Source organism: Lactuca serriola, chromosome 7, assembly GCF_051521515.1.
Source record: "Lactuca serriola cultivar US96UC23 chromosome 7, Lser_US96UC23_V15, whole genome shotgun sequence".
NCBI classification, from domain to species: domain Eukaryota; kingdom Viridiplantae; phylum Streptophyta; class Magnoliopsida; order Asterales; family Asteraceae; genus Lactuca; species Lactuca serriola.
This window is the reverse complement of record NC_136414.1, coordinates 72583875-72655963: the sequence shown is the minus strand read 5'-3', so window position 1 is coordinate 72655963 and position 72089 is coordinate 72583875. Positions and strand designations below refer to the sequence as shown.

At 38.4% G+C, this 72089-nt stretch overlaps 2 protein-coding genes and 1 non-coding gene across 3 annotated transcripts; all 3 read right to left on the bottom strand.

Moving 5' to 3' along the window:
* Positions 1-21675: 21675 nt before the first annotated feature.
* SKIP1 (SKP1 interacting partner 1) lies at positions 21676-23024 on the bottom strand. Its single transcript, XM_079010682.1, has 2 exons — positions 22546-23024; positions 21676-22338 (listed from the first exon to the last, which is right to left on the bottom strand). Exons 1-2 carry the CDS (start codon positions 22926-22928, stop codon positions 21765-21767), a joined length of 957 nt encoding a protein of 318 aa, XP_078866808.1. The 5' UTR covers positions 22929-23024; the 3' UTR covers positions 21676-21764.
* Positions 23025-32909: 9885 nt separating this feature from the next.
* LOC145063036 (PMP3 family protein At2g24040-like) lies at positions 32910-33457 on the bottom strand. Its single transcript, XM_079010636.1, has 2 exons — positions 33296-33457; positions 32910-33225 (listed from the first exon to the last, which is right to left on the bottom strand). Exons 1-2 carry the CDS (start codon positions 33383-33385, stop codon positions 33094-33096), a joined length of 222 nt encoding a protein of 73 aa, XP_078866762.1. The 5' UTR covers positions 33386-33457; the 3' UTR covers positions 32910-33093.
* Positions 33458-38898: 5441 nt separating this feature from the next.
* On the bottom strand, positions 38899-39005 carry LOC145065142 (small nucleolar RNA R71). Its single transcript, XR_013688291.1, has one exon. It is a non-coding gene; the product is annotated as a small nucleolar RNA R71 (small nucleolar RNA).
* Positions 39006-72089: the final 33084 nt, after the last annotated feature.

Here is a 72089-nt window from a genome sequence, read left to right as displayed (position 1 = left end):
TTAGATAAAGACTGGTAGCTATGGATTTAGTACCCGATGAATAGACTATAGCAGCTATGGAATTAGTGCTTTATGAACGAACATTGGCAGCTATGGATTTAGTGCCAGTCCTATAACCCTGGAAGTAAGGGACTTCGGAATAAACGAATGCAGGATAGACGACTCTTAGGTTAAATCCTTAAGAGTAAAGAAGATAACGGGGATGGGTAATGGGGTTAATTGTTTGATGATTAAACATAACAATTATATTATTGTGGGTTGAAAACCCTATGTACTCACCAGGTTTCCCAACCTGACCCACTCAGTTTATGTATATCACAGGTGACGAAGTGAAGTGACATTACACTGAGAGATTTAAAGAGATGTAGATCACTAGTGTAAATCATTGTAAGTTCTGTTTATGCTTATGTTTCGGTATTAACGATGACATCCCAAACGTTTTAAAATGAAATAAATACGTTTCCTCGAAAATGTTTTAATAACGTATTTACCATGTTTTTCTGGGAACACATTCCGCAACCTTTTTATAAAACGAAGTACTCTGATTTTCATAAAGCATAAACAAAATCGGTCTTTTCTGGCCGTGATTTTGGGGATGTCACAGTCTAACTCCTAAAAATCAAGATTTTTAACTGTGTATATTCACCAAATTAATGAGCCTTTGCATTGAAGTTTATCATGTACTTCAACCCTCATAAACTTTTGTTAGGGAGATATATTTAAGTAGTATTGGTAAAAAATACTTCATCTCTTTTCTTGAATAACCAGGGAGAGGTGTAATGATGTTTACTATTGTTGTGGACGTTTATTACTGAGAAATGATAGACGAGTTGAGAAATTTGAGAAATGATAATAATTATGTTAGGTTTTTTGACACTGCTTATGCCAATGAGGGAAGAATTGGTGTATATGCTGATCAACATAATAAAATATTACATGCATGGATTGAAGATGAAAATGTAGAAGATGAAGGTACTTCTGATGAACGCTCTGATTATGTTGTTGTGGTGTCAATCATGTTTGATGACTTGTCATTTTATGAGGAAGTGGATGATAAGGTTATTCCCTTGAAGAATTTAGTTGATCATTTTTGTCATATATAACTGTTACTAGGTTATAAGTCGTGAAAACCAAGGTCGATATGCTTAAAATTATTATATTAGATAAAAAATAATAAATGTTAAAAAAAAAATTCAGGTATTATCAATTGCAAGTAATTCTAAATTAAATTAATTTGTTAAGTAAAATAAACATAATACTTTATCATATATTTCGAAATATTATTAAGATATGATTTTGTATTTTTAAAAATTGAATTGAAGTTGATTCGTTAACAACAAAAAAATGGTAGAAATCATAGAAAATACGACATGTTAAAGAGGCATGCTACAAAAAGAACATGTGACATTTTTATGTTTGCATATTAGAATAGGTAGAGATAGACATTGCAACTTATAAAGAACATATTAAGCATAAGTTAAATAAATAAATAGAAACATGTTACAATTCTTTTGCTATATTTATATGCCCCCTTCATTTGAAATACAAATCATATAAAAAGTTTGATTTTTTGAAGTATAATGCTCTAATAGTAAAAATAAAGAAACTGAAAGTATAAAGTTGTATACAAATAAATCAATGCAAGGCATTATAGCAAATAAATAAATTAAGATACATTGATATTTATAACTGCACTTCATGGTCGCCAACATTATCCATGATAATAGTATTTTCAACATACACTGTCATACTCAAATATAATTTTGGATTTCGGGATAAAATGAACTTCATGGGCATAAACCTGATCGACAACATCATCTTTGTGGTAGTTGTTGTTTTAGAACCGATGTGGTTGGATCTTTGTTAGCTTTTAAGGAATCATGACCGACCTGGACATATTTCTACTCATCTAAATTTGGTGGGGACTCAAATACGGCCATACGGGCATATATGTAGAAACAACAAAAGAACATCATGCTTATAATTAATCTTTACTAACAAATCATTAGCACAAGGTCTAGTATAAAGTAACAATTTACCTAGACTCGATTCATCAAAAGAGGACAAATCGTCCTAAATGAGGAACAGTGTAACATCCATAAAATTTTGAAAATTTTAAAACTTTTACATAAATCCAAAAATCATTATTTATTACATATTGTTTTCAAAATAGGTTTCACATCAGAGTTTTTCCCAGAAATCATAACATGAAATATGAGGAGGTGCACGATCAAGCCTTTGCCTTTTCACGATCATCTTAAGTACCTGAAACATAACCAAAAACTGTAAGTCCATAGCTTAGTGAGTCTTCCCCAAAATACCACCACATAAACATAACCAACAACAACATGCACATATAAGCCTTTAGCCTGACTAGGCCGCCTCGTGGGGCTTTCAACCTATCTAGACCGCTCCCGAGCCTTCAGCATGACTGGACTGTCTCGCAGGGCCTACAACCTATCCAGACCGCTTACCGGGCCTTCGGCCTGATTGGACCGCCTCGCAGGCCTGCAATCTATCAGGGCCGCCCTAGGTTTGTTGGTCCTCAGCACAAAGCAGGACCGCCTCAACCCAACCACACACACACATGCCGACATATACATAACTCATAAACACATAATCAATCAACATCCAAGCACACATCATACAGATCAATAAGCATAGCATCATCCTATCTACCAAGATGCAAATCTAATAGATCGTAACAACATAATAACATCCTAAGATAACCAGGATAACAATCTAAAAGGGTCGGCATTGGTGCCTTTAACCCAATAGTATAGTGAGGAAACTCACCTCACAAGCAGCACTGAATGATAAGATCCAACTCTCAATTGCAGTTCCTGACTCGAATGCCTACAACCAACATGTGACCAATTCTATCAAAACCCCGAAATACCCAAAATGCCCTCAAAGCTAAACTTAGTCAACCATGGTCAAAGTCAAATTCAACGGTCAAGGTCAACAGTCCATATTGACCCAACTCGTCGACTGCACTTAGCCACTCGTCGAGTTCCTCCAGTACTTGGAAAGTCGGGAAAAACCTAGCCAACTCGTCGAGTTGCCTGGACACTCCACGAGTTTTCCCCCCTGTTTAACACATTTGAATGATTCTTCGATTCCAGGGACTCGAACACCCCGCTCCCAAGTTATAGCAAAGAAAAGAAAGAGAAGAGAAAATAAATAAGGAGAGAAAAGAAGAGAAAAGAAAGGAAAAGAGATTTCTCTTTTGTGCTCCCGAGTTGGAGAGAAATGAAAGGAAAATTAAACATTTTGTTCTTTCTTTCCGAATCCTCTCAAATCGGAAGGAAAGTTAGGAAGGAAAATGATCCTTCCACTTCCTTCCTTTAATGAAACTTGGGAGCACCAATCTCTCTTGTTTTCCTCACATTTCCTCCAATTTCCTTTCTTTTCTCTCCTTAAGTTCAACTCGGGAGTGGGGTGTAAGGCTCAGATCTGAACTCCAAATGTGTCTTAAAGGATAAAGTTTCCAAATTTATCCTTTGGGACTACCCCAAATGCTCAAAAGCTCTTATCCAAGGCTTAAAAAACTCAAAATCTCTTATCCAAATGTGTCTTCAAGGATAAAGTTTCCAACTTTGGAATCACTAGTACGGGTGGCCTTGGCCTTCATCCATTTGGACACATAGTCCACCGCCAACAGAATATATGAACAACCAAAGGAGGGCGGAAATGGTCCCATAAAGTCTATACCCCACACATCGAATATTTCACAAACTAATATGGGGGTAAGGGGCATTTGATTCCTAGAGCTTAAGGATTCAGATCTTTGGCACTTATCACAATGTGCACATAACACATAAGAATCATGGAAAATGGTAGGCAAATAGAATCCACTATCTAAGACTTTTCTAGCTGTCCTTTGGGGTCCGAAATGACCTCCACAAGCATAGGAATGAAAAAAACTAAGGATGGATTATACCTCTTTTTGCTCAACACACCTTCAGATCATTTGGTCCGCGCAATACTTCAAAAGATAAGGCTCATCCCATACGTATCTCCTCGCTTCCTTCTTGATTTTGTCTTTTTGCCAACATGTGGACTCCGGAGGAAATTGATTCGTGACCAAGTAATTGACAATATCCACATACCATGGGGCTTCATTAGTAGCGAATAAATGCTCGTCTTGAAATGTGTCGCGGATTGGTGTGGCATCTTCGGATGACACAATTCGACTTAGATGATCTGCAACCATATTCTCTTTCCAACTTTTATCTTTGATTTCTATATCGAACTCTTGCAGAAGCAACATCCACCGTATTAACCTCGGCTTCCAATGCAAAGACTATCGCCAACAACTCCTTTTCTGTTGTGGTGTAGTTGGTTTGAGAATTATCCAAGGTCTTGGATGCATAGTAAATGACATGATGAGCTCGATCCACTTTTTGTCCCAACACTGATCCAACCGCGGTGTTGCTCGCATCGCAAATGATTTCAAACGGGAGATCCCCAACTAGGTGGTTGGATGATTGGAGCGGAAGTGAGTAAATCCTTTAGTCGATCAAAAGCGTCCTTGCATGGTTGAGTAACTCGAATTCAACATATTTTTGGAGTGGTTGACACATCGGAACCGTAATCTTTGAGAAATCTTTGATTAACCGCCGATAGAAACCTGCATGACCAAGAAATGAACGAACTTCCCGAACATTTTTCGGGTAAGAAATACTTGTAATAACATTTATCTTGGCTTTGTCAACTTTCAAGCCTTTTTGGGACACTATGTGACCTAAAATCAATCATTTGTCCACCATGAAATGACATTTTTCATAATTAAGCACAAGATCTGTGTGAATGCACATTTGCAGAATTTTTGTGAGATTGTTCAAACATTCATCAAAGGAGTTTCCATAAACCATGAAATCGTCCATGAAAACTTCAATGATGTTTTCAACATATTCAGAAAAGATGCTCACCATACATCTCTGAAACGTTGTGGGTGGATTGCATAGACCAAAAGGCATACGCCTATAAGAAAATGTGCCAAAGGGACTAGTGAAGGTGGTTTTCTCTTGATCTTTTGGGCTACCGTAATTTGATAAAAGCCAGAGAAACCATCTAAAGAACAATAGTGAGATTTACCCGCCAATCTCTCTAACATTTGGTCAATAAAGGGTAAGGGAAAATGGTCATTTCTTGTTGAAGCATCCAACTTCCTATAGTCAATGCAAACTCTCCACCCGTTTTGCACACGGTTTGGCACCAATTCTCCCTTAATAATTTTGACAACTGTGACCCCAGCCTTTTTCAGGACTACCTGAACGGGACTCACCCATTTGCTATCAAAGATGGGGTAGATCATACCTACATCCAAAAGCTTGATGATTTCTTTCTTTACCACCTCCATCATGGGTGGATTTAATCTTCTTTGTGCCTCTCAGTTTGGTTTGAAGTCTTCCTCCATGAGAATCTTATGCATGCACAAGGAAGGACTCAACCCTTTTATGTCAGCAATGTTCCACCCAACAGCTTTCTTATAGATTTTGTTAGGTCATAATTATGTGGTTTGGGCTAGGCAATTATCTATGTATAGGTTTTGGTTATAGATTGGTGTTTATAGGCTTACAATCTTGTGTTCACAGTTGAACAGGTGTTCATGGCCGTGAACCCTTTTGTGGTTGGTTGGTCCCTATAAATAGTGTTAGAATGTAGAGTTGTTGTTGGTCAGTCCGTTCACGGCCAAGTGTGTGTATCCAATGTGTACTAGACGTTTTTTAGATATAAACGTGTGCATGCTTGGTTTAATCCTTCTTCCACTCCATTCTTACTTTGTTTGAATGATATTTGTTTGATCACTGGTTTGGTTTAATCCTCGCGGAAAAGGCATATCTATCGGGGAAGGTAGCTCAGGGGGAGTGGACCTATATGTCCCAGAACTAAGAGAGGAGGTCACTACTCTTAAACAGAAGATCATCGAGAAATACGTTCTGATCTAAAACCTCGATATTCGAGGTTCCGAGCTTGAAGAAGAAACTTGCAGAAGTCTAAACAGATCTCCGATCTCCAGCTTAATCTTGGTGCCCTATTAGCAGGCTACTTTGACTTGAAGAACAAGCTTATTGCAAAATTTTCTGACAAGTTCAAGACCACGATCGAAGAGCCTTACGCCACTGCAGTGATCAAGTTTCGAGATAGCGATTGCGCTATTCGTCTTGTCGATGCTAAGGATCTTTTGCAGTTCAGGAAGCAAGACATACACACATTGGTGATGCTGATCAAGAACACATGAGTACATACTAGTCCCAAACCAAGGGGGGATTGTTAGGTCATAATTATGTGGTTTAGGCTAGGCAATTATCTATGTATAGGTTTTGGTTATAAGTTGGTGTTTGTAGGCTTGCGATCTTGGCTGTGAACCCTTTTGTGGTTGGTTGGTCCCTATAAATAGTGTCAGAATGTAAGGTAGACAGGAGATAGTTCGTTTACGGCCTAGTGTGTGTATCCAAGGTGTACTAGACGTTTTTGAGATATTAACGTGTGCATGCTTGGTTTGATTCTTCTTCTACTTCATTGTCACTTTGTTTAATTTCTATTTGTTTGATCACTAGTTTGGATCCTCAGATTTAGGACCTTATAATTGGTATCAAAGCAAATTCGGTGTCAAAACATATTCAAGGATTGTATCAATCAATTTCCCAGACCTGGAGCTTATTTGATCTTATTTTTGAAGGATTTCTGCGTTTTTAGATAGATCTTAGCAAAATAGGGGGGTTATTCTTTGCATTTTTCCTAAAAACGAGTTTTGGATCAAGTTTTGGAGCAAAAAGGGTGAAAACGTCGCTTTTTTATTCGTATCTAAAGCAGTGTTCATGGCCTCTAAAGGGTTCTCGGCCGAAGAAGGGTTCACGGCCTGAAGTTCGTTTATGAACCACGAGGGTTTGCGGTCCTCAGTGGGTTTGCGGTGTGAGAGTTTATGGTCAACAACCTCGTGTGTCCGGCTTCGGTGTTTACGGCTCAACAGCGTTTACGGCTTCGTTCTCGGTCGTCGCCTTTGCGGTCAGCAGCGTGTTCGAGTCCGAAGTTCAACGAGTCCGAATTTCACGGCCTATACTTAAAAAAAAGGAGGAGAGATTTTTTAGGTTGCGAAGATTTGAACTCGGGCCCCCAAATTCATCAATTAGGCGCCTTACCATCTCATCTAGCAAGCTTTTCTTTCTAAACCTTCGCGAATTAATTCAAAAGGCGTCTCTATCTCGACCTAATTTTGCAACTTTAACATTTTTTGCCAAAAATTCAACTTACTTTATTTTTAAATTCAATTTTCTACCAAAAATTTTAGTTTTTAAGCAGTGAATATCGCCTATTCTGGTGTTTACCAGTGGTGGTATACAATCGATTTATGAACTAATGAGTTTTGACTTTGATTATTGACTTTTGACCTTAAATTTTGACTTCGTTTCAAGTTTGACCTTTGACTTTCTCGTTTAACCTTCAAATTTTCAAATTTAGCTTTTCAGTTTGACTTTTCAAGTTTGACTTTTTAAGCTTGACTTTTGAGTTTTTAGTCAAAGGGCAATTTAAAAAAAAAACAATGAGTTCCTCAAGCATTGCGGTCAGTGAAAATTCTTGCTCTCCATCTTGTATTAAAATTATAAATTTTTTTACGTGAACAGGTCGATTTAATGCGTAGAGGCCAAGTCAAATGACTATAAGAAGTTACAAGCAGACTATAGTGACAAGTGTGTTCACTATAGATATCTTAAAAAGGATTTTGATGATGTAACCGCGGAACTTGACACATTGAAGACTCATTTTGCAAATGTTGAATTTAACTTCAAAAAATTCGATGTGTCAAGTGAAAGAGTTGCAACGATGATTAAACACCAAATGAAATGGAGGGACCAGAAGCAAGTAGGAGTAGGTTATGAGAGTATTTCCCCCCCCCCCCCCCCCCCCCTTCAATCACAATTACACTGTTCAACCTATGACTCAGGAAGAGATTGACCGAAAACCATTTATGGTATACGATAAACCAGCTATTGAACAGGCAGTTGAAAGTAGTGCTAGGGTTTTAGATACTAACATTTCTACCTCCCATGCAGATTCCTCAGTAAGCCAGGGAAAGTAGGAGTCTGGAGAGAATTGTGCTAATAATGATTCGGTTTTGAAAAATGATGTTTCTGTTTCAGACAATATTGTTTCTAAAACTGATGATTTGATTAGTGATGATTCTGTGTCTAATTCTGATGCTTCAAAGGTTGCTTGTGGTGATGTGTCTAATAATTCTGATGTTTCTGTTACTCGCACACCCACTGCATCTACACCAGAGACACTATCTGAATCATGCACTTATACATGTGGGAAGAGCAAGAGAGTCAATTAAACCACTAAACCAGAAAAGAGCAGTACTAGTTTTTATTCAAAGAGGCAAACATGCTTTAACTGTGGAACTGCAGGTCATATTGCTCGCAATTGTCCAAATCAGGCATTTGTTCCTTTTCATGCACATAGAAGAAAGAGCGAGTCGCGAGGAAGATCTCTCGTAAGAAATTTCTCGAGACCTCGTTCTCGTGATGGTGATTGGAATGTTCATAAGGACAAAAAAAAGGGCTGAATTTAAAAGAAATAAACAGGTTTTTTATGCAAATACAATAGGTACTTTCACGAAACTGAACATGGCTAAGCCAAGATCAGATTTGTCAAAGTCTTCATTTGGATCTTTGACTAATCCTAGCCGAAAATCTAAACGGTCAAAGCCAAAGAAAAATATTTCTAAATCACCTGTAAATTCTTCAAAACCTTCAAAACCTAACTACCAGTGGGTGCCTAAATCTCAAATTGTCCAGTCATCTTCATCTTCTGTGAGTGCATCTGATAGTAAATAAAAATCAAAAAGTCAAAAGCAAAATTTTATGAATGTCAAGGGTAAACCCAGTGTTGTAATGACATGGGTTCCAAAATCTCATTAAACTCGTGCATTTTGCAGGAACAGCTGCGGAGAAATGTCGTCAGACCTTGGTACATTGACAACGGTTGTTTTAGGCACATGACAGGAGACATCTCCTAACTGCACGTCATTCAGACTCTTAATGGGGGCTATGTTTCCTTCGCATGAGGAGATGGAGGGAAGATCACACAGAAAGGAACAGTTACAAATGGAGTGCTGAGTTTTGAGAACGTCATCTACGCTCCTGAGATAAAGAGTAGCTTGTTGGGTATCTCACAGATCAGCTTATGGACTACGGTTGAATTTTCTTGACCCCCTATTTTCTGAAAATGATTCGTTTTGAGGACTAATTTTTGTTTTAGGTAGTTTAAATTTGCGCATTTATTTTTCTTTTCTCTCCTATGCACAAATTTAGGGGGAGAAATAAAACAAAACAAAAATTAGAAAATTTTCAAAAATCCCAAAAACATTAGAAAATTAGAAAACACAAAAAATATGTTGCTACTGATATGTGCTTGCAGGTGATGTGTTGGGAAGTGATATAAACTTGGTGACAACAGGAAATTTGAATTTGTGTAAAGTACCAAAATTGAATTGTCTAGGCTTTGCGTTCGATGTGCTGGTAGGCACGAAAGATTTAATGGACTTGACTAGGAACAAATGAACTTAAGGAATCTAGAGACTTGACAAATATAGACCTAGATAGTTGTAACATCTGGATTTTTAGGGTTATTATTGTGTAGGTTAATCTTTTGATTAAATAAGAGACTCGACGAGTTGAGAATCCAACTCGCCGAGTCGAGTCATGTTTCTCACGCAGATCTAATGAATGGACTCAACGAGTCAGAGGAGGGACTCGCCGAGTAGGTGCTGGGCAGAGAAACCCTAATTTCTCAGGTTTGGGACCTATTTAAAGGTCCTTATGGCCTTCATTTGCGGCTACTACACCCTGAGAAACCATAGAGAGCATAGAGGAAGCTTGTAGGCAAGAGGAGGGCTAATTCATCATCCTTTGGAGTGTCTTATCAAAGGGAATGAAGGATTTCGAGTTGGGCTGTCTTGTGGGACTCAAATCTTCCATCATATCGTTTAGAGCTGCTGTGAGAGGTAAGGATTCATGTCCATCTTCATTTGTTTAGTAGATTTCATGAATCTAGGGTTTCTTCATGCTTTATTTAGCTTGAATCTAGAGTATGAGAGGTCCCATGGTGAAATGATTCCTAGATCTGGACCTTAAGAGGTCCAGAGAGTCCCTTCCATTTTGCTTTATGCCTTTTCCTTGGAGTTATGAGCTAGGGTTGTCGTGATATGAAGGATTTCACCAAAATAAGCATAGAGAGCCTTGTATGTGTACCAAGATTCAACCTTTACGTGGTTATTGGTCGTAAGGAAGCCAGATCTATGGATTAGAGAAACAGATCTGACCTCAGAAGGTCAGATGAGTGTTGTCATGGGAGCAACTCGTCGAGTCCATGGGAAGACTCGACGAGTCGAGTCGGGTTGCCCCGCGATTCGAATGCAGTGGAAACCCGTCGAGTGAAAGGTTCACTCGACGAGTCGAGTGAGGCCTTAGAAGAGTCGGGTGACACGCATGGACTCGCCGAGTCACTCTTGTGCATTTGACGATTATGTTCAGAGTTGACCGTTGACTCTAGTGGACTTCTGTTAACTTTGGGGTTTTGGTCAACATAAGTAATAGAGATCATAGAGGGGTAAAATGGTATTTTACCCACTACCCGATTAGAGAGGGAAAGAGGAATTGTTGGTTTAATTAGAGATATTTGCCTTATGTGTTAGGCGGTGGCGAGTTCGAGATTCAAGTGTAAGGATAACTGCTTTCTGCTTTCTGGTGAGTCTTCTCACTATACTTTACCTAGAGTGGTAAATAGAGTTATATGACAGAGTATCTTGTATGCAGAGTTATATGACAGAGTATCTTGTATGCTATTTATGTGATTGTGATGCACTACATTATTTCTATGTGATTTATGTTGTGTATGTTCCAGAGTTTATAGAGTTAGAACCGGAAGGTTCACAGAGTTAGGACCGGAAGGTCCATAGAGTTAGGACCAGCAGGGTCCACGGAGTTATAGCCTCGAGTGGCTAGTATGTGTTATATGTGGTATTTTGGGGAACTCACTAAGCTTCGTGCTTACCGTGTATTGTGATATGTGTTTCTGGTATCTCAGAGGATCACGAGAAGGCACCGACTTGATTGTACACACCAGAGAAAGAGTTATGTTTTGAGGATCCTAGATTATTAATAAGAGTTGTGTTTTGTAATTTGAATAAACGAGATTTCCATATAAAATGTTATGAAAATTATGCGGTTTTAAAATGAAAAATTTTCTTGAAAAATTACGGTGTTACAATAGTTCTGTTTAGCCTGACAATACGACGCTCGGATAGGTTGAGCAGGGAGATATACATGGGAATCTGCGGATTACACTAAATAATTTGTATCTAGAATTGTCGTTTAACTTTTCGTCGATGTACGGACTTTATCCTTAATTCTGATATTGACGGGGCGACCGGGAAATTCCGATAAAGTAGGTCTGTAGGAAATTATTTTCTTGCTTTCTTTATGTCAGTCGTATGTTGCTTCCTCTGTGTGATCGAAAAATCTAACCTGGACTGCAACATATGCAATTCTATCTCTCTACATCTCCTTCTATTCAATTCTTCCTACCTGTTAGCCATATGTTGTCTCCTTTGCGTGATTAACAATCCGACCTGGTACACAGCATATGCACCATTCTACTTCTCAATCCCTCTAAATCTGGTCAGTCATATGTTTCACCCTCTGCGTGATAGGAAGATCCGACCTGGGTGTATAGCCTAGGCATTCTAAATGTGACTTCTCCCATAATAATTGTCTGCTCACCTAAATTAAGGAATATCTCAGAAGTTCTTGATTATTGGGGTATATCATGAAGCGGGAAACATGTTCTAGTACATCTAAAATTGAACAATTAATGGATTGTCTGTAGATCTCACTGCTCAATTTAGGTGGACAACAATATCTTTCGTCGTCGTCAGATAAGTGGTCCTTAGGAATTTTATCTAGAATTGTAAAGTCACAATGTCTTGTCACTTGTAGTATGTCCTAATTTTGTCACAATCTTTCGTGCTTAAGAGGACCACAATACCGACGATTGATCAGATCATTCATGAAGAAGGAGGTACTGATAAACGGATTAAGGTTGTCTAATAACTTTGATCCCTATATCACAAAAGGTTATGTGCAATGGTGAAAAAGGAAATTAGTGTTATACAATTTTTTTTTAAAATCAAAAAATAGTTTAATTTTAATTTTTTAGATTTTATTTTAATTTTAATTTTAACTTTTAAGTCTTCAAAATGTCTTATTTTTTAAAAGATTTGATGCTTCTTGGGTTGGCAATTCATGGGTTTTGAGCAGGATAATGATACAAGACTAAGCAGTGAAGACCTCGATGTTTTCTTCGACATTGTCCATGATGTTCTGCAACCTACAACGGAGACATAAGGAGTTAGTGGTGTTCTCAAAGTTCTGTCTCTAACTTTTGATCAGATGGTCGGTGCAACAATTGATATGGATGCAACGTCGAGGATTCTTCCCCTTCATGTTGCTATTCCAACTTCTTTGCCGTCTGAAAGTGATCTTGAATTGACACATGCTTCCAAGCCTCCGTTGAAAAGAAGGCGAGTTGACCCGATGATGGGAGTGCTTATTAGAGATCAAGTCCAGCCAATGCAGCCAGCAACTACAGCCACCACTACACTATCACAGTCAGCCCAAGTTGACATTCAGGAAGGTCCAAGTAATGTTTTTGAAACCGGGAGTTCTTCAGCTCCTAAGGATTCCTCCCCTCTAAGGCTTATGCATGACGCAACCTCTCATAGGCTCGCCAGGGCCTTGGAGGAACATGATGATGCTCCTAATCCTCGCGGAAAAGGCATGTATATCGGGGAAGGCAGCTCAGTGGGGGTGGACCTATCTGTCCCAGAACTAAGAGAGGAAATCACTACTCTTAAACAGAAGATCATCGAGAAAGACGTTCTGATCGGAAAGCTCGATATTCGAGGTTCCGAGCTTGAAGACGAGAACTTTCAAAAGTCTAAACAGATCTCCGATCTCCAGCTTAATCTTGGTGCCCTATCAGCAGGCTACTTTGACTTGAAGAACAAGCTAATTGCAGAATTTGGTGACAAGTTCAAGACCACAGTCGAAGAGCCTTGCGTCACTGCAGTGATCAAGTTTCGAGATAGCGATTACGCTATTCGTCTTGTTGATGCTAAGGATCTTCTGCAGTTCAGGAAGCGAGACATACACGTCTTGGTGATGTTGATCAAGAAGACCTGAGTACATGCTAGTCCCAAACCAAGAGGGAGATTGTTAGGTCATAATTATGTGGTTTGGGCTAGGCAATTATCTATGTATAGGTTTTGTTTATAGATTGGTGTTTGTAGGCTTGCGATCTTGTGTTCACGGCCGTGAACATGTTCACGGCCGTGAACCCTTTTGCGGTTGGTTGGTCCCTATAAATAGTGTCAGAATGTAGAGTTGTTGTTGGTCAGTCCGTTCACAGCCATATGTGTGTATCCAAGGTGTACTAGACGTTTTTGAGATATAAACATGTGCATGCTTGGTTTAATCCTTCTTCCACTCCATTCTTACTTTGTTTGATTGATATTTGTTTGATCATTGTTTTGGATCCTCAGATTTTAGGACCTTACACTTTTTTAGTAAAGTAACCAGCTTAACTTCTTCTTCTATAGACAGCTTGTTGGAGATAATGACAGGCAATGTCTCATCTTCTCCAAGATATGCATACTTCAAATGCTCTAGAAGAGTCTTCAATTCTAGCTTTGGTGCCTGCACAATAGAAGGAAGAAGCTTTGTGTTAGAAATGGGCAATTTCAACTTGGTATTATCATACCTCATTTTCTTCTTCTCGTCCATGAACTCCACAATTTCCAACAACTCCTCATCAAGCTTAAAATTTGCTGTAATCTCTTTGACTAAAGTGTTATGAAAATTCTTGTTCAAAACTAACTCCAACAAATCATGGTTAGTCAACTCAAAAACACTTTTCAGTCAAAGGTCGGATCATATCAACAAAATTTACACGGTGAACATCACTTGGATACTGCATTGCTTCATAGATACTGAAGTTGATGACCTCCCCATCAAATCCCATAGACAACGGACCATTGTAGACATTAATTTTTGTTTTTGTTGTTTTTAAAAATGGTCTACCTAATAGTATGGAACTTGAGGTTTGATCGTCGTCTCCCATATCAAGCACATAAAAATCGGCGGGAAATACAAGTTCATTAACTTGCACTAATACGTCCTCTAATACACCTTTTGGGTGTACTAAAGATCGATCAGCAAGTCGAATTACGACTCCTGTTTTGTCAAAGGTCCAACTCCCATTGTTTTATAGCTTGAATAAGGTAGAACATTAACTGATGCTCCAAGATCAAGCATTACGCGTGGCACAAAAAGGTTATCCATTTTACAAGGAACCGTGAATACACCCGGATCCTTGCATTTCTTTGGTATCCGTTTTTGTAACACGACTGAAACGTTTTCCCCAAATTTTATAGTTTGATTTTCTTTAAGATTTTTGTTAGAGGTGCAAATTCCTTTAGAAACTTAGCATATCTAGGAATTTGTGTAATAGCATCTAAAGGGGGAATGTTGATTTCAACCTTCTGGAACATGGCCATGATCTCATCATCTTCTCGTTCTCTTTTTGTAGTTGTTAATCTTGAAGGAAATGGTGTTGGAGTTACTTTCACTTTAGTATCTATTGGCTTCTTTTCCTTTGAAGTATTTTTCCTTTCCTCTTCTTTGACAACTTATTCTACCTCAATCTCTTTTTCTTCTTCTTCTTTATCCGGAATCCTTTGGTCTTCATAGCTTTTTCCTCCTCTCAAAGTAATGGCACATGCATTATGTTTCGGGTTCTTCTCAGTTTGGGATGGTAGTTTGCCTTGTGATTCCATTCTACTCACAGATTGAGCAAGTTGTGACACTTTTTGCTCCAAGATTTTTATGCTAGCCTTGGTTTCTTGTTGGAAACTTTGAGTTCTAATGGAAAGGCTTTTAACAATATCCTCCAATGACATACTCGATGAACCCGCTTGTGGAGGTGGTTGTTGTGGTGTCATAGGCTGGAAAATTTGAGGTTGAAAGGGCGGCCTTTGTTGATGTTGAGGAAATGATGGTCTTTTTTTATAACCTCCATGTTGATTTCCTTCCCAACCTTGATTATTATTACATCTATGATCACCCCGTGGCTGCTCATATCCTCTCTGATTTGACTCGGAATACCCTCCCAAGGCATTTGCTTCTTCATAATCCTTATCTTGAAGTTGAGGGCACATGTCGGTTGGATGCCCCACTTGAGTGAAAATACCGCAAGGGCGGGGTATGCGCTGCACACCTTTGTCTTTAGCTAACATCATAACCACTTTTGTAAGCTCAGACAATTGAGCTTCAATTTGAGGAGTTTGGACTTCTTTTGCACCTCGGGGTGCATCTGTGTACCATTCTTCATCATGACTTAAATGCTTAGAATCTTCAGCCATGTTCTTGATTAAGTTGCGGATTTCGATTGGAGTCTTGTTGGGTAAAGACCCGCCACTTGAGGCATTAAGAAGCCTTCTCTCCATTGGAGTCATGCCTTCAATGAAATATTGGAGGAGCTGATACTCAGTAATTCCATGTTTAGGACAACGGACACAAAGTTTCTTGAATCTTTCCCAATATGTGTGGAAAGCCTCTCTCTTACGCTGCTTGATTCTAATGATTTCCCTCCATAGGGATGAAGCTTTCATCTCGGGAAAGTATTTATCCAAAAACAATTGTGCAAGATCTACCCAAGTAGTAACTATGCCCGATGGGAGGTCAAAGAGCCAGCTTTTTGCATCGCAAAGGGGAATGCCCTGAGCTTGATTTGATCCTGCGTAACATTGTGTGGCTTCATTCCCAGACATACGACATGGAATTCAATTAGAAACTTGGGAGGATCTTCGTTTTCCAGACCTCTATAGGTAGGGAGTAAGTGGATGAGTCCGGATTTTAGTTCAAGATTGGTGGTTGTCAGATATGTGATGCAAAGAGGTTGTTGTGTAACCTCCTGCCTCGCCCATTGGCGAAGGGTTTGTTCGGGTGGTGGGTTTGGAGATGGACTCCCTCCATGGTTATCTCCCATTGTGTGAGTAGTTGTTGAAGTTTCTGTAGGTGTAGTGTTTGGGATGTTATGATTAGGTGAAGAGGTTGGGGTGATACTTTTGGGTGAGGATGGTTGTGGTGAGAGTGAAAGAGTTTCTGTTTCGGAAGCGGATACACTTGAGAGGGGTATATACTCCAAAATTTTAATGACTGGAAGGTTGGATGATAAAGAAGTCTAGGAACCCGGTCGCCTCTTACGAAGCTTGGCTTTCTTCCGTAACCTTTTTGCAATCTTCTCTATCTTCGAGTCGATTGGCAGTGGTGTATCGGTACGGGAAGATCTAGGCATAAACAATTAGTAACACCGTGTCTCCGGCAACGATGCCAATTTGTTAGGCGTGTCAAACCCAACAAATAAAGGGGTACGATATACTCTAAAAGAACACTACTATATTGCACTAAAAGGTAGTACAAGGCAAGTAGGGTCGATCCACAGAGACACGGGACAATCAGTCTATACCTCTTTGCGCAAGTTATTTTGGTCACCAACAGTAAATAGGGGGGTTTTGAATGGAATGATTAGAACAACTAATTAAAGACAAAAGTAATTGACTAAATAAGTGAATTAAATTCAGAAATTGTAAGACTCCAGCTCTATGTATGACAACTTAGCAATGTGATTCCAAAATGACATGATACTTGCTCAATTCTACCTAAGTTAGTACTTGAAAGTGTTAACAAGCTCTAACACTTCCCATTCACCACATTAATTGACCAAAACAAGCTCTTTGATTAACCCTAACCTTACTAACCTAATCTAAACAAGCTCTTGTAATTAGATTAAAAGATTATATTAAGCTTTATGTGAATGTTCCCAACAACACCCAATATTCCTTACAAGCTCGGGAGTGTAAGAATGTGTGAATAAGATTTACACTAAATTCATTCAATGGAAATCAGTTTAGTGCTTGTTACTTAGTCCAATTCACAAAATAATTACGGGTTTTGCAAAATAGATAACTTGAATGACCTAACCCTAATTCAAATCGCCAATTAGAATCAAACATTTGATTAAATCAAAATCAAATTCTCTAGATAGAAATTAAAAAGCAAACATCAATTCATATGATTGAAATCATAACCAAGAAGTCAAAACATGAAGTTGGAGAAACTAGGGTTCTAGCCACACATGGCTAGAACAAGATCACAAGTTAAAATATGGAAATAATGAGCAATTACAACTTACAAATAAGAGAAATAATGTTTCCAAATGATAAATGATCAAATTATTGCAAAAACCTTCGAAATCCTCTCACCAAGAATGCTCTGATATCATGTGTCCCCCCAAAAATGACCCAATTCCCGTCATATGAAAAATAGGAAAAACTGCCAAAAGTTGGTTTTAGGGTCGAATACGGCCCGTATCAAAATAGAGCAAATCAATACGGGTCGATTTGAGTGAAAAATGGCCTTCAATCCTCGATTTTCATTCCAAAGTACAATGTTGAAAGTTGCTAAGGTGCACCAACACAGCCTGTGTCAAAATGGGCTAAACTGACACGAGTCATGTTCAGTGTACTCAACAACTCCTTTTAAGGTCAAACACGACCCGTGTTCCTTTTGCAGTGTAAATCCAACACGACCCGTGTACCCCTCTGACTGTGAATCCAAACTTGATTTTTTCCAACTTTTCCATTCTTCGCCCGATCATCCCGAAATCTTCACCAATGCTTCCCGGAACCTCCCAAAGCGCGTTCTAACCTCCGGTTTACCTGAAAAGATCATGAAAGTGTGCAAATAAGGTTATTCTAGAAACTAACATGAATATGATGAAATGCAAGAAAAATGAAGAACAATTATGCTAAATAGATGCATAAAAAGGGACTAAAAGGAGTGCAAAAAGGTGCACAAAATGCACCTAACAATAAGTGTTCTATTTAAATTCAAAAGTTTTGAGACCATATTGGGTTAGGTTATTCTTGTGTTTCATTTCGAATGTTTTACTTCCCGAATAATAAGATTATCCAAACATCCACAGTCAATCACACTTTTGGAAGTAAGTAGTGAATTAAGATTGTCATGAATCCGACTATAGATTGTCTAAGTGCTTAGACATAGCAATGTTTGTTGCAGTGTTCATGAGTACTCCTGAAATAAAAATTTGAGTATTAGATAAACTCACGCTCAAGAATTACTTCATGGATTTTACGCAAGTAATTTTTGAGACAATAATAACTTATATTCTTGAAACGGAGACATATGAGTTGTTGTCTACGAGTCAGTTGTGCATTGATAATACGTAAACGCATCAGTAACTTGATGTTATAAAACGTATTGTTGTGTGTGATTTGATGAAGAAATAGTACAAGCATATGACTTGAAGTTTATCCGTTCCTTTTACCTTAAATAGGATAAAAGTGATATTTGAGGGCCTCTCGATGATTTAGTGATGACACCCTAAGCGCCTGCCAAGCCTGGACTGATTTGATTTGTTCAATTAGTCAGTCATCATAAATCGGAAATCGGGAAACAACTCTTGGACAGAGATTGATTATAATCCATGTCTCGTGTCCATACGATATCTTGTAGAATGGAGGAATATTTGATCCCTTATCTAAGGACACGTCACTGATAAGATCAGAGTTCGACAAACGGCTTTTGAGAGCTACGATTTCTAGTCAAATTTTGAAATCATACTTGCAATAATAGTTGTTAGACTTATCCAAGTGGGAGGCTGTTGGATTAGATGTCTAAGCCCATAACTATAATTGGTATGTATTTGATTTGATAGTAACATGGTCCTTTTGGGTTGCCTTCACACTGGTAACTAGACAGGATAACTATTGGAGAGAGAGGCTGATTTTATTATTAAGAATAATAAATTGGTGCATAAATATGATTTATTAATATATTATAAGAATAATATATTAATTAGAAATCATATTATTAATAAATGTTTGATTAGAAATTAATTTGAAATTAATTTTGTGATTAAAGGAATGGACTGAAAGTGCAGGGGCTGTTTTGTAAATATTTGATAGTTGAAGTTTTAGGCCATTGGATCATCCTTGTTAGGGAGGGCCGAAAATCCCTAAAATGATCTAGATCCAATCCCTAAGGAAGGGGTCCATGGACTTTCTTAGGCCCTAAGCTAAGGAATTAGGGTTTCCACCTTAAATCTCTAGCTAGCCTTGGCTTTTGAATTCGACCACCTTCTTGAGAAAACCCTAGAAGAGACGATTTTGGAGCTAGTCACTCTCTCTCATAATCATCCTCTTATCCTAGTGTGTTTGTGAGCCATTAGAGGTACTATACGTGTGGTACTTTTTCTCAAGAGCAAAGGATCTTCAAGAATTTGTTGTTATTACTATATAGCAACAAAGGTATGTGATCTAATCTTTTTTATTTTGATTATTAGATGCATATTAGGGTTTTCTATTTGTGTTCAATAATTATATGTCTAATAGAGAAAACATAGATCCAAACTAGGGTTGCATTCACACATAGGATTGTTGCTCATTACCTTTAACAAACATTCATTGCTCCTTATTCACCACTTCTCCTACGTGTATCCCATTGGACTAATATCTCGAGAGTCTCACATATATATATCGTCCAAAACCTTTAGGATCAAGGTTATACACGAGAGTTACTACCACTAAGAAAAGTAGCAGTTATCTAAAATTCTTTAAACAAAATCATAAATCACATTCACTGGATAAGTTATTACACAAAAAATAAGCTACATTCACTCAAGTATTTGTTACACAAACGTAAATAGCATACATATATTCCATGCATATAAGAACTCATGTGATTCAACCCTATATATATATATATATATATATATATATATATATATATAGAGAGAGAGAGAGAGAGAGAGACTTAGGTTCAAATGTTTTCACTATCTATTGTGTGCATGTATGACTAATTCTGGACCAATCATTTTAGTTATTTTAAGAAAGTTTTAATGCATATTAAATGCTGAAGATATAATTAATATTCATTATATATTCAACATGTAATATGCATTAATTACTTTCTTAAAATAACTAAAATGATTAGTCCAGAATCAATCATACATGCACACAATAGATAGTGAAAACAAAATAACTTAACCCTATATATATATATATATATATATATATATATATATATGTATATATATATATATATATATATATATATGGGTAAAGTGAATATACCTAACAACCTTATATAAGCTTAGGTACCTAACCTCATCAAACTACGTCATTTTGCATTAAATTTTAATTGCAATCATCCAAGGTTCTTAAACTTCATCCCTAAACTTGATTTACTTCAAAAAAAAATTAGGAATTCATCATTTTATTTCTCCTACATCCTTTCGTTTATAGCGGTAGGATATGAAGCCCATCAGGTGGTATTCGATAGAAAGACGTGATGTAAAAGAAAGATATTGGTGAAAGTCCAAAGATTATGGAAGTAATCAAGTTATTTGGTTGAAGTTTAAGAACCTTAGGCAATTACAATGTAAATATGATACAAACCAATGTAGTATTATGGAGTTAGGTACCTAAGCTTATATAAGGTTGTTAGGTATATTCACTTTACCCTATATATATATATATATATATATATATATATATATATATATATATATATATATATATATGGTGCTTTTTCTTTCATAAAATATGTGAGTAAATTACTGAAATCGTCCCTGTGGTTTGGTCAAAATTGCACGTTTGGTCTCTAACTTTTTTTTGCATCCGGATCGTCCCTGTGGTTTGATTTTGTTGCGTTTTTCGTCCATGTGGTTTGATTTTGTTGCATTTTTCGTCCCTTATATATATAAAGTTAGGGACCAAACATGCATTTTTTACCAAACCATAGGGACGAAAAACGCAACAAAATCAAACCATAGGGACGATCCGAATGCAAAAAAAAAGTTAGGAACCAAACGTGCAATTTTGACCAGACCACAGGACGATTTCAGTAATTTACTCTTATAAAATTTTATATATATCCTATATCATATATTTTGAATATGGTTAAAAAAACCAAGTGCACCACACCCAATTGGTCTTTGATATCACCATACAAAGGATAACATTCTTAAATATTGTTTAACTCGAAGCTTTCGCCTAGACTCTTACCGGATGTCCTCCATACGTTCGGGTCCATTTTTCAAGATGCTTAATTGAATGACTTGTTCCACTGCAAATGAAAATGGATAGCGTCTAGGTACATGCATCTGTAATTTCTTATTGCATTATTCTGATCTAATTTTACTAAGCTGTTTTGTTTATTATTATTAGTGTAAATTACATAAACGTCATTGTCTTTTTACAAAAAATTGATATAATCATATAAACACTAGGTTATTTTTTGTTCGAATTTAGTCATAACTTTTTAGTTTTTGTAATTTTACCCATTTAACCTGTCAATCCAGTTACCCGTTGACATGACATTTTATTAAGTTACCAGCTAACATGGCATGTTGATATTTAACAGTAACCGATCAAATTGTCAAAATTGCAAAAATTAAAAAACCTAGTGACTAAATTGTAAAAAAATTATAGCAGTGTCAAAATCGAATTTTTATGAACACAACGTATTAAGAAATTATATAACAATCTATATGACAACATCAATTACATTACAAACTCCAATAAAAGTAACTTGTTATATTTTTTACATTTAAGATCAAATACGAAAAGCATCCGTTTGGAATCTTTCATCATACAAACTCCAATGACCATATCTTTCACCCTGAAAAGCTGACCTTGGAATATAGAAATTAGGCTTCTTAACAGTCTTCAATTTGGTCAAATTCGAAGTAGAATTTGCAATATCTCGGCTAGTTACATTCACACATCCTGATAGATCGATATACTCAAGGTTTTGACACCCTTTAGAAATCAAAGCAAGGCCTTTAGCTGTTAGTTTGGAGAATTGAAGCTCAAGGTGAAGTAATTGAGGCATTAGGGTTCCAATTGCAGCAGCTTCTGAATCACCATCTTGAGGGCAGGCGTTTAGATAATCACTGGGTACGATTCCTAAGTGGCGTGAAGGGTCTAAATCATTCATGAAGTTACGTTTTAGGATTTTGAGATTGGTGCATTTTCTTCCCAGTGTGAGTAGAGATTTGTGAGAGATTTCATAGCAAAAGCTTATGTTGAGTTCTTGAAGTTTTGGGCACTCGGATGCTATTTTTACCATGGATTCATCTGTAACATTTGGGCAGCTCTTGATTGATAGTACTTCAAGGTTAGGGCACCTATTGAACATAAGCAACTGAATCAAACAAATCTACATGGAAGGTTTTGTTAATACCTAATTGATCGAAGATCGATTTCAGGCAGGTTTAGGTTTAGGGCAGATTATGAGGAAAAATTGCTCGACAACATGACGATGATAAAGATATGAAACAATCTCAGGAAAACCCTAGCTTGAACAAATTAAGGAGGAAAGCGTGTATTAATACCTTTGAGCAACGAGAGAAAGTGAGCGATCGGAGCAGTGTCTAACCCTGATCTTAGTGAGGCCACCATCGCTCCAATTCACAACAGATCGGAGCATATTATCGATTTTTCTCTCGAATTGAGGAGTCCACCAGCGAAACGATTCACGTGGGCGCGATTCGAAAGATGATTCGAAAGAAGATTCGAGGTCGAAGACGGAGTGAAGAGAAGGATCCTTGGAAGCCTGAAGCCATGACTTGCAGACAAGCATGATGCCTCGCCATCGATCCTCAACAGTGAGGCGGGTAAGGATGTTGAGGAGGCACTCGTGGGTCAAATCGGCCCAGCCGGAGTAGAGTTCTGACTCGTCGGCTTCTTCTTCTCGACGGTGGTTGTTGTCGGCCATTGGAGGTTGATAACTTGATAAACAACAATTCGATGGTTTTTTTTGTTAATTTTGTAAATCGTGGTTCCAACGAATCCAGACACGTGTCGGTATACAGTTACTTTCGTTTCATTTTTTTCTCTTTTCAAATGCTTAAAAAATAGCAATAGCCCATGATAGAGTCTTTCTCTTACACATTAAGATATATTTTAGGTACTTTATTATTACATTGTGGTTCTAAGGACTCGAATGCATAAAAAACTTTTATATATCAAGGTATATTTTATGTATTTAGCATTTAAATAAGAAAATTATCTACTCTTTAATTTGATTTTTTAGTATTTAAATTGGTTGAGATTATATCAAAGTTTTGACAAATTGTTAATTCACTTTTTTGATGAATGATTACGACTGAAGGCAGTGTTGGTCAACATCTTTGTGGACTGTTCCAGGAATAGAGTGATCAAAATTTTCAAGTTGATCGGAGGAAAAGTGTAGGCGCAAGAGGACAGATGTCTTTGTTCAGATTGGTCAATGAGAGCATCAAAATGTTATAACTCATGTGGCTCAACCATTTTATGTTACAAACTTCCCACCATTAATGGGAACTTCATTCGAGATTAGATGTTGTGCTGATGTTTTTATATCGAACAAATGATCAAAGTTTGGAAAAGCTTTTGGTTTAGCTGATGTTTTTGTATCGAATAAATTATCAAAGTTTGGAAAAGTTTTTGGTTTATATATATTTGGTAATGCAGACAACTTGGAGGATCTCACGAATAAAATTTGTTCTCTATAGATTGGTAATTACAAAGTATATGTATTGATGTTATGGGTTGAAATGACAAACATATGGTGAAGAGCTTTGGAGAAGGTCGGGGATGAAAACGTTTGTATTCCCATTTAATCTGGTCTTATTATTCAAACGTATATATACATGATTACATCAAGATAGTGGCCAATGGGACAAACATATATCATAATATAACAATAAATTATAATAACAATAAACCTACTAACAGTCCCCCACAGTTGGAACGCGAGGGGGATCTTGAACATTCAAGCTGAATCTGAAATCAAAAAATAACAAAGAAGGGAGACTCTTCATAAATATGTTAGCAAATTGAGATGAGGAAGGAACATGAAGAACACGAACATGTCCGGTAGCAACCTGGTCTCAAACAAAATGAAAATCAGTCTCTATGTGTTTGGTCTGTTGATGTTGAACCAAATTGGAGGACATGTATACAAAACTCACATTATCACAATAAACAAAAGTAGTTCGATGAGGAGAGTAATGTAGCTACAATAAAAGATTACGAATCCAACATGTCTTGACAACGGTATTCGCTACACCCCAATATTTTGCCTCTGTCGTAGACCTCAATGTTGTATTCTGATGTTTGGAAGACCATGATAACAGATTATGCTCAAGAAATACACAATAGTCAAACGTGGAGCGACGAATGACCGGGCAGCCACTCAAGTCGGCATATGAGTAGGCAATCAGATCTCGACTGGGTGAGGAAAATAACTGAAGTCCATGATATGTGGTGCCACGCAAAATCCGTTTAAGAGTAGTAAAATGTGGTTCCTAAGGATCATGCATGTATAGACAAAGTTGTTGCACTACATATGTAATATCAGGTCGAGTAAACGTAAGATAATGAAGAGCACTTGCAGGACTGTGATACAAAGTAGAATCATCAACGGGAGGACTTGACCCATAGAGTTTAGATGACATATCAGCAAGGATACGAGCTGATTTGCAGTTGAGCATAGAAGCACGATCAAGAATTTCAATGGCATATTTTTGTTGAGATAAAAATAGACCAATAATGGAGTAAAAAACAAAAATACCCAAAAATTAATGTAGGTCGTCAAGGTCCGTCATAGAAAACTTAGCACTCAATAAGGATATAATATAAGTCAACAAACTTGAGGAAGAACCGATAAGAATGATGTCGTCCACATAAAGGATAAGATATGACATAGAAGAGCCATGTCTGTATATAAATAAGGACGAGTCACACATGCTGTAAACAAAGCAAATCCGCTTGAAGTACGAGGGACACCCTTACTAAAACAGTCTGCGTCCGCCACTGATACTGAGTCTCTCTGACTTCGTCCATTAGCAACAAGACATGCTTTATAGCGAGACAAGGAGCCATTTACATTTAATTTCTTCTTAAACAGCCAAATACAATTAATATAGTACCCAAGTTTTGTTTGAGATAAGAGTATTATATTCTTCTATCATCGCATTAAGCCAATTAGGATTATTAAAAGCGTGCAAATAATTTTTAGGGACCTGAGAGGTAGATTCGATGTGAAGATTGAGTTTTCTAATGGATTAGTGATACCCATTTTGGACCAAGTAATCATGGGAGGATGTGAAGGATTTTATGTGGCACCAAAAGACAAGTTAGGTGGGACAGCAAAAGAAGGCAAGGTGGTTTGTGGGTTGTTTGAGCTCATCGAGGACAAGTTGGAAGAGCGTTTTGTGATGATGGACTGGTTAATGCAGATAGGCCTGTTAGGCTTTGAGGAGTGGATGACCTTGTGGAGCTGGCTGAAACAAATGGATGTTCACTGTTCAGTGAGTTTGAGACCGATGTAGAAGAATCAACGGAATGTTAGTGGGTTTATTGTTATCATTTATTCTTGTATTGTGATATACATATATATATATATATATATATATATATATATATATATATATATATATATATATATTATATAACCCGTGTACCACACCGACCAGCGTAAAATCATTTTAGAAGTTAATAGCCGTTATAATTAATAATACATTTGAAAAGATGTATTTTTTAGAAGCTTAAATGCTTTGCCCATAACTTTAAAATTATTAATTTAAAATAATTTTACAATCTATTTTAAAGATATTAACAACATTCTTTATATCTAGATTAATAATAAAAACGATTATGTTGTATAATAAAATATAAAATTTAAAAAAAAACATAAACAATCATTCATGGACACAATGTTTTATGAACATTAAACACTACACATATTAGACCCAAAAGTGGATGAATTAGCAAAAATGAATATTAAACAAACCTAGCTTCAATTGATTTTTTCGTAATAAACAAACAATTGCCAATTATTTTTTATTTTAACAAATCCTAACAACATTCTTATTATAACTTTAGAAGCAATATTAACACATTACTTAACATTGCATCTTTCAAATAACAAAGTTCAGCATGTAATATTAGATTTCAACAAAGACTAAAAGAATAAAATAACATAGATGCAACTATATACTATAATCAATCAAATATTACACACAAGATAAAAACTCAAAATTACAAAAAGGTAAAAAACCAAAATTAAAGATATAGTAAACATTGCAGATCATTCATTAATGACTTATTATCCAAATACAAAGCAATGGATTTAAACCCCCCAAATAACATCTTAAATCTTAAATCAACTATAAAAGAAAGAAACGAAGTTGTATATGAGGAGAGAATCTAAGGTAAGTCAATACATTGGCGATATGGTCTTTTCCAGAGTAAATGAAGTCAGGAAAAGCAGTTGGGGGAATTTGTTGGTGCTTTGGGTCTAAATGGAAGCCTGGTGTCTTTGGGTCTGAATGGAAGTATGTTAAGTAGTAGAAGTAGGTTTGTTTTGTTGCTATCTTTCTCTTTACAGATAATCATTTAGTAAAAAAGGGAGTTGAATCTTTCAATTTATGTTGTTTTGCAATCCAATAAGCATTAAAATGTTTAAGCTATGACAAACATATTATTTACCATTTACATGTAGTCTTTAAATCCAAAAAACAAATCATTATATCTTAATAATTTTGAATAGAAATTCTATGTTTCTTCAGATGATGAATATTCTCCATGTCTCCATCTTTAATGCATTGGATAATAATAAACATAAGTTTTTATTTGAATTAAAAAAAAATAAAGTTAATCTATGATTCTTGTAACAAAATGAAAAAAATAATAGAATAACCAAAAATAAAGTTAACCTATGACAAAAAGCTAAAAAAATAAGAAAATTAATATATCTAGATCATTAAACCCATAGGCTTGGTTATTAATAATTAATATACCTTCATAATAGGTCTAAACTAAATAACTTCGTGGTTCAAATTGGATCAAAAGGGTCATATTGAATTTCATCATAAATATAAAGATAAGACTATATGTATGATTATAGTGCATAAAATCTTCAAAATTCAGATAAGATTCTTTTCTAAAGGGTGTTATTACAATAAACCAAATAAAAAACACAACTAACCTTCGTAACGAATCAATTTTGAATTTGACTAATCAGCCTACATGTTTGGTTTGAGGTCCGCTTCCATACTCAACTGACTTCCCGCAAAGCTGCTCAATAATCCTTAACGAACCCTAAGTTATAGCCATGATTAATCAACCCCCGTTTCACGTAACAACAATATACTTGTAGTTATTTACCAATAATGACATTCACGAAAATGTGGTTATTTTTCAAAAACTGTTTTTTTGGTTATTTTCTTAAAAATATTTTGTAATTCGTTAATTCTTGCTTTTACCCCAAGAAATAGAAACTTACTTTTATTTATCCCCAACTAAATTGCAATAACAAAAAAAAGAAATTAAAGTACATTGTTAATTTTGCATTTATCCTTAAGTACAAATGATCAGACGGATGCTTAATCTATATGTATAAAAATCTGATTTTATTGCATATCCAAATAAGACCAATAAAAACCCAAGTATCTAACTGTCATTACCCGTACGTGGATACTAAAAAGGAGGCAACATTAGGCCACATAAGTCATTTGGGAAAAATGGATGTTCATCAGGGCTCTTGTTGCTTCCAACCTGTTTTAAGAGGGCTGCGAGCTAAAATTGAAGATCCGTCAATATAATTTAAATTTCCAGATAAGTGTTAAATCATAAATATAAATTTTGAACATCAACATCTCATTAAATGATTAAAACGTAGCAGACTTTCGATGAGTACACTACATCGATCAGACCTTTATCTTCTGATTAGCAGAATCCTTCAAAAAAACTCAATTCCTCTTATGTTGGTCTCCTAAAAAAAGATCTTAAACCATTAGTCAAAACCAAACAAATGCTTCTTAAAGTTACATCATACACAAAACTTCATAAAAAAAATGAACTAAATATCTTGGATTAAATTAAATTCTGTAAATGCTCATTCACTCACCTGATGAAGTGGTTGAATAAATGATTTACCCTTTAATTCACATGAAATTTGGCCTTTGCCAACAACCCCTGCATTTAATCTAGATAGATTAACTACAAAAGTTGATAGGTTAAGGTTTGTTTTTTATTTTTTAGGACCTGATACAATTAGAAGGATTTTTCGGTCCATAAAAAGTGAACTCTATGTACAACTTAAACACATAACACGTTTTTATATGATAAGAAATAAATTTTCTTTCTATACAATCTTTTGTTGTATACAAAAACCAAATATAAGCTCAAAATCAAACCCTACAAAAACAGCAGGTAACTTATGAGAAAGAAAAATCAAAAATAGTCTTTTTGATCTTTGAAATCACTTAAAATAAAAGAATAATGAAGTATAAACAACACAGTTTATATGGGTTAATGTCGTACCTAATAAGTGGTATTGATAATCGATCAACCCTAGGTCCATTTCTATGAATCTTTAAGAAAAGATATATTTACATTATAGAAAATTAGTTAGATGAACAAATAAGGTTTGGAATTCATGAAAACTGAAAATGAGGCTTCAAAGTTGGAATGTTTTAGGTGTTATTCATTAGATCCAATTTACTCAAGGATTAAAAAGAAAAAAAAAAGTCAAATAACTCCATCAAAATCTTTAACCCTGTATCAATAATGATGTCATCAATTTGATGTTATTCATAGTGAGGAACATATATTAGAAAATTGAATAATTTCCTGTATGTGCGTAACATACAAAAAGAAACAGTTTCAAAATTCGAAATTACATCTAAAATTAGAACTTGAAAGCAGTTAGAAAGACCGATGGACGTAGGGTCGGGGTACGCTGGACTGAGCAGAGAGAGAGAGAAAGGCTTCGATTCGTGAATCTGGATTGATGCGAACAACAAAGAACGGAGGGGCAACCATCAGAGTCCATATCCATTTAACCCATTTGCAGCAAAATGCAGTTGAATAAACCGTAAAAATCTGTAGATAGAGATATATGTAAAGAGCGAGATTTAGGGAATTGAATCTCACATTTGGTAACTTGGAGCAGATAATTAAGAATTTCAACAATTTTGATTGCACATTTCACGGGATGTGATTTGGAGATTGCGTTTCAATTTTAAGGAGAGATATATTAGCGGGAAAATACAACAACGGGTAAACAGAAAAATGACACCAGGCAAAATAGAGTGTAAAAAAAAATGACACGTGGCGTTTAAGGGAGATTTTTATTAAGCATGGATATATATATATATATATATATATATATATATATATATATATATATATATATATATATATATATATATGTTTGGCCCATTAGCCCTTTTCGTGATGTAACCATGCATATATACGTTTGAATAATAGAAGATCATATAAAGCAAGAAGTGACGAGGAATGAGAGGGTAACGGACGGGAAGGAAGCCGTCAGCTAGGGTTTGTAGAGATGCAAGATTACAGGGAGATGGTTAGCTCTAACATCAAGCGTATCTATACATGATTACATCAAGATAAGAGCCCATGGGCCAAACATATATCACAATACAACAATAAATAATAATAACAATAAACCCGCTAACCTTGCCCAAATTTCTCCCCTGATTTTTTTTTTTCAAGTCGGTCATGTCTAGATGTATTGTATATCAAACTTGCAACAAGATGTTCATTTCAATTTTCATATTTTCCATGTGAATTGTCGAGCAAAGTTGCTTATCTGTAGTGAATGCATCAAAATAAAAGGATGTGGACATATTGACAACATGTTAAAATGAGTGCAAAGTAATATGGGTCGTTTTAAGTGGGTCCAGTGTTGGGCAGGGTGCATTAATCTACCGACACAATTGCTCCAAATCTTTTTTTTTTTTTTTTTTTTTTTGAATTTTAAATAATCAATGCATAACACGAGCTTACAAAAATGTTATTATCAAAATAAAAAATAACTTTTAACAAAACAATGTGAGAGTTTATAAACATATCTGATATGACCTTCGGTTTATTGAGCCTAATAACCCATTTACTTTGTTTATTATCTATTTAACATATTTTTGTTTTAACATATTAAAACAAAAATTGACACTATGGTTTGTCCTTTTTTGTGGTTTTTATCCATATGCTTTCAAAAATAAAAAATTCAGCATTTTTTAACATGTTTCATTGAAGTTTTGATACTTATAAATAACCTTTATTATCTTTCATCCTTTACCTCACACCACATGCCCCTCATGTGAGGACATTTTAATCATTTTACATCTCATCTCTCTCATCTACTCTTTTAGACACATCCATTAAGAATTTTAATTCCTCTCTCTCTCTCCCTCTCTCTCTCTCTCTCTCTCTCATCACATAACTAACATCCTCATCTAATTGAATGTAGGGATATTGACATAAAGGCACATCAAAGTTTCACATTTGGTTTTAAATGATCATTTAACTTTTTTGGACCTTTTAGACCATTAAACTCAAAAATTACCTGTCTAAAATATTTATTTTCTCAAATTTACCAGGTTTCTCCGGTTACATTACTGATGTGTAGATAATTGACACGTCCACAAGGACTTTGACATTAAGAAAGTCAAAGATATTGACTATGTGTTCATCGGCATATCAGTTCACCAAAATCCCCCTTTTTGTCAACATCTTCCCCACCAAGGCTATCCGTTCAACCTTCATGTCTCACCGTATTGTACTGTAATCCTTCTAGATCTAATCGTCGGAACTCCACCACTGACTCAATCGTCACCGTCCATCATCGTCTATTTCAAATGTATTACAAATCTCCTAAAGGATTCATGTTGTTGTTATAACATGAAAATTCGCCTTCAGAAGAGGACTTTTGGAATTCAAGACACCATGAGAAACTAGGTTAATGGTAGGAGATGGTGGGTGTTCTATTTTATATTGTAAAATTTAATAGCAAAGAGTTTGGTCCATGTGGCTATGGAACATTTGACTATCATAAGTCAATATACACAAATGTAACCGGGAAACCTGGTAACTTTGAGAAAAATGGTATTTAAGACAGGTAATTTTTGAGTTTAATGGTCTAAAAGGTCAAAAAAAAAGTTAAATGGTTATTTAAAACCAACTGTAAAACTTTGATGTGCCTTTATGTCAATAACCCTTGAATGTATTTCACTCAACTCTTTTATTTGTTTCTTTCATGACAATTACGCAATCATTGATTATATTAAAATTGGAAGATTTTGCAAAAACACTTAAAGGCTTAAACCTTTGGCAAAAGAAAAAAAAATACATCCAGACTTCTAAATCAAAACAAGATTAAACCTTAAACCTTCAACCTTCAAAACCCTAAACCTTCAAAAATGGTTGACCCTCTTAAGAATTGTCATCCTCTGTTTCACTCTTTGATCAATGACCTCCATGAACAAATCCATAATGATGTCCACATCTTTATCTCTAGAGCCAGCATGATAAAGTTGTACAATTGACCTTCTTGTGCAGTGCAGGAACCGACTTAGTTACCGAAACATCTCACCCTTTTCCTCAAACCATGCCACTATATCATGACATTGATCATGAACAGGTTGCTATTTTTCGAAATCCCTCCATAGGTTGTTTTAATTTCACCGAGATAAGTTGGGAGTTGAATCTTATCATTCTCACCGTTGATTGTTTAGTTAGAAAAGATGATATGTTTTTAGATATACTTATCTTTCAATGTGTTTTTGATTTGTTGGTTGGTTGTTTATAAGGACAATACTGAAAAGACCCTATGGGTGTTGCATCATTTACTAGTTTGGTATGTTTAAGGTTTTTTTAAGTAAATTGATGATTTTGTCGTGGATGAATGTGGTTTAAAACAATTTCATATTTTGACATGGTAATGTATGCACTTTTTTTCAAGTAATTTGATGTTTTGGAATGGATGAATGATGTAGTTGATAAGTAGATGACATTTTAGGGGCCAAAATGATTATTGTTATATTAATGCATATATCCAACACAAATAAATGAAATAAACACCTTTTATTATCCAATAATTTGTTTTTAAAATTTTAAACATAAGTGTAACTACAGTTATTGATAAATAAGTATTATAATTTTGTATATTAATAGCAGAAAAAACTAGATAAAAGTTGACCTAATTGCTTATTAAAAATAAAAAATTTTGTAAAAAAGTTGTCCGACATTGCTAATTTATGTGGTTTTAATCCTGATCTAAAAAGACAATTTTACCCTCACATAACGAGCACGTGCTTTGAGTTAACGGATGGAAACGTTTTAAACATTTAACCCATAATTAGGTATGTGAGCAATTAAAACTAATTAAAACATAAAAAAGAATAAAGTGACTAGTTTATCATTTCGAAATTGACATATGAGAATGTCAATATGAAGCAATTTTATAAACACCCATAAAAAGATTTATTTTTTATTTTATTTTTTTACCAAACACAAGAAAACAATAAAAAGCCGGAATCAAAACCCAAAAAACCTCTAAATCATCATCATCATCACCATACATAACAATTAACATGAAATGTGATGTACACGTGTTACATTGATGAATTTCACATGTTCTGCGTATGGGTATCAAAAATATCTTCTGACATGGATCTCACAGAACAAAGATCAAATCATAAATTATAATTATAATCAATTTATGTCAGGATAACACAATTATCTACACAGATTTATCCACACCCACATAAAAATATCATATGGATTCACCAATCTTCAATCACCATAACAAGATCAAGATCAGAACTTTTCAAGATCAGAACTTTTCAAGAACAGAAATACCCAAATACATAACACATTCAAGAAGAGATTCAAAAGTGTATCATGTCACGAAAGTAAGCAACTAGAGATTAAAAAAGTACACACATTAAAAAAGTACACACATGAACTTAAAAACTTTTGGGCAAAGTATATCAAATACATGAATTGAATTTGAAATACCCAAATACATGACACAATTTCACATAGTAAAAACGAACATAGATCCAATATCGGAGAATACCATAGTTCTAGGCAAGCGAAGCGTAATGGTCACTATCACGATCGCGATCTGGATTGACACATAGGATAGCATAGAGGGCGTAGATTATGCCGGGAAGATAGCCCAGAATAGTCAACACCAAAGCAATAAAGAACTCAACCTGCAACAGGAAATATATTTCGGTTAGACATTTTTACAAACAGTTGGTGTGCAAAACCAAATCAACTTACAGTGCAGCAACCGTAACGAAGGCAGACGCCGAGAGGAGGAAGGAGGATCGAGAGTATGATCTCGCAAAGAAGAAGACATCCTGACGACATTTTTGGTCTAGATTGGAGCCGATGAATTTGGGTTCAGAAAATTGAGTGAATTGTCAACAAAATTGTGGAGTTAATAGATGACCACATGTCTGACATTGTGAATAAAATAATCAAATTACAAATCAAGTCCCTCATCAATGTTCGTGTTGTACAGATTAGTCCTCGAAATATATGCATGTTTCAAGAGGTGGTTTTTAAATTTATCAATTAAAGTGCCAAAGGTGTTTTAATACCAAATCTTAACAATCACGCTCAAGGGTGTTTGTTGAAAGGGGTAATCACAATAAATACCAACATGAGGAGAAACGTTTTTTTTTTCTTTTTTTTATATATATAATGCATGACGAAATAATTATCTATTTTTGTAGAAAGGGTACTTACGAAATTTCAAAATGTTCAAAATAGTTTATGATAAAATAAGGTTTTGTGAATTGTTTGCAAATTAATTTTGATTTTGTGAAATATTTGAAGAAAACAATAAACCTCTAACTTCGGGATTCGCAAACTATACCTGCTAGTCTACACGAAGAATCTTTAATTTCTTATTGATAAACGATTTGTTGTGGTATTTTTCTTCTATCTAATATCATTAAACATGAGTATAAATCAAATCATTCTCAACTTTTTTTTAAAGATTCACTTAATGACGTAGTTTCATGAAGTGGCATATTGAGATGGGTTATTCCCATATTTATAAACAATGAATATATGTGAATTTGACTCTTTTCCCATATATATTCATCTTTATGAATATTATAAAACTTTCCCATTAGTCTTATTTCATAATTGTTCATATAATTACGACCAACTATGGAGATTTAGAATAGTTCATAACTATTTTGGGATTAAGCATTATAATATACAGCACAATGGTGTTAATGAAAACAATTGTACCTTACACATTAATTTTATAATGAAACCAGCATTGCTTAATGTTCCAATACTCAAATATTTTAATAATTTACTAGTCATAAATGAGTTGTTTGCATAGTGAAGACTAATAGTATGTAACATCTTAAAAATCAAGCAATTCTAATAGACAATTTTTGAAATGATTCTTAGCTTACATACTAGAATTCATTTCTACCGGTTCACATATCAACCTATATATAAAAAGTATGATGATTTTGGGAATCACTTTTTTTGAGCTCCGGCTAACTAGACACATCGCATGTTTATCCAAATCCTTCAAACCAGGGTCATGATACCAACTTGTAACGTCCTAATTTTCATGATAAATTTTTTATTTTAAATAAGATAAATATCCATTTTCATAAAACCATAATCAAGATAAAACCACTTGTTCATAAAACCATAATCCAAAACTCGAGATCTGAGTATAAATAAAATCATCGCGAAAGTCTCAAAACATAAAAGTTGTTGATGTGTGTGTACAGTCATGTCTTCATCTTAACAAAAGAAGTACTTGAAAAACATTTAATCCACAAATGTAAGTCAAAGCTTAGTGAGTTTCTGAAAATATCATATATAACACATAAAACTTTACATACCAGTTTTGGGTATGTTTCAACCCAACACGCCTATTTCAACCGAATGATTCTGTTTCAACCCAACAAGTATATTTCAACCGAACGAGGCATGTAAACATACAAGCAACAAGCAAAACCTTACTAGATTAACTAATCATACAATCATGTCATAGCAACTATGTCATAAGTAATATAGTAAGAAAACTCATCTGAACCAAATAGATGGTACCAACTACTCGAAGTATCGAGACTTAATGGATCTCTCAAGGGACTTAATGGATAGAGTTTCCAACTTTATCTATTTATACAACTCCATAATACAAGATCTTAAACCCTGACACTAAAAGGACTTCAAATGGTCACAAATCCATGCATATATTGAAGAGTGTTAAAAGCTCTCGACTTTCTAATATCAAATGATCCAAAAATCAACTTATAATCAATGAAGGGTCTTTAAGTTGATCAAACTCCAAGAACAAGAAAAAGTGACCTCTAAGGTACTAATAACCTAGATCTAGCAAGAAATTGGCATAAAGGTGGAAGCTTTGCATCATACCAAGGTCCATAAGTGACTAGATGAAGATAAACTCCAGTTGTTTTCCCTACAGTTCATCTTTATCTAAACTTTTATTTCTTCTACTCCAATCTAGAAATCAAAGCACCATGTTACATCCAAAAATACGGTCCCAAAAAAATTCATTTTAATATAAGATAAAAGAGTAACTTTTCATATTATCCAAATATTTGAAATAAACCAGTGTAATAATTTTCATAAATCAGAGTGTGACATCATAACAAAATCCGAATGGTGTGTGCAATGTAGTCGTCTAGAGCTCTTCCCTCTGGAACTAGAAGTACCTGAAACATAAACTGAAAACTGTAAGCATGAAGCTTAGTGAGTTCCCCCAAATACCACATAACCATCATATAATAATCAAATAGTGGGCCCCATCCGTCATCGGTCCCCGCCCAACTTCAGACCTCGTCCAGCATCGAGCTGAGCTCGGTAAAACGGGCCCCGCCCTACATATAATAACATATATCAAATAACACATACACATGCAATAATCACATAGCATACGAATATCCATCGGGCCCCACCCGGCATCGGGCCATAGCCTGGAAAGCATATAAGCACATACACATGCTAAAGTCACAGAGACAACTAGCATACTAACATAACATAAAAATAGGTCGGCATTGGTGCCTTCAACCCATAGAACATCGAGGAGACTCACCCGAATGCTGAAAGATAACTGGATAAATTCGGGCCCCGGAAACATCTTTACTCAATCCCTAAACAGAAACAATCCCTTAGATACCGACCCATACTTCAAAGTCCATAAAAGGTCAAGCTTGGCCAAAGTCAATGTCAAAGTCAAATTCAAAGTCAACGCTCCGAGTTGACTCAACTCGTCGAGTTATCCTTCAACTCGCCGAGTCTCCATGAATCACAGATTCGCGATCTATCGAATCAACTCGTCGAGTTTCCCTTTTAACTTGTCAAGTTCCTTCTTTTTCAACAGAATCGGGAACATTCCAAACCAACTCGCCGAGTTCCCTTATGGACTCGTCGAGTTTATCACTCTGCCAACCCACTTAATGCATTAAGCCATTATTCTTCTAACCAAGGCCTTATATTCCAGATCTAAACTGAAAACACGTCTAGAAGGGTAAAGTTTCCAACTTTACCCATTAAGAACTATGACATCCCCATTTTTCACGGCCAGAAAAGACCGATTTCGTTTATGCTTTTAAAATAAAATCAAAGTAATCTTTCAAAAGTGTCGCAGAATTTGTTCCTGATATTGCCATATTTATACCTATTTTTAGGCAATATTTAAGTACATCTTTATTAAAAAGTTGGTAATTGTTTAGAATAATGGTACTTATGAGCTTAAGTGTTATTTACAGCCAAAAGAAGACATTTTGAAGAAAAGGGACTAAAAGCGTTAATGAAAGAAACTTTGGGAATTAAAAGAGTAAAAGTGAAGAAAATCTGGAAAAAAATTATTCACGACGTGAGACTTAAAGGATTCACGACGTGAATCGTTGGTTCTAGAAGATATGTACGCGGGTGAAGGAATCCTTGACGGGCACGGTTATCTACAACTCACGACGTGAATTTATGGATATCAGCAACTATATAAATCCTTGACCATTACGAACAGAGGCACCCTTTGGCAGAAGGAAGGAGTTCCAGAAGACGATTTGAAGCGAAAGAAAGGTTCTGGAAGAAGGTTTTTAACACCAAAAAGAATAAAGGTCTATATTTTAGTTAAATAAGAACATGTCTTTCATTATTTTTAGCTGTGTTGGTTTAGTTGCTATGATGAGCAGCTGAATCTAGCTACTCTTGTTTAGCTAGATGAAGCTTTAAACTTATGAATAGTTCAATGTTTATGGATTAATTTTAGTTGGTAAAAATTGCTTGTGTTTGATTTGTATAACCTAGCATGCTACTGTTTGTTTATCTAATTGCTTGATTGCATGTTCTGTGTAGCTTAGTGACCATTAAACTGCATGAACTTGTTTACCTAATGATTTAGTGAACATTGAATTGTTAGAGCTAGGATTGACCAATCTTAGTTAGTAATTAGAATAAATAAGCTTAGCCGTGCTAGAGAACGTGTATTGTGATCATAATTGCGTTTATATAACAAATCTTACATAGCATATTTACATTCATAATTAGTTATGTGTTTAATTATGTGTGAACATACATGGTTTGACATGAATTAGTTAATTATTGGTAAAGTTAGAACTAAATTACTAATACAACTAAAAACCAACTTAATAATCCGTAATCATTAGCTAGCCATAAGGGAGAAGTGGATTGAAACTAAACAAGAGTGTGTTTTTATTTATTGAATTTGATTTAAGTTCATCTGATCTTGTAAAACCAGATAAAACCCCTTTTAAACTTGTTAATAATTAGGTTAATTTAATAGTAAGTAAATTAATTAGTAACACCGTTCCCTATGAATGACACCCGACTTACCCAAGCTATACTGTAATCTGACTAGGTACATTGCCTATAAGTGCATAGTTAGTTAAGTTTGTTAGGTTATAAATATTAAAATTAGTGAGTACTTTTGTGCACATCAAGTTTTTGGCGCCGTTGCCGGGGAACGGCTTAGATTATTAGTTTATTTAGTTGCATTAGATTAATCGACCCTTTTTTTGTGAAATAAAATCTGCAAAAAGGTTAATCGGTTATTTATTAGCTTAGCTTAGTTTATTTCTGTTTCTCTCACAGAGTTCACGACGTGAGTTTTAATAAACTCACGACGTGAATGCTGAGATTTCAGTTTTTAGTTTTTCTTATTTTAGTCCAGTTTTACGTTTTTAGTTTAGGAAGTTGTAGGAGTTCATGACCAGAGGCTCAAACACACCCTTGGTGCCACCACTTGAAGATCCCGAGTCTGCAATCCACAAGAAAAAGACGCCCTTACAAGAATTGAAGTCAGCTTTTTCAAGGAAGTCGGGAAAGAAGACAGGAGAGTCAAGTTCATCCGCGAGGCACAAGAGCAATATTGAGCACTTGGATCAAACACCCGTCCAAACCGAGTCCGAATACGATACCGAGCCAGAATTTGAAGAACACACGAGCGAACCCGAGAACGAGCCAAGGAACGAGATGGCAGCAATTGAAGAAATGTCCATGGGAGCTTACAAGAAGCGGATCCGAGAAGATGTGGGTCCCGATTTAGACCAACCTGCAATACCTGCCACTGCCACATTCGAGCTGAAGGGACACATATTGACTGCACTGAAGGACATCCCATTTTTCGGGAAAGATCATGAGGATGCTTTTAAGCATCTAGATGAAGTCAACGACATTGCGGACTACTTCAATGTCCCAAATGTCAACAGAAACACAGTCTTGCTTAGGATGCTTCCCATCACTTTCAAAGGAGCTGCTAAGGAGTGGTTAAAAGCACTCCCACCGGGTACAATCACCACTGGGCTCAAATGCGTGAGCAATTCCTGGACCAGTTTTGCCCGCCATCTAAGATAGCCAAACTCAAGAAGGCAATAGCCAACTTTGAGCAACAGCCGGGGGAGTCACTATACAAAGCATGGGAGCGGTACAAGGGCTTGCTCAGAAATTGCCCTCAGCGTGACCTAAATGTGCAGCAAGAGATGTCAATCTTTTATGATGGGGTCAATGTGATGACAAGACAACTCCTTGATTCTCAAGGACCTTTGATAAAGAAAAATCCAAGGGAGGTCAAGGAGCTAATTGAAGAATTCGCGAAGCATTCTCGTGAATACCACAACCCGAGGCAAGAAGGAATCAAAGGCGGAGGAGGGGCCCAAACTGAAGAAATAGCAGCGGTCATGGCCATGCTGAATAATATGGACCGCAGGATAACACAGATGGACCAATCGATACATGCCATAAGAGTGGGTTGCGAGAGATGCAGTGGTCCACACTTGACCAAGGACTGCAATGTAGATGAGTATGGGAACAGAAAAGCTCAAGTGTGCTACTCTAGTGGGGATAAGTTTGAGGAGGACTGGAGGAAACCGAAGAAGGAGTGGCTGCCATATAAAGAGTATAAGAAGCAAAAAGAAGAGAAGTATAGGCAGACAGGTCAAGGCCTTTATCAAAAGGAGCAGCCACCAGCCGAGAAGAAACCCGACCTAGAGACCATTTTAATGAAGTTTATGGAAGCTTCGGAAAAGAGACACGATGCCACTGATTCTGCCATTCTGGAACAACAAACTTTGATAAAGAATCAGCAAGCCTCCATCCATAACCTTGAAGTACAATTTGGTCAACTAGCCACTCTAGTTCATGAGAAGTTATCCCCGAAAAATACCGAAACGAAGACCCAATCTCATGTAATGGCTATAGACACCGAAGAAGAAGCCATCTCTGAGTTCCTGGAGGCATTGGAAGAAGAACCACAGCAGCCCGATCCAAAGATGAAGAAGATCAAGCTCGAAAATCATGAAGCTGCTGAGTTCCAGAATTCACGACGTGAACCTTATATGTTCACGACGTGGGCCCGTCATGAACAGAAAAATTTTGTAGTTGGTTCGGTTTATCAGCCGCCTTTGCCTTTTCCTTCCCAAGCTACCCTTAGTCCACTGGAGAGAGAGCATAGAGAGTTTGTCAAGCATGTGAAGGGAATCCCGATTAATACTCCCTTTGTCGAGTCCTTATCCAAAACTCCCGAGCATCAAAAATTACTGCAAGATTTGATAGACACTCGCAAGCAATTAAAGAAGCAGTCTAAGGTGGTGTGACATCCCCAAATCACGACCAGAAAAGACCGATTTTGTTTATGCTTTATAAAAATCAGAGTACTTCATTTTATAAAAAGGTTGCGGAATTTGTTCCCAGAAAAACATGGTAAATACGTTATTAAAACATTTTTGAGCAAACGTATTTATTTCATTTTAAAACGTTTGGGATGTCATCGTTAATACTGAAACATAAGCATAAACAGAACTTACAATGATTTACACTAGTGATCTACATCTCTTTAAATCTCTCAGTGTAATGTCACTTCATATCGTCACCTGTGATATAAATAAACTAAGTGGGTCAGGTTGGGAAACCTGGTGAGTACATAGGGTTTTCAACCCACAATAATATAGTTATTATGTTTAAACAATCAAATAATCAACCCAATTACCCATCCCCATTATCTTCTTTTAGTCTTCCCTAAAGATATTATCTCAAGGGTCATATTTACTTCTCATCGCCTTACATCGTATTTCCTTATATGATTGTTCCTACGAACTTTATCTAAGGATCATCACCTACATTGCATAGACAATACTAATCCGGGGATTACTCCCTCAATATGTGTCTAGCAAGAGTTAGGGTATCATCGCATGATTACGCAGCCACAACATCACCGAGACTTGTAAATCATGATAAGGGTTAGTCTATCATCGCATGAATACGTAGCCACAACATCGCCTGGACTCGTAATTCATAATAAGGGTTAGACTATCATCGCATGAATACGTAGTTACAACATCGCCTGAACTTGTAATTCATCACCTACAGGTTACTAGCCTGCTGGTGTTTCCACGGGGTTGTCTATAATAGTCTGTGGTCGCCATCTATACTCTGGTAGATGACTACATCTCCAAATTGTCGGACAAGGTTGTAGTATCCTACATCACCGATTCATAATCACCTATCTATCATCACCTTCCTATCATCACCTATCTCTCATTATTTTATTTCATCACTCACCAACTATTTCATCTACCCATGTTTTATCCCAACATATTTGTAGATATAAAATAAATATACAGTTTAAATCATTTAAAACATGTATAAATCATTCATCCAGCATAGACAACAAGTATTCAAACAATATGCACACATAGCACGTAATTTATATTAAAATACTTCATATCTATGTGTAAGATGAAAGGGACCATGCACTCACTTGATTAGGTGGTGACTCAGCACTCGGACAGCGCTTCGATACTCTCAAAACGATATTCCTTCGATAAAACCTAGTATCGATACCACTAGGGTTTAGTTTAACGATAACCGCGACAAATTCATTAGTCCGAGTATTATTAAGTGTTAATAATACTCGATATAACTCATTTTAATAGCCCAAATAATTATTTTAAGGACCTAATAACATTCCTATAATTATATGAAAGCTATATTAAAAATTGCGTAAGTGTAGCACACTTACAACGAATTTTATCGAAAACTGGGACTTAATTGGAGCAGCGTTTAGAAACCGAAAAACTCCTTTTTCTCGGGACTCCGGGAGCCTCGGGGCTTCCCTAGGGTGCTAGGGAGGTTCCCTAGGGTTTGGGGGTGTTTAGAACGCTTAGAGAGAGAAAGAAGTTAGAGAGAGAGAGAGTGAAGAAAGGTGTGAAAATGAAGGATAATCGGCCCTCTTTTATAGTCTGCGAGGCCTCGGTACGCTGGGCGTACCTCGGACCTACGCGGGGCATAGCCATCGGATAAGAGTGCCAGCTTCGCACCAGCTGGCTCGCAACACCGGAAAAGATAAGGGCGAGGGTACGCGGTGCGTACTGGCTTCGGACGCGGGGCGTAAGCGAGGGCAACGTGTTCTTCATCCGAAGCGAGATCTGATCATCGATGGACGGCCCACAATGCGCCACGTCATCAGCTCCTTATCAACCTTCGCAAATTGCATTCTCGACTTCTAAAAATCATAACTTTCGCATACGAGCTCCTTTTTCGACGTTCTTTATATCCACGCGAAGGTGGGAACGTACTCTACAACTTTCGTTTAGACTTTGTTGGCTAATTTTGGCTAGATTTTAAAATTTATATTATTAATAGGCCGGGACAGGATTGGTCCGTTAAATCCTCATAACTTCTTCATCCAATGTCCGTTTTTGCCCATCTTTTTCTCGTTACGCTACTCTAAATGAGATCTTCGATTCTTGTTCAGGTCATGTCGGCTAAAAACCGCTGGATCTAATATCCGAATTTCGAGTTGTACACTGCCAACTCGAAACTTCGAAAAATCATAACTTCTTCATACGAAGTCAGATTTGGGCGTTATTTTTATCGATGTTCTTAGTTTAACATATTCTACGAATTTTGTTTAGATCGCTAAGGCTAAATCTCGCTCTATCGTAAATTCACTATTTACGCTTCCCGGTGCCGTGTCGGTTCTGTCGCGAAACTTCGACGGGTCATAACTTCTTCGTTATAACTCGGATTTCGGCGTTCTTTATATGTACGGAAACCTTGTAACATATACTACAACTTGGTTAAGATTATTTATTCTAAATAATCTTTTGTCGAAAAGTCGTTTTCGACTCCTATTGCCTCTAATTTGACTAGCCCAGATTTGCGGGCGTTACAGGTGGTTCTAAGTGAAGAAAGCTCAAAAGCTGTGTTAGGAGAGACACCAGAGAAGATGGGGGATCATGGACGTCTCACTCTTCCGTGTGAGTTTGGTAATAAATTGAAGGTTAATGCTTTAGCCGATTCTGGGGCTAGCATTAATTTGATACCTTTTTCATTTTATAAAAAATTGGAAATTCAGAAGATGAAGGCTACAAAAATGACGATTCACATGGCGAACCGTTCAGTGACACAACCCCGGGGCATAGTGGAGGATATTTTGGTAAAAATTGGAAAATTTGTTTTTCCAATAGATTTTGTAGTAATGGATATGAAGGAAGATCCCGATGTTCCAATTATCCTTGGCCGTTCATTGCTTAACACTGCTGGAGCTCTTGTTGATATCCGCGAGTCTAAGCTCACCTTGAGATTTGGAGATGAAAAAGAAGTTTTTGGGATAGAAGATGGCTTCCCAAAGGAACATGTTCAAGAAGAGGTGTTCACAATTAACAAAGACAATGAACTAGAAGAACTGGAGAAGCTTATGGAAGAAGAGATCAAGGCAGTTCATCAAGTCAAAAGAACAAAACCTAGAGCATCTGTTCCATTTTTGGTTGAAGTCATAGCTTACAAAAGTACACCTTCTTGGGTGAGCAAAGAGGATGAGGAAATGACAAGTGATGAAGAGGAGGTCACTTCAAGAGTGACAAAGCCGGTGGTGAAAGAGGAGGAGGATGCGATGAGGTGCAAGGAAGAAACTAAGGGCACAAAACGCAAGCTTGAAGAAGAGGAGAAAGTTAAAAAAGAAAATTCAAAGAAGGCATACAAAAGGCGAGTTCAAGCTTACAAGAGGCGATTCAAGGAACAAAAGATCCTAGTGGTGGATTCTTCCGAGGACTCAACGTAGGAGGCACGGAGTCCGGCTCAAGACTCCAAGAAAAAGAAGCGCTTCTCGTGAGGCAACCCGAGTTTGGTTTGAATTTTTTTTTCTTTTTCTTTTTGCATTTTAGTTTTAAAAACTTAGATCAAGTCATCCAACTCTATTAGAACATAATGTAGGGACCTTAAAACGGAAGTAGTAATAATTGAGAACTTAGTTCAAAGTCAAAAATTGATTTTTGTCTTCCAGAATTAATTCACGACGTGAATAGTTAGCAGTTCACGACGTGAATTGTGAATGAACCGGACACATAATCCATGATATGGCTTAGCCCGTTGAACTAGTAAGCATAAGATCAGTCTGTGAGTACATGGCCCAAACTTAAGCCCAGACACTATTCACGACGTGAATCTTACCAAATTCACGATGTGAATTTTCAAAAGTACGGGACCACAGAATAAACCCCTAGAAACCAGTTAACCCTTCAATTGTTTATTCTTCACGAAGTGGAAGCAGAAATTGGTCCCCCTTGGTCCCCATTGCTGCGATTTTAGCCGACAACTCCACTAATCTTCCTTGTGCTTACGTAATACTTCCAACAAAGGTAATAATTATTGGTTATAAAGTTTAATTTCTGCCCTAATAGATGAACTTAGGGTTAGGGTTTGTTAATTGAGTGAAATGACAAAATTAATTCGTTAAAATAACCTTTGAATGTTCATACTAAGTATTTGGAAGTAGTATAGGAGTAAAACCCATGGATATTTTGACTGGATTTTTCCTCGATGGTTACGATTCTGCCTTCTGGATTTGCGAATTCACGACGTGAATCTTACATGATTCACGACGTGAATCTTACATGATTCACGACGTGAATTCTGGGGCTGAACATAATTCATTTTCCTCTATGTTTAATTTGTGGATATTTGTTTTGGCTGTTTTTTTCCTTGTTTTTGCAGGAATGGCTCCAAGAAGAGAGGTTCCAGCTGGGGTTGCGGGTTTGCACCCGTTTTATAATTTTCCCACAACAACGGCCCGTGATGTTTTGACCCATTGGAACAACAGATTGGGGTGGCTTTACAACAGGGAAATTGTAGTTGCTCCAACAGTAAATTGGACAAGATTGAGGGAAGTAGGGCTCGTAAACCGGGTGGGCCCATTCTTGACAAAGATATTCATTGGAGATGGGTATTCGTTTACCTGTTCTGGTTGGCAGAATCTGTTCCGGGTGCAAGAGCGGGTCTACAAGGAGTTTTGTGTCAAGTTTTTCGCAACGGTGACATTTCAGGAAACAGTTCAAGATCCAAATTGGCCACAAGCGTTGGTATTTAGATTGGGGGTGAGTACCGGGAGTGCAGCCTGGTTGAGTTTGCTTGGAGAGTAGGACTGTATGATCGACAGGAGGCTATGACTCCCGAGTTTGGCATGTTTTTGAGTGGGGCTGCTAGAGGATATGCGGAGGGTGTCACGGGGTATTCTTTTTGGCATAACATTGCCTCCGGGATGTTTAATTTCGGAGTATCTCCCGAGAGCAGTATTCAGTCCCCGATCCATCGTTTACTCCACCGGTTCATCACCTTTTCCATCAACCATAAGAGGCATGGCGACAAAGTGACTAAGCAGAACTTATTTTTCTTATGGTGCATCTTACGGCCTGGTGTCTGTTGCAACATCCCGTATTTTCTAGCCCATTTTCTGGTCGGGTCTGCCACGAGTTTGCGCCCTGGGAGCCCCATTTGTGGGGGGCATTTTGTTACTCGTTTGGCCCGTTCTTATCATTTGGTTGTTCCCGATATTACTAGATCCATGACGTATGTGGACGAGCATGACTTTGGTATGGGATATTTGGAAACTATGCGGGTGGTCAGAAATTTTGGATCGCATTGGGGCATAGTTCAATCAGATGTTGAGGGTGATGATGAGGATGATCAGCCAGCCGACCAACCTGCGCCAGAGCCGAGACCGAGGCGCAGGAACGTGAGAGGAAGGGGAGACTGCGGGCAGCCGATACACCCACCTGCTTCCATGGTTGGTGCGCCTTTTGGGAGTGATATGGTTGGTTACTTTGACCAGTTATCGTTGAGTGTGAATTGGATAGGCGGCACGATGGAGAATGTTGTCCGGCATCTTGGGGTGGAGCAGCCACCTCATTTAGGGTATCATTACCCGATTTGCTCATGATGGTCGGAGTATGGTGGTCGTGGAGGTGATGGAGCTGGTACCAGTGGAGCACATGATAATGAGGAGGATGATTGATTGTTATTTATTTTGTTTGATTTATTTTTAGTTTGTTTTTAGTTTGTTTTTATGGGATTGTAAGAACTACTTTGAATATTATGTTACTTTTATTCTTCGTTGTTGATTGTTTCTCAGAAATTGCTAAGGAGCGCCTAGAGAGGATAGTGAGTTATGAATGCGTATGTTTTTAGCCGGGAGTGTTTAATGCCGAGAGTCGAGACCCATATTTTCAAAATAAGTGTGGGGTGAGTCAAGAGAATGGAGCGTCAGCAAAAGAATCATAAACTGATGACTTTGGAAGAGTCTTAATACATTAAGACATTAGAAGAAGAATTGGGCAATGTTTTTTGCTTGTCTAGTTTTCACGAAGTGAACTTTTATTATTCACGTCGTGAGTCAGTTATCAGGAGGTTCTCAAAATACGCTTAGTTTCGATCTCACGTCGTGAATTGTCTCAGACTCACGTCATGAATATTAGATTTTTACAAGATTCAAGGCCCTTGACATTTTAGACTTCTATGGGTTGATGTTATTCTTCTTGTCAATATATTCAAGATTATTTTGGCTCATTTTTTTTACCACCATACAATGTGGCGTATGCTTTCACACATTGGTCATTCTACTTTTGGAGACTTACACCATATTTGAAGACGATTGAAGGCTCGATTTCGTGTTTTGCCGGTACACTCCTTATTTCGCGAGTTCAAGATCTGAGTTTCTATTTTTGGAAGTCCATATTCAAGACGCACGTTTTCCACACTTTTGGAGATGCTCACGCCACTATCCCAGGGGAGTGTGTTCCTTTTTCTCCCTTTTCTTTAATTTTCTTTAATTTTGATGCATACAGTGAGGGCATTGTATGAAATAAGTGTGGGGTAGGGGTAGAAAAAGTAAATTGCTAGATAATCATAGAATTTGATAGTAAAAATTGAAAATTTGAAAATTGAAATCTTTAATAATTAAATCTAGTAATAATAATTTGAATTATAATTGCTAGTGTTATGTGGGATGATCCGATGAAAGTTCAAATGTTTAGTTGAGTCAATACACGTTATAGTGCATTTGTGGCCTCCCTTATTTTAGCGAAATCATGGAACAAAAACATAACCCCGCTTGGTTTGAGGGATGCAATATGTTTAGCATCCTAAACCTGAAATGTATCCAGGAAAATTATTATCATTAACGATAAAGGTTGAGGTTCTGCTTAAGCATGTAGGTTTTGAGTGAAAAAAGAGAGGTACATGTTAAAAAAAAGAGAGAGAATTACGAGAAAAGTTGTAAGAATTTTGGAGCAAATATAGTAAAGATCAAAAGATCAAAATTCCAAGAAATTCAAAAGTTGAAGATACCAGAAATCAAATAAGGTGGTGAATTCAAAGATATCAAAGATTAAATTATCAAGAAAGTGAAGAATTCCAAAAGAGCTCCATAGTGGTATCAATGATTGTAATTCTAGATTATGTATGCTTAGGTTGCTCAACTAAAAATACCTTGAGGATAAGGAGGTTTTCTGCGGATGGATTCGGAGGGTTGCATAAAATGAGCATTGTTCGGAAAAAGTGGGCGAGTGTTTATGAAGATAGTGAGTATTTAAAGTATGGGGGTACTTTAGGAAAATTTTAGACACAAATGCATGTGTTGAGGTCTTGGCATAATGGCTGAGCTAGAGTCGGATTGTTCTATGTGATGTTAGTAATCAAGGGTTAAGTTTAAATTTGCTTGAGGGCAAGCAAAGTCTAAGTGTGGGGTATTTTGATATTGCCATATTTATACCTATTTTTAGGCAATATTTAAGTACATTTTTATTAAAAAGTTGGTAATTTGTTTAGAATAATGGTACTTATGAGCTTAAATGTTATTTACAGCCAAAAAGAAGACATTTTGAAGAAAAGGGACTGAAAGCGTTAAAGAAAGAAACTTTGGGAATTAAAAGAGTAAAAGTGAAGAAAATCCGGAAAGAAACTTTGATAAATTTTTATCATATTTTGTTTTTGTGCACATCAGTTCCCAAAACAAAATATGATAAAAATTTATCAAAGCATTTCTTAAAGACATGTATTTTCATTATATTACAAAACCTCGGGATGTCATGTTCCGATACAGACCAAAAGCATAAACAGTACGATATAGGCCTTACAACAGTTATTTACATCTATTCGCCTATAATCCAAAGTCTATCGTCATCATCCAATTATGCACTTGTTCCACTACCTGTAATAATAAAAGCTGAGTGGGTCAAGCTTGGGAGCCTGGTGAGCATATAGGGTTTTCAAACTACAATAAATAAATTTATTATGTTTAAACATCAAACAATCAACCCAAATTCTCATCCCCATTATCCTCTTTATTACCCCACCTTATCAATCCTCACAACGACACGATTTATACTTTCAGATCTAAAATCAACCTCTTTACCTAATCCATACTCTTGGTGTAACTTCCATAAAACACGACCCAAAAAATTTTCGTTTATATTGTTATAAAACCCATATCCAACCAGAGTGAAAATAGGAAATCATGTATTTTGTATCTCAATCATCATAATAAAATCCATTGGAAAAAACATGTGCTAAAATATCAAAGTGAAAATCTCAGGCTAATGACGGTGGTGTGTGCCATGCGATCATCCCAAGTTCCTCCCCTTGCTACCGAAAGTACCTGAAACCAAAACTGAAGTTGTAAGCACGAAGCTTAGTGAGTCTCCCCAAACTACCACATACCATACACAAAACATAACATCTATAAATATAACTCTGGGACTACTCCCACTACATCGGGACGAATCCCGAAATTGGACTCCTGTCCAGCATCGGGCTCACCCCGACATCCGACCTCATCGGGCGTTGGGCTCGCCCCGGCATCGGGCTCACCCCAGAACATACATAGCATATCATATATCATAAACACATAACATAATCACATAATATGCATCGGGCTTGCCCCGACATCGGACCGAAGTCCGGAACATATCACATATAACACATGACTAGCATAGCATACATCGGGCTTACCCTGGCATTGGGCTTTCCCCGAAAAACGTAACACATAACACATAAACATGCATGAATCACAAAGACATCAAGCATACATAAATACATCTCGGGACCGCCCCGACATCGGACCGAAGTCCGAAAATATATAGACTGCATCGGGCTAAGCCCGACATCGGATCGAACTCCGAAACTACTATCATCTAAACGGGTCGGCATTGTAGCCGTAGAACCGTTCCTACTAGAGGAAAACTCACCTCTCAATCCGGCTACTGAAAACTCGGGTGAGGTGATCTCTGCGTGATGCTCCCACGTCTCCCGGGCCAACTCTATACAATAATACATAGTGAGAACACTAAGGATACTACTAAGGGTAAATTGACCAAATTACCCATGCTCTAACTTTGGACTCCCTTCAAGACCCAAATCCAACTAATCCTCCTAAGTCCACCAATGGCCCACTAATGGCCCAATTTTCTAAATTGGGCCTAACTCCTCATATGGGACCTACGTAAGCCCAAACATGTCCTTGGTCCAAAATCTGACTTCTAATGAACTTGTTGAGGCCCAGTAGCTGACAACTGCAACAATTTGCTCAATCTGAGGCCCAAAATCCAAAGGCCCAATTTTGATGAGTACGTGGGGCGTACTCATCTGTACGCAGCGCGTACCTGCTGCATGGCTTGTATGTTTTGCATACTGGCTGGTACGCCCCGCGTACTACCCTGTTAAGCTCCTTTCCACATTAAGCACTTAATACTCAGTCCTAGAAGCTGCAACTGTAGATCCAAGTCCCTTTCATCACTCTAATCCATAAAGTCGATCACTTGGTAGCTTTCAACCCACCAAATGAGCCCAAACATGGAGTAATGACAACTAACTCCATAGAAGTGGCTTGATCTTATGCATGACCTCATAATGGCCTCAAAGCTTGCAAATTTACAGATAAAGGAACTCATTGAGCCTCAAGGGTGGCAACCCTAAGCTCAAATTCGGAGTTGCATGATCAAGATCCAAACTTTGGACCTAAAGAGGTCCAAAACTTCCAAAACCTTAGATCTAGACTTTGAGGAAGAAAGTTAAGAGCTTTATACCTCCTCTAGGTGCCAAATGATGAGCTTATACAGATCTTTGAGCTCAATGCACTCAAAGGCTTCTCCTCTGACCTCTCCTTTTCTTCTCCAATGCTTTCCTTCACCAAAATGAGCTCACAAAGGTCAAACACACACAACAATGGAGTATAGGGCGCAATAAGGGTTTTCCGAGTTACCTTTCTAACTCGCCAAGTCCAGACCTCCATTAACACTTAACACCCCCGATCTCTTGCTCTGGAACTTGGGATGTTACAATTCTCCCCCACTTAAATTAGGCTTCGTCCTCAAAGCCTGGTGTAGCTCACAATTCCATATACTATTCCCACAACGCATCTCCCGGTATCAACCGACCCAGGTTCCTCCAAACACTGCTACCAAGCCCCTATAAAGTCCAACTCTTTCTCACAGAGTCACGACAATTGCTTCAAGCCGGCCACCGACTTCTTCCCTGATAACAACACTTATAAACCAATGATCAACCGATGATACTTCCATCCTTCCATATCACTTAATCACTTGTCTCTTACAAGCTAGATATCACCCTGAACCATCGGGTCCTGAATCGGTACCAACTGCTGGGACTTATCCCGTTTCCTTTCCGAATCCAACTCTTTTCTTTTCGCGCTGACAACTCCCATGAGCTCTCCTCCGCAATCACATACACATGTCGAGCCTGCTCTACATCCTCGGGTTCGAAAAAACTGACACACTGACGATACCTCCCGACATCCCCAGGATGAATTACCACTACATACATGACCTCCTGATCACAGCCCTACTGAAAATCCAAGATTCCATCCTTGCATCCCTTCCGAAATCCTCTAGTTCTACATCACCGGAAATCCTTCCGCGACCTCAATGGACACCCAACCCGGATGTGCTTCCATACCACTAGCACAAACACAATGCTCAATAGTTATAATTGGAATACTTTCAATCATCCATCCACACTGCTGCTTCCACTGCAGTGAACCAACACTCCTTCTCGGAGCTACATACCCTTCCCTTTCCTTATCCAAGGAAACCTGCTCAACGACCTTGCCATAACAACAAGTGCCACAGTGCTCACACCCCACTCTACACTATCCCTTGTAGAGTAACCGCTATTCCATGCATCGCATATGCTCTGAATCTGATCACAAGGACTATCGAAGTCCATACACCACCTTTTACTAACATAATCAATACCCGGGGCCAGGCCTACTGGTTGCTATTGCATCACAACATACTCAAGCCACCTCCTCATATAGATCTATCAACACATACAGAGTCTTCAGCATGACTGGACCGCCTTACCAGGCCTTCAGCCAATCTGGACCACTCTTAGAACCTTCAGCATGTCTGGACCACCCTCCAAGGCCTTCAGCCTGCCTGGACCGTTCTCCGAGCCTTCGGCCTGACTGGTATGCCCATCAACCTTTAGTCTCCCCGGACCGCTCAAACTATCCTACATCATCCCGAACTATCCTTCCTGGGAATCTCTCCCACACACATTGTTCTAGCCCTCTAGAGGTTCCGAACTCTAACTCCATTCCATCTACCCAGATCTCGGCCTAATCCTAGGCCTCACAACAACCAATCACCTTTTCCAAAACCACTGGTCTGCACCCCGTCCCATTTGTCTGTCACTTACTCACACCAGCCCATACTCTTGGCTGACTGAAACACTGCTGAATCCCAAACAGCTAATCAACCTCAAATACTTGTCAATCCTCCTAAGAATTTTCCAATTCTCCCCACTTGGAGCACTGATTTCAAACCACCGGTGACCCAACTGGCATCAATTAAATAACCCTACTCACATGTTTCCCTTATCCATGAACTGGTTTCCTCTAAACGAGCAACCTTCACGAAATCACGTCTCGACATCGCACATCTCGAACTCTAAGGGAGTTCGACCCTCAGCTGAGCACTCCTCAAATTGCGAATGCTATACCCGACATTGAGACCAAAATCCTAATTCCCTACCAACAATCCCCATGGATGATAACCAACTAAGACTCCCAATACCAAAACCCTCGATCATACGATAAACCTGGTGAGAGAACGAACGAATACAATATCATGAATCATGCGAACGAGACTAGCAGATATACAATACTCCATAATAACCATAAGATAACAAGATCACAAAATGGAAACATACCCGCAAATGCATTTGGCTCTTCCCTGACCTCCTCGGCAGTAAGCTGAAAAGCTCGACCTTTATCCCTCGAAGGCTCCGCTCCACCCTAGCCCCCGCCAGTAGTCCTAAAAGTGGTTGGTGCTGGAACCTGCACCGGTCTGGAGACAAGTTGTGGACAGTTGGCCCTCAAGTGACCAACCTGATGGCAATGATAGAAAATCCTCAAATCCTGAACTGGGGCTGACTAACGACAGTCCATCGTGTAATGCCCCTCTCTCCCACACTTGCGGCACGCACCACCGGACCTACAAACTCCGGTATGACCCTTCCCACACTTCTCAAAGGTGTGGCTACCCTGACCTCGCAACCTAGAATCAACGGTCTTGGACCGTTTCGGCACCGGTTGCAACTGCACCGAGGCCTGCCTCTGTTCTCGCAACTGTAACTCAATCTCCAACTCATGCCGTCGAGCGGCCTCATGCAAATCCAGCAAAGTCTCGCACCTCTGTGTAGACAGAAACTGCCTGATATCCATCTTGAGCATACTCAGATATCAGGACATTTGAGCCTGCTCCGAAGCAAACTCAGGGCAAAACATCGCCCTCTCAGTGAACGTCCTGGTGATCTCCGTCACCGACTCCGAATCCTTCTTCAGCTCCAAGAACTCCTAAGTCAACCTCTCTCTCTGAACCCGCAAAACATAACGGGTACTGAAAATCTCCCAAAACTGATCCCAAGAAATCGCAGCCCGCTGCGCATCCGAATAAGATCTTGTGGTCAACCTCCACCAATCCTTCGCCCTGAGCCTCAAAAGGTTCAGAGCACACCTCACCCTCTGATCCGCAGGGCATGAACATGTGAAGAAACATCCCTCCACGTCTGACAACCATCTCATAGCAACGATCAGATCCTTAACTCCATCGAAAGTAGGGGGCTTTGTATTATCGAAGTCCTGATACTGAAAACCTCGACCGGTTCCTCTCCCTGCCGCATATACAGTCGTTGTAGCTGCCGTAGCAGCCGCCCCCGCAAGAGCTGCACAACGCTCATCAAAGTACTCCACCATGGTGGTCTTGATCGATCCAAACATCTCCGACAACTCAGCCTGGAACATAGCATCAACCTCATCATGCAGGATCTCACGAATCCTAGCATCCAACTTATCCATACTCATCTGACCAATGACCTCGGGTAGTACTGGTCCATCCTGACCACCCTCTCCTGATCCCGGTCCCGAACCGGATCCTGCCCCGAGACGTCTCGTAATCGCCATACTGAAAATACGCCACAAGAATATTAGGCATTCCTCATAATAATCCCGAGAACTAGCTCCCAACAAAACCCTAGGGGTTGTGACTTGCTTGATATGCGTATGGGTCCTATGCTTTCAGTAGTACAGGCCCATACTACCTTTCACACTTACCCATATTTGTATCAAGTATCACAACAACACCCTAACAATAGCATATACATAACGAACACTCGACTCCTAGAGGAGCACCACTATCCCATAACCGACCCACCAGTCTCACGCAACCCTCCCATCCATGAAACTTCCACCAACCCTGCAGCACTAGTGTATGGTAGTCATACATAACGCTGGACCCTATAGACTTTCGAATATCCAATCCTACCCTAAGCTCCCAATCATACAAGAACAGAACATAAGGCCAAATCAAACATTCTCAGGCTATAAGATCTTAATTATGTATAACCATGATGCATACACTAAATAACTATAGTAATGATGTCAATTTCATACAAAGGAAAACCTAGGCTAGCATGCATCATATAACCAGGAAATTCTATCATGCAATTCCTGAAGATCCCTAGCCTAGTACTAGCATGTTGTTCTAACATATCACATAATCAAACAACTTGTATGGTATTTTGGGGTCTACTTATTCGCTCCGGCTGATCGTACCCTCTGCGTCCTCCTTTACTTATTTCGAAAAACCTTTTGAAAACCATTTTGAAAATCCCTCCTTGATTTGAGACTGGATTCACACGAATGTTCCTCCAATTCACTCAAACCAAGGCTCTGATACCAACTTGTGACATCCATGAAAATTTACAACCAATTTAAACTTTTCAAAAACAACCCGTATCCATTAAGTTATTACAAAAAGGGTTTTAGTTCATTTATTATCATAGTATCCCAGAAACATCAACATAAAAATGAGGAGCGGTATGATCACGCCTTCGCCTTGCCACATTCTCCTGAAGTACTTGAAACAATACACTGAAACTGTAAGCCCGAAAGCTTAGTGAGTTACCCCCAAAATACCAACTACAATACCACACACATATCATATCATAAACATAACAGCCATGCATGTCAAATCTACGGTGTGACTGGGCCGCCTACACCAGGCCTTCAGTCCACCCAGTCTACTCTCTCTCTCCGAGTCTACAGTATGACTGGTCTGCCCGCTCCGGGCCTTCAATCCACCTGGTCCACTCTCTGAGTTTATAGTATAACCGGTCCGCCCGCACCGGGCCTTCAGTCTGTCTGGTCCACTCTCCGAGCCTCGGAACGTCTGGTCCGCCCTCTTGGGGCCTTCAGCCTATCCGGACCGCTCGCCGGGCCTTCGGTCTAACCGGTCCGCCCTGGGTATGTTGGCCTACATCACAAAGCAAGACCCGCCTCAACCCAAACCCAATCCAACAACCATATGCACATAAACATATAATCATATAACATCTCACAACTAATCAAACCGATCCAACATATCACATAACATAGCAATATCCTAACCAGGATACCGACGTAACCGGTCACTAGCATATACCATCCTAACCAGAATGCAAACATAGCAAAGCAATAACATAACAACAATACCCAGACTTCCATCCGATAAAGGGCCGGCCTTGGTGCCGTAGACCCTGTCAGTATAGTGAGGATAACTCACCTGCAACAGCCGACTGAAGGAATAAAATCACGCAGCTCCGACCACCGGCACAAACTCCACCACTGAACACTACCAAATAACCAAATCCAATAACTACCAATAATTACCAGAATACCCTTGGAAGTCAAACTGGTCAACTCTTGGTCAAAGTCAAAGTCCTCAGTCAAAGTCAACCTTCCTGGTTGACCCTACTCGCCGAGTCAACCTGTTCGAGTCCCTATACTTAGAAACTCCCAAACACGACTCAACTCGCCGAGTCACCCCAAGACTCGTCGAGTCCAACAATCTTCGAGTCTCATCCTACTCAACACATTGAGACACGGCTTAACCAGAAAAGGCTAGGGTTCCACGACCAGACTCGTCGAGTCCAAGAACAGACTCGCCGAGTCCAAGGCAATCTTCAACAGACTCGCCGAGTTGTTCTTTAACTCGCCGATTCAATGCACAAGACATCTTCATTCAGACGATTACAGGCCATTTCATTGCTTCCAATACATAGATCTGGACTCCTAGGGCCAGATTCACACGTAAAGTTTCCAACTTTACGTGCATGCAAGGCTCAACAAGCTCCAACCAAGCTACAAGAAGGTTTTGGGACAAAGGCACTCTCAATCAAGCCCCAAGAATGATGCTTTCTGCCCACATGGCTCCAAACAATCCTAGATCTGAAGTTGCAACTTCAGATCTAACCTCTAAACCCGAAATGGATCCATACCATGCTAAAGAATCCCCAAAACAATCACCATAGATGACAATAAGGAAAAGGCTTAAGGAGGTGACTTCTTACCCCAAAGATGAGTCTAAACTGATGTAGAATTCAGATCCACAAGCTCTCTTGATGCTATCCTCAAATTCCTCCAACTTCTCTTCACCAATGTCTCCTTCCAAGCTTCAATCTTCTCAACAATGGAGCCTCTCATGATTTAGGGTTTCTTTGGAACACTCAGGGAAGATAGAGGCTGAAATGAAGGCATATCATTCTTTAAATAGGTTGCAAACCTGAAAATAGGGTTTCATATTCCATCACCGACTCGCCGAGTCGGGTCACTTATTCATGCGATCCACTCGCGACTCGACTCGCTGAGTTACCTTTCTAACTCGCCGAGTCCAGACCTCCATTAACACTTAACACCCCTGATCTCTTGATTTGGAACTTGGGATGTTACAATATGACTGAAACCCAAAAAATTAGGGTTTGCTATCTGCTCACGTATGTTGCGCGTACGTATGCGCGTCCCCCGAATCCGATGCAGACCAATACGCCAAGCGTACACGTAGGCTACGCCCATCATACGTCTTATGGGCAGCCCAAATGCTTAAGTCCAATCCAATAGTCCTTTTTATCTATACTTGGCCCAACCATAAATTAAGAAGAATTAAATAATCAATACCTCAAAAGTCGATCGTTATAATTCACCCCCACTTGAATTAGACTTCGTCCTCGAAGTCTGCTACTGCTGCTACTTTCGGAAATAACTTCAATTAGTGTTCCCTCATCTCCTCCTTGGACTCCCATGTCCACTCCGAACCCTTTCTATGCTACCACTGAATCTTCACTAAATTGACTTTCTTATTCCTCAGTTCCTTTGACTTGCGATCAAGGATCGCCACTGGCTTCTCAATGTAATTCAGGCTGCCATCAACCTGAATATCCTCAAGAGGTACCACTGCCGCATCATCCACCAAGCACTTCCGCAATTGAGAAACGTGGAACGTGTTGTAAATCTGACTGAGCTATGATGGAAGGTCTAACCGATAAGCAACCCGACGCACCCGGGCCAAAACCCCGAACGGAACAATGAATATGGGGCCCAACTTGCCCCGCTTCCAGAATCTGATGACACCCTTCCAGGGTGACACCTTCAGGAGAACCATTTCACCCACCTGAAACTCCAAGTCTGAACGCCTCCTGTCGGCGTAACTCTTCCGCCGACTTTGAGCAATCCGGAGCCTGCTATGGACCTGTTGTATCAGCTCTGTGGTCTTAAGTACTACCTCCGTACTCCCCATGACACTCTGACCGACCTCACCCCAGCAGATTGGGGTCCTACACTTCCTCTCGTAGAGCATCTCGAAGGGATGCCAGTCTATATTGGAGTGATAACTATTGTTATACAAAAATTCCGCTAACGGGAGGTACGTATCCCAACTGCCACCAAAATCTAGGACACATGCCCTGAGCATGTCCTCGAGAGTCTGAATCGTCCTCTCGCTCTGCCCTTCTGTATGAGGGTGGAAAGTGGTGCTGAAATGAAGACGGGTACCCATCTCGTCGTGAAACCACTTCCAAAACCTAGAAGTGAACCGAACGTCTCGGTCTGACACCATCGAGACAGGTACTCCATGACGTGCCAGTACCTCCCGCACATAAATCTCACCTAGCTTCTCGGACGAGATACTCTCCTGGATAGGTATGAAGTGAGCGCTCTTGGTCAACCGATCCACGATGACCCATATCGAATCGACCCCACGTGCGGTCCTGGGAAGCTTGGTAATGAAATCCATAGTGATATCCTCCCATTTCATCTTGTCGTGAGGCCTCTGGTGCTCCGCCTTGACCTTCCTACAGGTCAGGCATCTCTGCACATACCAAGCCACATCCGACTTCATGCAAGGCCACCAGTAATCGGGTCGAAGATCTTTGTACATCTTCGTTGCCCCTAGATGGATGGAGAACCGAGACTTGTGGGCCTCATCCATCAGCACCTACCGTACTCCGCCCCAGTACGGCACCCAGACCCTCCCATGCAGGGTCAACAACCCTCGACTGTCATAATCAAATGAGGCTACCCGACCCACGATCCTTTCACACCTCTGACGCTCCTCCTTCAGGGCCTCAACCTGTGCCTCCCTGATCTGCTCCAACAATGGAGTCATCACTGTCATCCTCAGACAAATGTCTCGGATTGGGGCCGCCACCGCCTTTCGGCTCAGTGCATCTGCCACTACATTGGCCTTACCCAGGTGATAAAGGATCTCGCAGTCATAATCCTTAACCACATCTAACCACCGACACTGCCTCATATTCAGATTCGGCTGATCCATGAAGTACCTCAAACTCTTGTGGTCTGTGTAAATAGTACACCGAACCCCATAGAGGTAATGCCGCCAAATCTTGAGGGTGAAAACCACCGCCCCCAGCTCCAAATCATACGTCAGATAGTTAGCCTTGTGAGGCTTCAATTGCCTCGAAGCATAAGTTATCATGTGTCCTCGCTGCATCAACATTGCTCCCAGACCTGCGATCGAAGCATCATAATAGACTATGAAATCATCTACCCCCTCTGGCAGAGTAAGAATCGGTGCCTCGCACAGTCGCTGTCTGAGCGTCTCAAAGGCTGCCTGCTGCTTAGAACCCGAGCGAAACACCACCGACTTCTTGGTCAGTCGTGTCAACGAAACTGCTATTTGGATAAATCCTGAATAAATCTCCTGTAATACCCTGCCAAACCCAGGAAGCTCCGAATCTCGGATTGAGACCTCGGGACCTCCCACTGCATCACGACCTCTATCTTGGCCGGATCAACCAATATACCCTTCTGGTTGACAATATGCCCCAGAAACTGCACCTCGCACAACCAGAACTCGCACTTGGAGAACTTTGCGAAAAGTCTATCCCTCCTCAAGGTCTCTAATACTTCCCTCAAGTGCTCCTCATGCTGCTCCTCAGTCTTGGAATAAACCAAGATGTCATCAATGAAGACTATTACCGATCGATCCAACATCAGTCTGGGTTCATGATGTCCATGAACGCAGATAGAGCATTGGTGAACCCGAACGGCATCACCACAAACTTATAATGACCATAGCATGTCCTAAAAGCGGTCTTCTGTACATCATCATCTTTGACCCGCATCTGGTGATAACCGGACCGTAGATCAATCTTGGAAAACCAAGATGCTACGTGAAGCTGGTCGAACAAGTCATCTATCCTTGGGAGTGGGTAACGGTTCTTCACCGTTACCTTATTCAGCTCCTAGTAATCTATACACATGCGATGCGACCTGTCCTTCTTCTTCACAAATAGGATCGGGGCTCCCCATGGCGAAATGCTCGGCCGGATAAAATCCTTGTCTAGTAGTTCCTGCAGCTGCGTAGACAACTCCTGCATCTCTGGAGGAGCCAACCGATACGGTGCTTTGGCTATCGAAGCCGCACCAGGGACCAGGTCGATCCGGAACTCAACCTGTCTCTCAGGGGGTATTCTCAGCAAATCCTTCGGAAATACATCCGGGTACTCACGTACCACCGGTACATCACCAACCGTCGCCTTGACCTTATCCCGGGTATCCATAACATAGGCGGCGTACCCCGCGCAACCCTGCTAGAAGTAACACCTAGCTCTCGCTGCTGAACAAAAAATCGGTCCGCGGTGTGGCCTCTCACCCTGAATCACTAACTCTCCCCCGCTAGGAGTACGAACCCTCACTAACTGCAGCTCACAATCAATCACTACCCCATTGGGGCTCAGTCAATCTATACCTACTATAACCTTGTTCCCTCGCAGGGGAATAGGAACCAGATCCACTAAGAACCGCTCATTAAATAACCGCAATGAACATCCTCTATGAACTCTCGTGACCCTGACGGTTCTGTCATCAGCTATCTCAATGTCGAGTGGGCAATCCAGTTCCCCTGGAGCTCTCTAAACTGCTTGTTGAGTGCGAGCGACACAAACGATCGGGTGGCCCCCGAATTGAACAATACCATAGATGAAATGCCGTTCACTAAGAACGACCCTATACACAAACACATAACCGTGAGAAATAAACAATCTCGAGTACATAAACAATAAAAGATACATAACCGTCACCACGTCAAGAGCTGCTCGTGACTCCTTTGCAGTAACATGAAAAGCCTTGATTCACACCGTAGGTGCCTCAGCCCGGCCCTGACGGCCATCTATAATCCTCAAGGTGGCAGGAGAAGGTGCTACCACCTTCCCTGCTACTGCTAAGCTCAGGCACTGTGACCGCTTGTGTCCCCTTTGATTTTACTGAAAGCAAATCAGGTCTGAAGCTGGTGTGGTGGGGTAGTAGTTATGCAGTCTCGGCTCATGTGACCAGTTCGGCCGCACTTGTAGCAACCCGAACTCCCTGCCTTGCACACCCCCTCTATTGGATTAGATGTCTAAGCCCATAACTATTATTGGTATGTACTTGACCCGAGACTAGCATGGTCCATTTGGGTTGCATATCATCAGGACAATTTGATAGGATAGAATTTTGAGAGAAGAGGTTATATATGATTTATTAATATGTTATAAGTTATAATATATTAATATGAAATCATATGAGTTAATTAGTATTGATCAATAATTAATTTGGAATTAATTTAGTGGTCAAAAGAGACTAATTAAATCTATAGGGACTAATTATGTTAATTAATTATATGTATATGTGTTGCGCTTATGATCCATGTTGGACCAATTTTATGTATGGATACATAAAGAGTTGGGCCACATGAACCATGGATCATAAAACCCATGGGTATGGTTATGGGTTATATCCATGACCTTTGAAATCTCACATATAAATACATACTCCATTACCCTAAATTGCCACTAGTGTGTATTCTTGTAGTTGGTGGTGTTTTTGTGTGCATGGGAATTCTCTCTCAAGTTTCTCTTTTGTCCATGATGTGTTGTGATTCCACTTGAGGCTTCCACACTATTGGGGCTAAGCTCTTTAAGGCCAAATACATCAAGACTTCAAGCTCCATCAAAAGGTATGTTATCCTAACTAGTATTTTATATGGTTTATATCAAATTCATGCTAGTTGTAGGTTTAATACCTTGGAAACCATTTGCATGTATAATAAGTGAAAACATAGATCCAATGTATTTAGGGTTGTATGTGCACCATAGGATGTTGTAGTATACTAAAACCCAACAGTGGTATTAGAGACATGGGTTGTTTTCAATTATACTTGATGTAACTAGCTGAAAAAAACCCGAATTTTTGCTGTCTGGACTGCAGACTCGACGAGTCCAGTATGTGACTCAACGAGTCCATGAACAAATGCATCCAACTCGTCGAGTTTGTTCATGCACTCGACGAGTTGGACCCCCTGACAGCATATATTTGTGTTTTTTGGCCTGTTTTGGATTAGAATCATTACCACAAAGTATTTTTGTTCATAAAATTTGTTTTTGTTACTATGACAATTTTTATTCTCATCCAAATAAAGGATAATTGTCAAAGTTTCAAGAATTATGTTAATTTTTATGATTAGCTAAGTTCTTGAAAAATGTTGATATGAATTGTCTTTACTTATGAGTTTGATCTTGTTCATAGAAAACTTACTTGGTTAATGTGTTAATTGGTAATTTGATCTTAATGTTTTTTTTATGAACTCCATAACTTGTCCTCAAGTTATGGAAATGAAGAGTTTTTCATTTAAAAGCACAGTAAGTCTTATAGGTTATGAAAATGGAAGAGTCACTATTTTTAATGTCATCATAAAATGATTTTATGTCTTCCATAACTTGTCCTCAAGTTATGGAACTTGAATTTTTTTCATTAAACCATAATTAAACTCATAAGTTATGAAAACCCAAGAGTTTTGAAAAGTTTCAAAACTTGCCCTCAAGTTTTGGAATTTGTAAAGTCACCCCCATGTACACTTTAATTCCAAACCCTAGAGTTTTAAAAGTTAAAATTCAAACTTTATGGACTTCACTAAATTAATTAAAGTGTTTAATTAAAGGAGATAATAATTCCATAAAGACATGGTTTAAGTTTAATTAAATTAAGAGTATACTTTAATTAATAAGATTAAACCACCAAGTATTTTAAATGTGTAAAATACACCCTTATACTATTATAATATTAAAATTTAATACTTATATATATATATATATATATATATATATATATATATATATATATAAGAACAAAGTCAGTCTTACTGTTAGTAGGCCTCATTCATGAAGTCAGTCTATAAGGGGTATAAGGTTACTGCCTATAAAATGGCAGTTTAATGGGTGTCCACTCTCACCTGCCGCTTCCTTGACTGGTGGAGGGTCGTTAACCGTACAGGTAGGAAATGACTACAATTCTCCCTTCATTAAAAGTATACTGACAAATACTAAGTAACTAAAACACTTATAAATTCTCAATCTGAGTTACTTAGGAAAATATGAATTTGGTGCTAACCCATGAAATTACACTTTGCACCTTGTTAAGTCGTTAGTGGAGTGTGTATGGTTAACCGACACACTTACATGAGACTGACAATGTGTGGCAAAGGTGACTTAAGTTTTATCATAGATCGGTGGAGTGCGTGTGGTTAACCGGCACATTGATTGGGTGATAAAATTAAGGGTACCAAGTCAATTTGCATGGTTATTCACACCTTGTTTGTGATCCTCGGTATCCCAGTCACAAACTTGAGATGGCACAATCGAAATTTAAACATGCCATTGAAAGTTCAATGAATCTCAAAAGATCTAGGAGTTTTGAATCCAATTAAAACTTAATAATTTATTTTGTTTTTCATGGTGGAAATTGGTAAATCGTCATTTACCTACCTTCAAATATTTTGTAGCTTAGATTACAGCATCCCTCTTCCAAGTTATAAAATAGTTTGTTGGGTCCTAGCCTTAATATTTCATATTGGGTGTTATGTTAAGGACTTAAATCAACTGAAACTTGAATTTCTCCCTCATAGATTACACCTCCTCCAAGTATTCTCACTAACCCACAAGTTCTTGAATAGTTCAAAGCCACTCAAGCCCTATTGGCAAGCAAGGTCTATGTGTGCTCACATCTTGGAGATGAAGTCACATATTAACAATCCGGGAGAGTTGGGTGTTAAAGTCTTGAGAAAGTTGGTTGTTAAATCACTTTCCAAGTCACATAGTGAGTTTCCTTTGGGACTACTATGAAACAGACTATAACATGACCCATAATGATCTTATTTATTTGCTTGGTGTTGCTGAATCAACAATGATTTGGAGGACTGGTAAAACAAATTTGATTAGAAGATCAACTTCCCAAACCTATTTGGACATTGACAATGGTGACATTGGAATTCCAGAAAACCTTTCTCTTCCCAATGGAAAGGGATCGGCCATGGTCAAGTCGTTTGACTCAATGGTAAAGAGAAAGGCTAAGTATGGACAATCAAGTGTACCATTTCCAAAGATTCCACGTGTTTCTTTAGTCAATAGAAGGGGCATTGGTTGTGAAGCTGCCAAATATACCTAAAAGATCATAAGGATGGTAAAGTAAAAAAGGTTTGACTTTACTTCAGGTAAAGTCCACTATCTAACTCTATTAAGTTCTTATTTGGAGATTCTCGATACATGATGTAATGTAATTACATTTTGATGTTTTGTAGAATCTAAGAAGAGTAAGGAAGCTTAAAAAAAGAGTAAACTGATTCTGATCGCAAATAGATGGATTTCGAGCTGCTACTTAAGAGTTATGATAGATTGCTTAGAAATAGATGACAACATGTTTTTCATATGTATTTGCATTGTAAGGATAAGTTTTTACGCAAGTTTTAAAATAAAAGAAAAAGGTTTTGATTTTATTTATTTTTAGTATCCTTATAATGGCATTTGTAAAAAATCATCGTTTATATGTTTGCATTTGGTAGCAATATTGGAAAATGGATTTGATTCTTTCATTTGTGGTAGTGTCATAATTTACCAAATAAGCAAAGATTCTCATCACCCAAGTTTTAGTTGGATAGAAACTTGGAATCATGCAACTTGTATTGTATGATGAATGAGAATTTTCATGTTTTGTAAATTAAGACTAATTCCTTGTTCACATGTATATGTGAGTTAAGTGAAGGACTAAGGGATCGAGTACACATTCTTGTGAACTGGTCAAGTCCACCACAAAAGATCGATAAGACTATTCGTCATGATTTACTAAAGTTTAGTAAATACGGTTATACTTACAAGTTTAAGTATAATTCTGAAGCATTGGAAAAGTTTCGACGTATGGCAAAACGAATCAAAAGAATCAAATTTGGCAGAAAGATAAAAGTTTCTCAAATCTGAAAAGATGGGAGAGTACTTTAGTATCATGTTTTATGATCATCTTAATGATTGTGAGACCATATCACAATTCATCCTCCAAGGACATCCTAGGGTCTTCCTATGGCTAATAAGAGGAGTCATGAATTATTGAAGTAGTTAGATCAAGAAGATGAGTCATACCTCGTTCTAAACCAAGTCTTAGAGTCATACTCTAAGATTGTAACTTGAGTGACATAATTTTAAGAAAGGTTTGTAACACTTATCAAATGTAGAGTAACATGTTTCTTATTCTTGTACATTTGAAATTGGTAAGTTGTGATGTTTTGGATAAAACAAAGACCAACTAAGACCAATTATGAGAAATGTTTATCTTGATAAGAATCCACACTAAGTCTTGAATATTTTTTTTGTCACGGAATGGTTATTGACAAAAGAATCTCATATGTCAAGAGGACAATGGGAGTCTTAAAGATCTTGTAAAAAGTTTCAAGAACTAATCAAGAATAAAACCTATTATTTAATCGCTAGCACACAACTTGAGGTTTGTAACTCATTGTGTTGACATGTTTCTGTTTCTGTGCCCTTTCCCATTTAAGTTGACTATGCGTGTGAGTTTTATAAGTTCTCAATTGTTTGCATAACAACATGGAAGCAATGGTAGGCACTTGTGCTGCCGGGTCGCAAGAAAAAGAGATTGGGCAAGTTCAGTCCATATGAGTTTGGATTTGTCACTAACCTTGTCTTGTGATTATGGTTATGACAAATTCACATGGATAGGAATACATACACCATAAAATCTAAGTGTCGTAAGGTTTCTCTCTGATTCATGAAATGATGGTGAGGAAACTCTTTCACTAAGTAGAATTTAAGTAGATAGTGTGACAACCGTCAATTTTCAGTCAAGTCAAAGTCAACTAAAGTCAACAAGTCAAACCGGTCAACCCAATTCGCCGTGAGTACTAGAGTTTACGTTATATAACTTCTAAACAACTCTCTATTCTAATGAGAGATTATAAATCGAAAAGTACGTTCACCTAAATCTCCTTAACCTAAAACGGTGGTACGTAGAAAGCCAAACCGATACAACAATGTTACATACTCATCGGGAGTATGCATGATCCCAAATCAAGGCTTAACGGGGTTTAAGGACCTTGCAGTGCATAGCCGGACACTCAAAAAGGTCACCAGTGAAAGCTCTTCCACGTATCTCTAAGTATGTGAAACCTCTCCCACATATCTCTAAGTATGTGAAACCTCTCCCACATATCTCTAAGTATGTGAAACCTCTCCCACATATCTCTAAGTATGTGAAACCTCTCCCACATATCTCTAATTATGTGAAATCTCTCCCAAATATCTCTTTGTATGAGAAATCTCTCCAAGTATGCCAAATCTCTCCCAAATCTCTCTAAGTATGTCAAATCTCTCCCAAATCTCCCTAAGTATGTGAAATCTCTCCCAAATATCTCTTTGTATGAGAAATCTCTCCAAGTATGCCAAATCTCTCCCAAATCTCTCTAAGTATGTCAAATCTCTCCCAAATCTCCCTAAGTATGTCAAATCTCTCCCAAATATCTCTTTGTATGAGAAATCTCTCCAAGTATGCCAAATCTCTCCCAAATATCTCTTTGTATGAGAAATCTCTCCAAGTATGCCAAATCTCTCCCAAATCTCTCTAAGTATGTCAAATCTCTCCCAAATCTCCCTAAGTATGTGAAATCTCTCCCAAATATCTCTCTGTATGAGAAATCTTTCCAAGTATGTCAAATCTCTCCCAAATCTCCCCAAGTATGTCGAATCTCTCCCAAATCTCTCTGAGTATGTGGAATCTCTCTCAAATCTCTCTCGAAATCTCTCCCAACTTTCTATAATCACTCGGGGCATCCCGACCCTCGAATTTGGCGAAAATAGCCCAAAAACGGAAGTCTACGCGAAAAACGGACTTAAGGAAACGAACCCTCTGAACCGAAAGTACTGTTCATGAGCTGAACCGAAATCACTGTTCATCCGAACCGAACCCAGCACTGAAGGAAGGTCCGAACCGAACCAGCATAGAAGGGAAAATCCGAACCGAAAGTACTGTTCATTACTGTTCACAACAGTACCTTCGGTTCTAGCCTGACCTCGGACCGAACCTTGCCTTCGCGTCGGACTGCCTCCTTTCGGACCGAGCCTCGGACCAGACCCTCGCCTCACCCCTTTCTTCTGACTCGCGCCTTCGCTTCCGAGACCAGCCACCCGCGTCCGAACCAAGCTCCGCCTGACCGGACTTCGGCCTAGGGACCGAGCTTCGGCCTAGGTCCGAAGAAACTCGCTGGAAATTACATTTTTCGCCAATTTTTGCATATTTTTGCATTTTAAACCTATTTTTAATTATTTTAACATAGGATTTTCACCAAAAACTTTATTTTAAAATATAAGACCCCTAAATTAATGATTTAATCACATTTTAAGGGTAAAATCTTATCCAAATAAGGTTAGGTAAAGTACAAAGGTAGAGTGTTGACTTTACCTTATTTTATGACACAAGCAACCCCATACCCACTCCATGATTAACCCACACTCCTCCCCACCATACCTTGTCACTTCCTTGTACTTTTTACCTTCCTCACAAGCCATCTCCATGTTTTGAAAGCTGGATATCCATCCTCTCTCCTCTTTTTCTCTCATTTGTTCTCATTTCACAAGAAGATCAAACTCCTTTCTCTCTCACTTTCTCTCTCTAGAAATCCGAGATTCAAGGGCTGATCTTGAGAGTTTCCTCCACCTTTGGTAAGCATAATCCATTTCCTTTAAGATTATCTCGATTAATTCCACTCAAATCATGAGTATCTTACACAAACTCCATTAAATTTGTGTTAGAGCTTCGAATCTTCAAGCGATTCTTCAAGTGTTCTTGGGTTGAACACTTATCTTCTTCAACACTTATCCACTGAAATCACACAAGGTGAGTTCATACCCCTACATTTTCATGTTTTCTCAAGTTTTTAGGGGGGGAATACAAGTCAAAACATCAAGAACATATCTAAATTCTTCTAACAGCTTTCATCAGAAAAGTTAGACTCCATTCACGGACTGTTTTGGACACCTTAAGCATTTTATTTTTCAAAACTGTTTTAGGTGCATGTAGTTCCACTTCTTAGCTTTAAAATGACTACTTGCACATCTCCATACGATTTTTCTACAATTTATGGTGATTTTTACAAAACTGCCTATCATTTCAAACACCAATCCGGACCAGTCTGTGATTATGGACTTTTTCACCTAAGTTGCAGGTCATTAAAAATCATGATAAAAATTATGAATAAACTAGACACATTTTGGGAACTCCCAGAATTTACGGATTTAGTTTTCCACTTCGTATGATTTTTCTATGAATTTTCAAAAACAGTGTAGAAAGGCTGGAAATTTGTTAACAGCTTATAATTTTTATAACACTTTGTATTATGTTGAGCAAAGTGTATAATGTCAAGTTCTAAATATTGAATGTGTTACCTTGTTAGTCTATCATCATAACTGAAGTATAGGCATATATGATAAGATTATTCATCTATTTGGAACAAGTATATTAAACCATAATGAGCATAGTTTATGAATTTATCACAATAAAGCATTTATAAAAGAATTCTCACATATTACAAACGTTTTGGATAAACTATAATAGGTATAGTTTATGTATCATTACTTCTCAAACTTATTTATCGAAAGTTTTCCGTTTAGTTCACGTAAATCTGTTAATGAATAAATTTGTGAGTCATTCCCTTCGGGTTACTTCCAAAGTAACAAAGCCAAAAAGTCCTGTAAATTGTAACCAGAGTCTCTTGTAAGGAGAACGTGATAGTTGTGTATAGATCTATATTGGGTTTGACAAACCCACACCAGAGCTGCTCGCTACAGCTAGACCGGCAGGTCTGTGGTGACAAGTGTCATTTAACGGCGACGCCTGAAGAACGTCGCATTACGAGGCCACCCAAGTCAAGTATGGTTATAATAGCTCACATGTGGTATTAACAATCATAAGATTTACGGGTTCTAACTTTAAATTAGCGAGTTATGTCTATTTAACTCACTGAAATTACCTTAAGTATAGAAAAATACTTGTACGCCTTCATATCAAAAAGGGTTTTATGTCGATTTAAAATCACTTTTTACATCAACAATTACATACTTTATTGTATACTTTCGGCCTTGGTATTTAAAACTACACATCATTCATTACAGGATTTTTCTCACATCAGAAAGGGTTTTATGCCGATTTAAAATCACTTTTATATCTTTAAGTATGACATATAGTTGTTCATTTTCGGTCCTGGTATTTAGGACTACATAACTTTTGTAAGGAAAATATTGGATTTTTCTTGGTATCATACATCTCTTTACAAAGATCGATTTTCAAACTCTTACTGTCAAAAGCTTATGAACTCACCAACCTTTGTGTTGACACTTTTCAAAACTACTTGTATTCTCAGGAATTTAGTGAAACAGGAAATCAACCACGTTTTGAGGATGGGACGATAAATCGTCGAACAGTTCCTTTTGTATCATAATGTAAATGATTTGAATCATGTAAACATATACTTTGGTGTAACTTTTTCAATTATATTTATGATGGTTGTATTTACTTTGAGCACTATTATACTCGTTGTTGTGATACTCTACATGAAGTCCTCCACCCCCGGACGTTTCCGCCATCCTTGGTTTGGGGGTGTGACAGATTGGTATCAGAGCATTGTTTATAGTGAACTCAGTATATCGAACCACATAAGATATACAAACTATAAATGCATTGGGACTAGAGTCTCTGATTTTATGTTTTCAAAACAACTATACTGTTAGAAATAAGTAGTTTCTTATTAAAAGTATACACGCATGCATACATACTAGGGTCACGTCGTTCTAGAACAAAACAAAAGTAATGATTGTTGGATATCACAGGTAAGCTTGGGGATGTATGGTCAGTCTTGGGATTGGCATAGCCTGATCAACTATGCCCGTCCGAGGAGTGATTAGCACATGCCCAAGAATGGTTGTGATATGGCAACAAGTCTAAAAACTTACCAACACTACCACAATGAAATACCATAGGGGTATTTGGTGTTATTATAATTACTTATCTGAGAACTAAATAGATTTTTATCAATAGGTCAATAATTGCTTAGTGGATACATTACAATTATATGTATCCAGGACGTCATAGACTTAGAATCTGTGGATCTTTGCTTTACTTCCTGTTCTCGTTGGATTGGGGATTTAGAGTTAGGGTCGCTTATTCGAAGGTCTATCCTGTCCCAAATACATATGACTAGTATGCACTAAACAATGCATTGAAGTACCTGATAAAGATCATCTTATAATTATCTAATTAGTACATCTACTTAGTTATTTCTTATATCCCCATTTCTCGCGAAGATATCATGGCTGGATTTCATCCCCACGACGACCCGTACTACTCTAACCACAACAATACTGAATGGCTCGAAGAGGAGCCAGAGAATGACCACCCAATCCCTGTGGATGGTCACCAAGTTGAAGGCCTTGCTGACGGTTCTGACTCCGAACCTGAAATGGTGAACCTAACCTCGATGACCCGTGTTCCAAATCCCAATCCTCGACCGGCTTTTCAAGGCCCGATGCCTCCTTGGGTAGAGTGCTTGGAAATCTGGAGCGAAGAGCAAGATCAACCTATGTCGTTCGATGGAGATCGAAGCTTCTACAACATAAGCGAAGGAACCCCAGCAGATAGAATTTTTCCAATCCTGGTCCGTAGAGTTGCCCGAGACGAGATTCAGGGCAGAACAACTCTCCGTAGTATCGCAGAGGTTGATGCAAATGCAAGAATACATATAATCCGCACCCATCGCCTTGAGCACTCGTGAAAAGTCTGAGGAAGACTATGAAACCCTGCTGCAAGCACTGGCTGAAACACGAACCGATGTCATAAAACTTCGAGTACGCCAGAGGGTGTACGAAAGGCACATGTTTGATATGGAGCGGCAGCTAGCTGAACTGAGAGATCACAAGAAAAATGACCGCCGCCAGTAGTAAACGCCCCACTTCATTTCATGTTAAAAAGGAATCGTTATCCCTATCTATGCCCTATGTGGTATTTCCTATGAAACTATCTTGTACTGTAGGCACCTTTAGTGAGACCTTTAGGCGGCCAAGACGCTCCTGCTTCGATATGATATAAGACCCCTTACAAGGTCAATTTTCCCTAATTTGTTACATCTTAAACATCAATGACGTATCAATCAACCAAATTCGGTGTCACCTTTTTGTTCAAACACTCCCATCATGCTGCGATAGGAGCCTGCGTACAACCCACTCTATTCAAGTTGTAAGACTAGAGTAATCTAGCTCCGTAATCATTCCTGATCTTCTCTCCAAAGTTGGATCATGTCATTCACCAACCAATGGAACCCGGTGTCAAACAACAAACATCAAAGGATCACTACCTGAACTTACTTTTACTCTGTATTAGGACTGCAGCATAGGGATGCAGGTCAAACCTTCGAGAACATGTTCCCATTTGGTCATAATAAGTACCTAGCTTGGGTCAACTATAAGGCACCACTTGGGTGCAGAACTACTAAAAATTCATGGGTTACCATATAAAGACTCCCGTTATGAATTGTTTTTCAGAACGCCCTTAACGACCAAATTACGTTACAAATCGATATAAGATAAAACTTAGTTAGAAACTCACGACGTTTAGCCATTCTAAAAACTCATTATCATCTCACCCTTAATCATTTTGTTGAGAAGTTCCTTCATCATAGACTTAGGGGTGCGATCATACCAGCACTAATGCACTGGGTCCCATCAAAACTCCTCAGCCAAGCGTGTTTGGACACACATGATTCTAAGATGGGTAAAGCTTGACGCCCGTATGAAACCTACCCCTACCCACTGCTGTAACCCTATTTCAAGAATGTTAGCGGAAACACTAGGAGTAGTACAGTAATGTGCAAAAATTTATATGCGTTAATATAAATTGTAAGGATGCACTTAAGATAACCATTTCCACTAACGAAGATGTTTTTCATCGTGAAACAGAACTATGTCTTCACCAAGAGGGAACCAATCAACTAGCAAGGTGCCAACTCTGCAGATAGACGCTGCTACTTTTCAGGTTGCAGTCACGGCAGCCGTGGCAGCCGTCATGGCACAGTTCAATGCTAACAACGCCAGCAGAAATGGAAGCGGTGCTGACAATATAGATAGTGGTAATATTCAGGAACACCAATGGGTGTCCGCCAGCAAAAATACCTCAGGTCTCAAACCTACGAACAAGAAGAGAAAGTTTTGGAACATGAAAGAACGCCACCAATCTCAAAAATCCACTAAAAGACAACAACCTATGGCCACCCCCACCATCGCAACAGCAGTCACGACACATGCCCCGATACTAGCCACAGGATCTACCACCCAAACGCCGGCCAGACCATATAAGGGTTCTCTCCCAAAGTGTGCCAAGTGCAGTTTCCATCACAAAGGAGCTTGCCGAATCTTAAAATGTGATAACTGCAACGGGAAAGGACACACTGCCCATTTCTGTAGGACCCCAACTCAGCACATCACTTCAACACCCAGTACCAAGGTAATTCCAGTGTGCTTCCTATGTGGCAAAGCGGGACACTTCAAGAGAAACTGTCCAACTGAGAGGAATGAAGGGGAAAGCGGAGGAGCATAACCAACGAACCGGCAGGATCAGTAGGAAACCATATTAGGTCTTTTGTAATGTGTCCAACGACAAAAATGTTTAAGTACTATATGTTTGTAATGAAATTGTTATGCTTGCTAAAAGTCACCGTCTTTCTAAAAGTAGTTAAAATACTCTCTCGTTCAAATCGAACCAAATATATTCATATATGATCTAAAGATCATTACCTCTAGGATGTGATGACTTGGTACATACATCGGGGTTAATCATAATCGAAATACTGAAGTTTTGAAACAAATAATTTCATCCCGACTCCTAATCCGTGTCTAATAGTAAAAGTTGAGTGGGGCCACCCACTCGACGATTCCCCAACATCAAATCACATACGACATTCATATACCATTCGATCATAGGGAGACCTGTCAGGGGCCATGATGTCAAATATTAGTACTAATTCTCAAAGCACACCTGCCGCCAGTGCTAGGCACTGTGGTGTAA

Excerpts from the sequence above, each read along its gene's own strand:
- SKIP1 (XM_079010682.1), bottom strand. The coding sequence starts at position 22,928 with ATGGCCGACAACAACCACCGTCGAGAAGAAGAAGCCGACGAGTCAGAA. Across the intron at positions 22,339-22,545 it reads CTTTCTCTCGTTGCTCAAAG|GTGCCCTAACCTTGAAGTAC; the intron begins GTATTAATACAC and ends TATGTTCAATAG.
- LOC145063036 (XM_079010636.1), bottom strand. The coding sequence starts at position 33,385 with ATGTCGTCAGGATGTCTTCTTCTTTGCGAGATCATACTCTCGATCCTC. Across the intron at positions 33,226-33,295 it reads TTCGTTACGGTTGCTGCACT|GTTGAGTTCTTTATTGCTTT; the intron begins GTAAGTTGATTT and ends TTCCTGTTGCAG.